Here is a 72089-nt window from a genome sequence, read left to right as displayed (position 1 = left end):
AACTTCAGTGAATAGAGAGATATATGACTGCAAAAAGTGTCAGGAATAGTGACAGTTGAGTATTTAATCCTAAACAAGACATTTATACCATCCCTTCTGAGACTCAGGAAATACTGCAGAAGTGGGAGCAGAAAGAATGTAAAAGCTGCAACAGAAAGATAAGGGCTGTGAAATGTCATTTTTTGGGCAACACACAGCCATCACAATCATGTTTCAACTGCAAAGGAATGTAATGAACGTGGATGGAGGAGTAATGTAATGAATCAACAACAAGGTGTGGATGGAGGAGGAATTCAGTAGGCCCTACTCTTCACGGCTAAACTATTTCCTACTGCTGGATTCAGGTAAAGAGGGAATTGCTGCCTTCTATTGTACATCCACTGGTGATTCCATCAGGCTCCAATGGATAGTCTTAATCTGATGGCCACACAAATGGCCATGATTAAACTAATAGGTCATTAAAAAATCATGAATCTGGGAAAGGTATCAAAGGAGGGTGTTGATTGGAGTGGGAAGGAGATAAGGGAGGGTTAGGAGAGAAAGTAACCAGAATACACTATGTACATATATGAAAATGTCAAAGAACTAAATCAATAAAAATGCCCTGAAATCAAAATAATATTATATTAATGTTTAAATAAATAATATGAAATACAGTCAGTAATTATGAAATAACCTCTATATCCTTGAAGACAATGATTCTCCATGTGAAAGCAAGGAGTTATCATACATGTGATACAGAGGAAGTCAATCCAAAGTTCTGGAAACTTTCTAAACTTGAATTGGAGATATTAAATATTTTATTATTTAACATGTACATACATATGTGTAGACAGACTTTTCTTTTTGGTCTATCAGTTCACAAAAAAATGATACAGACACTTATTATTAATCATGAAAGCTCGGCCTTAGCTTAGACTTGTTTCTAACTAGCTCTTATAACTTAAATTAACCCATATTTTTTAATCTACATTCTTCCATGGGCTCATTACCTCATTTCCACTATGCCTATCCTGGTTATTCCATGTCTGGCTGGTGACTCTCTCTTCTTTCCAGAGTGCTCTTAGTCCAGAAGTCCCACCTATACCTCCTGCCTAACTATTGGCCATGTAAGTTTTTATTAAACTAATCACAGTGACACATCTTCACACAGTATAAAAGAATATTCCACGACACACATGTACATAGTTGGGAAATGGGTAGAAAAGGGGAGGAAAGAATAAACTGGAAGAGAAAAGGAAATAAAAAGGAAGGGAAGAGAGAAGCTCTTTCTATGCTCTGTCAAATAAAGGAATTCCAGAATAGTAATCAGCTTAGGAATAATTGTCATCTCTGGCATGCAGATTAGTCTTGATGCATCTTTTCCACTTTAAAATAAAACAAGAATACTAAAAAATAGCTTCTTGAAGAGACATCTAATCCAAATTTTGAAGAAAAAAATTTACAAAATAAACCATTTTGTCATACTCTGTATATATATTTTTAATTTCAACCACAGTTCCTGGCCCATAACTAATCTCTCCAAAGAAGTCCATTGAGACTATAGTTCCTATTCTTCCCAGTGGGTCACAGATATTCTAATTTCCCCTGCCTTTCCATCTTGAAGTTGATCATCAAAAAGTTCTGGTCTACCCTTAAGTGATTAGGAGGTTCTAAAACATTCATGCCTGAGGAGTCCAGACCCATGCAATTTAGGAAAGAATGTTTCACAGAAAGACCAGGAAGAAAATAAGAGAAAGGGGGAGAGGAGTGGAGGGGAGAGGGAAAGGGAAGAGAAAGAAGAGAAGAGAAGGGAAGAGGGAGTTAAGAGCTTCTAGATAGACACACGGAAGTGCTTGTAGGTGGCATTCTTAGGGAGGAGAGGACACCAAAGATCTCTTGTGTTTTAATGTCCTTTCCAACAAACCAGTAAAAGTATTCCCTTGAGTTCTGTGAGACTCAAGCAAACCTGACAGAAAGGAGTTATAAGGTTTATATTCAGTGTGTCAGAAAGACAGGTATTTGACTGGCATCTAGAGCAAGAGAAAACTTGAAGAGTGAGCTCTCAATTTGTGTCATCTGATTTAATCTCAAGGTAGGTAATGCCAAAGATCAACTGAATTAAAAGATACTCAGCCTTTTTCTCCAGAAAATTGCTTATTTATGGGTGATGAGAAATCAGCATACTTCATAGAAGCCAGTGTTGATTGTGGTGTAAGATCAGAGGAAAAATGAGTTTTCCCCTAACACACATGTGAAGCAAGGACATGAAGTCACTAGAGATATGTCAAAGGGACTCGAAGACAACATGAAGAAGTTCCATTGTCCAAAGTTGGGATAATTGAGTTTCTTCTAAATGGGTAATAATCACAATTTATTAAGACCCATAGAAGGAGGAAGGAGTGAGAGCAGAATGTCCATCTCAGGACCAAGAGCTTGGTTGGAGGTTTTCTCTTTTACACTGGATAAAACGGTGGTTACTGAAATGTCACGGAGGTTGCATCGAGATTCTAGGATGATCTACTCAAGAAAGAGCAGATTCACTATGGCCTACAAATTGTCATAAGCATTTGAAGGAATGAATGGTAGGGTCTAAAAAGTACACACATTTTAATTGTAATCCATGTGTCATAATTATTTAGCTTACTTGTGACAGGCACAAGATACAATAGACTGCCTCTGTGGGGCTAATAACAGACTTTACAGGTACACAAAAATCTATTATAGAAAATAGTGAGAAATAAGTATCACCATAGAGGCACAATCAAAACTCTATAGTTCAATAGAAATATCATTTCTATTTCTAGTCAGGGATGGAGAAAAGAGAAGAAACTTAGCACTGTTCTGCTTACTCTAGGGACTCCAGGCACTCCAGCTGACCAGAGAGTAGTAACTAAGCCAGCCTAACCAGCCTGGACATCCAGGGAGACACTCCCTCAGAGACCATGCCACATACAACAGTGCTTCACAGGCCATCTGCAGTAAAGGACCATTTTTGTCTTCCCCATTTGTTGTGTTCAATACTTGTGTTAAAATCAATAATTGTTGCTAGAAAAAAATGATTAAGTGTTTAGATTGCTATAAACTTTTTCTGCAAACTCACTTTCAATTCTTATGTTTTTATTTTAGCTCATAAAAGTAAACATGAATACACTTTAGTGGTACTGAGTGGCAGGATTGATGATGGTTTGGTCATTTATTGTCTTGGTGATATTATCAGCCCTTTGACCCTTTCTGGATTCAAGTTCCTTTGTTCACAAATACAAATTAAACATGCCCTAAGACTTCCTAAATTGCATGGTACTTACAACTTTGTAAGTCTGCCTATGTTCTCTTCCTTCTGCCAGAGGGTTTCTTCTGGGAGTTTTTACATTTTTCCTCTATAATACTTGAAGTATAAGGTTAGATGAGTTTGAAGCCAGAAGATTAGTGAGGGATAGGCAGGCCTTGAAGGGGCCATACTGTGTGTAAAAACTAATCTAGGCTAATCTGCCAGCACAGTGGCCTGAAAGTCACAGGAAGCCAACAACAAAGCATGACCATGAACCACAGAGCCCAGCTTACATAACAAGATCGGTGACTCACTCCAGATTCCTAGGTACCAGCATCTTGCAGAAATCTGTCGGTGTTTGTACCATCTCCCTCCCACTTGAAGGGCCAGTGGTTATTTATAATACTGCTTTTCTTATACATCCCTAATGTCAAGCATTATGCTAGGCACATGGGCGGTCCCTGTGAAGTCTTTCTCAAGTAAGTTCATGAATGAAGGAGAATGACTCATGTCACTCCAAAGTCTTTACCTAGAGCTGAACCTCACTGAGTTTTTCTTTCCCTTTTGTCTCTCTGACTACTACTAGAACCACCCTGATTCCTGTGCATGCTGTGAAAGGGGGAAAATGGTACAAAAAGTGATGGTTTCGGAGTTTTAAAATTTGAGTTCTGTAGGTGAGACAGTTGATTGGCTTGATCTGTTTGGGAGGCATCCAGGCAGTGGTACCGGGTCCTGTGCTCATTGCATGAGTTGGCTGTTTGAAACCTGGGACTTATACAGGGACACTTGGCTCAGTCTGGGAGGAGGGGACTGGACCTGCCTGGACTGAGTATACAGGTTGATCTCAGTCCTCAGGGGAGGATTTGTCAAGGAGGAGGTGGAAATGGGGGATGGGCTGGGGGGAAGGGGAGGGGGGCAGGAGGGGGGAGAACAAGGGAATCTGTGGCTGTTATGTAGAACTGAATGGTATTATAAAATAAATAAAAGGAAAAAAATTTGAGTTCTGACTCAAACTTTCTCTGTTTTAATCAGAATATATTAGACTTTAATACGACGTCAAACAACCTTCAAATCCCAGTGGCTTAACATATATGTATCCCTCATTTTTTCCACCACCATCTAGAATCCCAAGTGAATGTAAGGCACAACTCTTTCAATAGTAAGGTGGGTGTTCAGGATTTTTCCCATTTGTGTTCTCATTATATCACGAGAGCAGCAGAGGAGTGAGTAATTTAGCCATGGCTTTGTCACCGCTTTGTCGCATCTCTAGGATCAGAACTATCAAATGGTCCACTCAACTGCAAGGAAGAAGCTGTATAAGGTTTTCATGCCTAGGAAGGAAGAACACTAGCAGGAATGCTGGACTGCAACGGGATTGTTTTTAAAATTATTGCAGTCATAGAGGATGTGCTTCCATTTCAATGACTTAGAAAATTTTTAAGAGATCTAGGAAAATCCCCAAGTTAAAAACAACAGACTTCTTAACAGTTCATGGGTCAAAGAAATCTTTAGAGAAACTATAAACCCCTATTATGTTCAAATTAGAATAAATAAGTTCTGCATGTCTATTTTAAAGAATGGTGATTATAGTGGGTAGTAGTTGGTTGGATAGTTTTAAGTGGCCCAAAGAGTGATCTCAAACATTCTCACAGTAAGAAATAGGCAAGTATGTAATGTGAAGGGCATGTCCATGAGTTTTATTTGGTCATTTCACTACATATAAATATGTCAAAGCCTAACTGTACAGTGTAAATGTAGGCGAGTGTGTTGCAACTCTGGGGGAAAGGTATCCTGACTGTTCGGGAGGACACCTGGAACTTCTAGGACAGCTCTGGCAACTGGAGCTACAATAGACATCCTACCCTGGAGGGGAAAGTAGTGCTTACATGGAGATTTATAATTTAAAGGCTTATTTTATTTTTAGTTATGTGCATATGTCTGTATATGGGTATATGCACATTGAGTACAGATACCTTGGAGGCCTGAGACATCAGCTCCCATGGAGTTGGAGTAACAGGCAGTGGTGAGCCATCTGAAATGGGTGCTGGGAACAATCCTCTACAAGAGTAGCAAACACTCTTTTTTTTTTTTTTTTTTTTTTTTTTTCCGAGACAGGGTTTCTCTTGTGTAGCTTTGCGCCTTTCCTGGAACTCACTTGGTAGCCCAGGCTGGCCTCGAACTCACAGAGATCCGCCTGGCTCTGCCTCCCGAGTGCTGGGATTAAAGGCGTGCGCCACCACCGCCCGGCGCAAACACTCTTAACCAATGAGTACTCTCTCTAGCCTTGAGATGTACAATGTAAATGCTTGTTTTAGAAATGAAAAAAAAAAACTGAAAATTAATGAGGTTATGTTCAGAGGAAAAATTTAAGCAAGCAAAAAGCCCAAAGTAGTAGAAGAAAATAATAAAAAATTTAAAAAATACATGAAAGAAAACAAGGTATGAAAGCAAGAAGTTCAATCTTTGCACAGATTAATGAAAGTGACTCATCTGGAGCCAAGAGAACTAGAGATTCCAAGCAGAAAAAATGAAAAAGGAACATGTACCAACAGCTCCCACACATTAAAATGGTAAGAAAACACAGTGAATAACTTTATGCAAACAAATTTGGCATCTTTGCATAAGCCTATAGGAAGAAATTAAATATGCAACAAGAAAATCTTCCCAGAAAATAAAGATTCCCAGGAACATAGATGTAAATGGTCCTTTGCAAAATATTAGAAAAGCAAATATTGGATGAAAAACTCAATAACACATTGCAAACAAATAGGACATGTCCCAGGAATATCAAAGTAGTTTAGCATTCAAAACTCAATATAATTAGTAAAAATATTTTAAATGAAGAAAGCATTTTAATAGGTTAAAAAAAAGCATGTAGCAGAATTTATTTGTTTGGGATAAAACCTCTCATCGAGTTATAATTAGAAGGAACCTTTTACAGTCTGATGAAGGTTGTTGGCAAGAACTGAGTCTGAAAATATGATAATTTTCTTTGCTTACAAGCTAATAATTAGCCTATCATACCTCACCTCATAGATACTGGTAGAAGACATAAGCCTTATAATCCAGTAGTTGAGAACAGTTACTTATTTTAGGGAAATCAGTATTAATTATATTAATAATATTTTCTTGTCAGGGTCAAAATCCCCAATTACCAAAAGGTAATATAAGAGCCAGAGGATATTTGCATGCTAGGTGGTTTGTATTACAGAACTTTGAACTAAAGGAACCGGTTTTTCTTATGATAAACAATAACTGAACATGCACCATCCTGCCCAAAGGGAGAGACATTGTCTTTATTATATAGGACAACCAGGAGAACATTCTATTTTTTAGATGCTGTATCCGCCAAGGCTTTTCACTAAGTATCTTTGAAAATACAGTCCATAGCAAAGAGTGATTTATGTTTGTATGCACAAAATACAGGAATATGAGACCCTCACAGAGAACTGTCTCCTGATAATGAAATATTGAATGCTCTTAACATATAATCTGAAGAAAGAAAATTATGTCGTTATATCAATTCAATTCAACATTTATCTTCCCAGATATTCTGGTGTAACAGTTACTTTTCTGGTTCTGTAATAAAACACAAAGACAAAGGAAACAGAGAAGGAAGAGTTCAACCATTGTAATTTTAAAACATTGCAGCAACTGAATAATTCTAAAAAATATTTAGAAAGAGAAACTAGAAAGTATCAAAGAAAATAGAAGTCCTAAATAAACAATGAGATATACTATTACCAATATAGGAGTCAAGAAGCCAAGTTCTGCCATTCATCCTCTCAATAAGATGATTAAAACAGCTAGCTTTAGTAGTACAAGCAGGAAAGGCAGATGCATTCCATGTAGGCACACTGGGTAGAGTAACAAGAGATACAGTGATATCTTCCCTCTATGAGTCCATCTTCTGTACTCTAAAGTGAAGGTCAGAGGCAAGAACATCTAAGTAGTCCTGATCAAGGCATGGTCCTGCCCACCATTGACCTATCACTGTCTCTTCAGTGAGGTGGTCCAACAGTGGTAAATTTCTTTCTATTTACCTTCCAACTGGCCCTTTAAGCTTTTTTCTTTTCCCAGCATAAGATGCCTGGAAGAATTCCAATTTCTTGGAGTCTATCATGTTAACAGTCTAGAAACCAAAATAAAGGACACACATGTTTCTTCAAAATATCTATTTCCCTGCCACACAGGCCCATTTCTATACTACATTCATGAAATGAAACATAAAGTCACTGTTTAAATGGTACTTCTCCACCAAATATATCTATAAATTCAAAACAATCTCAATTTAAAAAATCTAACAGGATAATTTTTATAGAAATTTATTTTAGATTTAAAAACATTTTAAATTACATGTGCATGTATGTGTCTCTGTGTGGGTACATGCACATGTGTGTAGGTGTCCTTGGAGGTCAGAAGAGGGTGTCAGATGCCCTGGAAATGACATTACAGATGGTTGTGAGCCACTCAACATCGGCACTGGGAACTAAACTCTGGTCCCCTATAAGAGTGGTATGTGCTCTTAACTGCTAAACCATCTCTCCAACCCCTATTTAAAATGGAAATTCAAAGGACCCAAAATACCCAAATCAATCTGAAAAAAAGAACAAAGTTGAAGGATATATGTTATTTGCCATCAAGTCTTCCTATCGAGCCATATAATCAAGGCAAGGTGTCAGGACAAACAGATCAAAGGGACAGAAGCAAAAGCTCCAGGGTTCTCTCACTTTTACATCCATTGGCTATTCAATGTCTGTCAGTAAAGAAAGCCTTCTAAACAAAATGGGGGAAATATAAAAATGGACCATACTTCACCCACACCAAACATACGCTTAACAGTTGAAACTATTAAGTTGTTGCATATAAATTTAACAAAAAAAAAATTCATGATTTTGTTTCTATAAAGAGTGGAATCTACCTGTGGGTGAAGACATGTCATCTTTTCCTCCCTCAAGGTTAACCCAGTGGGCAGGTCAATCACCTGGTCTCAGGGAGGCAGGTCCACTTGAAGCTATTATGTTAAAGAGGCAGGAGGAATAATTATCCCCTTAATGAGATAATGTTCTTTCCCTTGCCAGCATTCTTACCCTGGCAGTGGCTGGAGAGCTGACGTGAGGCTCTGTTGCTCTCTGAGTCCTGACTGAAAGGTGTTTTATTTCCATTTCCTTCTCCGTGTTTTTCTTCTAGATGCTGGTCAGAGCCTAACGATGCTTTCCCTAACACTTTAGACTTCATTCATTCCCTCAGGATTCTCTTCCTACCATGCAGCTGATCTTCATGATAGCTTAACTTAAACAGTATGGCCCCTTTTCCTTCATCTTCATCTCCCTCCTCTGGGCAGCCAAGATCTGCAGCTTGCTTGCTTGCTTTCATTTCTTTTTAAAACTCTAATAAAATTTCTCAAGCTTCCTTTTGAATACATTCTTAAGCTCTTTTATTTACAAAACTAAGAACCTCAAGAGAGGATGCCAATTTACTCAGTAACAGGGGTTATTTTGGTGAAACACCCCAAAATTTTCACTAACAATTTGATTAGTTAGCAATTTGATAGAATGATTTCTGAGGCAGAATACAGAAGCAACACTAAAAAAAATAGAAAACCAGCTTCATAAAAATTAAACTAAAAAGTGTACTCTTCAAAAAAATACATTTAAAAAGATGAAGGCCAGTGTGATAATGTGCGCCTTTATTTCTAGTACTCAGAAGACAGAGGCAGAAAGATCTTTTGAGTTTGAAACCAATCTGATCTATATAGCAAGCTCCAGGATAGCCAGAGCTACCTTGTGAGACACTGTCTGAAAAACAAAATAAGCAAAAATAAAAAATAAAAAGCTCAAACAACAAAAAAAGAGGAAAGGGAAATAACAGTCAAACCACAAAGTAGAAGAAAATATTTGTGAAACATACAAAAGTTAAAATTCCAGTATATAGAATATATAAAAACCACAACCAAACAATTTACTAAAATTCAACTGAAAAATGGGAAAACATAGACACTATTTTAGAAAGATCCATAAGGGGCCAGTAAGTCCATAAAAATTATGCCTACCATAATTATTTGTAGAAATGAAAATTAGAGACCATAGGTTACTACTATAAGCTTAGAGAATGTTTAACCGAAAGATAAACGCCCCCAGATGTTGGTGAGGTTTTATGGCACCAGCATCTCTCAAGTGTTCTCAGTGGGAATGCAATATATGCTAAATTCCATAGTTTATCAATTTTCCTATAAGGCCACCTAGATTATTTCCAGTTGTCATCTTTTTTTAAAGAGAGATACTGTGAACACTCTTGTACAAAGTCCTCTTTAAATTTGTTCCAGTTGGAGGGGAAATGACTACTTTGGGCTAGAATTGTTTGATGGTCATGAGCCATCACACCTGGGTAAGGAGCTATTGATAGCTGATCACTTCTGGGTGAGGGAAGAGTCGATTTTCTTTATGTGTATGGCCTCTGGTAGGCTGATCATTCTCCACTGGATAGCCCGATAGTCATGAGTATATGGACAGCACAAATTGGATTCAGTGGGTTATAAAAAAATAGAACATGAAGTTGAGAGGGGGGTAGATCAAAGATAAGTTGAGGTAATGGTAGGAGGCTAATATGATCAAAATACATTGTATGCTTGTATGAAATTTTCAAACAATTAATTAAAATATTATATTACATATTTGATTGCTTTGAAAAAAATCTGAACAGTGAAAATGGGGGGTCACAGTTAAAAGACATTTCTCCAAAGAAACCACACAACCAATAAGCAAATGAAAAGATACTTACCATCACCAACCATCAACTAAATCAAACCCAAACCACAATATGATTACTATCTCACAGTTCTTACAGTGGCTATTGCCACATCTTGAAAATGGTTTGTGTGTGCTCTCCAAAGGTCCATATGCTAAAGCTTGATCCTCAGAATGCAGTAAATGGGGGAAACCCTTAGGAAATGAAGGGTAATTGGGTCATAGGACTGTACCTTCAGGAATGGAATAACATTGTTTCGTGAGCTTGAGTCCAGTCTGGCTAATGTCATTTGGTTCCTATCAAACTAGGTTGTTTCTAAAGCTTGGATCTAGTGTTTTCTTTCTTACCATGTAATCGCTTCTGCATGTGCTCTTGCCATTGATATCATCCACCACCAGGCCCACACCTGGCAACGGTAGGGGCCACCCTCTTCAACTTCAAGAATGGTCAGCTATGCAAGCTTACTTTCTTTATACAGCATCCAGTTTTAGATGCCTTGTTATAGAGAAAAATGAGGGGCCATGAAACTACAATGAAAACATAAAAGATGGTGGTACCTGCCTATAATCCCAGTTTCTTGAAAGGCTGAGGAGGACCACAATTCAGCAGTAAAGCATTTGCCTAGCATGTACAAGACTAGGTTCAACCCCCATCAAACAAGAAAATACAGCCCAAGAGAACATATTGGCGAGAACAGGGGCATCTATTTCTTGAAGTATAAAGCTCTCCCCACCCCCAAAACACTATGAAAAAATTCCAATACATCAAGCAATAACATATTCCTCTCGGTAGATAGATAGTTGTAAGAAGAGAACTGGAGACCCCAACTCCTGGCATCCTGACGTAGTTCTTCAGTATCAAGTGCTCTTGGAGATAGGACTTTAAAAATATCACCAGGGAAAAGTAATTGGTTTAGTCAAATTTCCTCCTTTTACAAGAGGACATTCATGCCTTCTGTGCTAAATGTGAAGGACAATAGAAGCACAGGATTGAGATTCAATACACAAGCCTACATGCTCCAGTTTTGTGCTGTTCTACTGCCCTCTGCTGGATTTACAGTGCTCAATGTGTGAGCCATGAGTCTCCAGCACTGACATCATCATTACAGCATCCCAAGCAGCAGGGTATTTCTGAGGAGGCGGAACTTGTTGCAGAGGAATAGAATATGTGAGGTAAAGAAAGAGGGAGTATTAAGAGGACGTCCAGCATTGGCTCAGCACCTGGGTGTTTAGTAGTGATGGGAAGAATTAGTGGGGACACGGGGACCTTATTGTTCATCCAGCTACAGAAGTTGTAAAATCAAAAATTTTAAGCTACACATACTATGCCCCAAATGCCAAATCAATAAGCAAATAAAAGTGAAAACAGAGAAAACCAAAAGGGCAATAGCCGACTTCATTCAGATCGATGCTAAAGAACTAGTCACAATTTCCTGTCTTCAATTGCTATATGGGTTCCTTGTAATCTACCCATGATTAATGACTAGACTTCTTCCAACTCATGCCACCACAGACAGAACCAGTGTCCTCCTAGAAGCCCCTTATGATGTTCTTCATCTGTTTCTTTAAGATGTATGCTCTAAAGTGAGACATACTTAACCAGACATTGTGAAATTCTTCTCCCAAAATGCTGTACCAACCAGTTAACACCATAACACCATTGGCTGTGAATGGGGAGGCTTTGAGTTTTTAATTGTCTCTTCCTATTTCATCTTTAAACTTGAGATGACCATGACATTCACATGCAAGCATATTTTCCTCATACACTGAGTAGGCTGACCTATATAACAAATAGAATGGGGAACATGCAGTATGCGAATTCTAAGAATAAGTTATGGGAAAGATTGTGGCTTTTCTCCCACTCTTAGATAAGTTTCTCTGTCTGGGGACGTTAAACAGCTATTTAGAAGTCCCCAAAGTAAGAAACAGTCCCTAACCATCACCAACTTGCTGGTTGTAATAATCTAGTCACCTTTAGTGGATCTAGAATGAGCAAGGAGACCGGAGAGTACACCTCTAGGTATGTCTGTGAGGGTATTTGTAGAGGTTAATAACTGAAAGACACACTCTGAGTGTGATTGGTGTCATACACTAATCCCTAGAAGCCAAGATGGAATGAGAACAAGAGTCAGTCAAACACTGGTATTGCCTCTATGCTTCCTGGCTGGTTATGAGGAGGTCAAGTCTCTTATACCCATGCTTCCATTACATTGTTATTTCATCACAGTAACACAAAAGCAAATCTACCTGTTATATAATAAGTGCTTTTACAAATGAAACCTGCAGCTTGAGCATTCAGGTACTTGCAAGCATAGCTAACATGAAGAGTGTAGCATCTGACCTGACCCAGAAAACACGTGACACCATTCCCAAGCTCCAGATTTGTCTTAGTCAATGACCATGGCAACTCTTATACAGGAAATCATTTAATTGGGGTTTACTTACAGTTCATAGGTTTAGTCCATTATCAGCATGGTGGGAAACATAACAGCACACAAACAGACATGGTGCTGAAGAAGGTGCTGAGAGTTCGGCATCTGGACCACAGGAAGTAGTAATAGAAAGCCACTGGGACTGGCTTGAACATTTGAAACCCCAAAGTGGACCCCCAGTGACACACTTCCTCCAACAAGACTACACCACCTAATCTCTCTCAAGTAGTGGCACTCCCTAATGACCAAGCATTCAAACATATGAACTTATGGAGGCCATTTTCATTCAAACCACCACAGGATTCAATAAGTAAGAAATAAGTGCTGGTCATTGTTTTAAGCTACTGAGCTACTGGGTAATTTTTAAACAGAAACACATTAATTTCCCACTGATTTCATTGCTGATTTGCAGGAATTCCCTATATAAAGGTAAGCCAGACATCTCTTTTGGACTTTACAAATACCTTCTCTCAAACTACCATTTGCCTGCAAAACTTATCCATAGTGTTTTTAAAAGAATAATTTTGGTATAATCACACTCATCTTTCCCCTTTTGCCATGGTCCACGCTAAATGGATAGTGGGGTAAATAGGGCTGGTGTTTAGGAGACTCTCTGAGGAGTTAAAGGGAATCATGGGAGAGGCTGGAGGAAGGAAATGGAGGCAGGAATGTGATGCAACTATATTTTAATTAAAACTTTAAAAATCCCTCTGCATCGTTGATCACAAGATATTATCTTATATTTTCTACTAGAAAGCAGTAATTTTACACTCACAAAAGTTTAGACTTAATGCCATTCTCTAATCAGAAACTTAGCATGCTGTCTTTAATCTTTGGGAAACATAGTGTAAGTTTTCTTTTCTGTAGTTTAATAACTAACAAACTTTACGAAAATAAACTTTCTTGGGCTCATGTTTATATCACAATTCCTACTGAAGACTAATGTTCTTGGTATATACTTTCTGATGAGACTTTGGCTTTAAGTTGATTTCTTGCCACTCCTTTGATAGATAAGCCCAAATTCTATGCATCCTTTAGACAGCCAAGTTTTGAGGACATTCAGATCTCTTAAATCATCAATTTATTTGAATTAGATTTTTAAATGCACCATTTTTACACTGCTAAAAATATAGGTATCAAAATGTTACATGCAAGTGCTAATAAGTGCACATCACCTTAGCTTATGCTTTCAGGTCAGGTCAAATTACTTATGTGCAGAGAACAGAGTATCACCCACCATTTGGTTTAACTGAGTAGCCTATTGTGGAATTGAACTGATGCTTTTAAAAATAGAGTGTGGTGATATTTTATTTGTACTGAAATGTGATTTTATTTGTATGTTAATAAATAAAGTTTGCCTGGAGATCAGAGGTCACATAGCAAGGTCACATAGCACATGCCCTTAATCCCATCACATGGCAGGCAGAGTCTCTGTGTGGTCAAGGACATAGCCTTTAATCCCAGTACCAACCATAGAGACCTGGAGGTCTGTATAGACAGGCAGTGACGAGAAGTCATGTGTGGGCTTAGAGCCAATGAGAAGACAGAACAGAAAGGCAATAAAAACACAAGTCAGACAGGAAGAAGTTCTCTCTGGGGAAGCGACAATGACAAGGTGGTAAGATAAGGTAGTCATGGCTCTTCGCTAGTACTCTGATCTCTTCAGCTATTACCTCTGTGTTTCTTATTTAATAAGACTGTTTAGAAATTCATCTACAATAGAGACTTCTGCTTCAGAATGTAAAAAGCTGGGAAGTGTTCATTTCATCCTTAAAGCAAAGAACAGAACTAAATTCATATTCAAGGCTTTATGCAGACATATGGGAGACTTGGGAACACAAATGAAATTAGTTGGTACATAATTTGACCAGATCAAAGAGAACTGACTCATGCTCTCTCCATGTATGTCAGCCAGAGCAGGTGACAAACTAGTGAAGACAGGGTGGACAATGGGGGGAAACTATCTGAATATAATTTGGTGAGTACACATTCTTTTCAGGTTCTCTTTCCATAGCCTATCTGGCACTCAATAGAAAACATTAGAAAGAGCAGCCAGAAGTGTCTACTGTTGTACATAACTGGGGTTGGGGGTGAGATGGTAGCCAGGCATCCTATGTAGAAATTCTATCAGGATATCTCCATTATGGCAAATTCATTAAAAAAGAATCACCAAATTCACCCAAGAAGAAATTGTCCTAGAATGTGTGAAGCCCTGAATTTGATTCCTAGTACTGCATAAACTGGGAATGGTGTGTGCACACTTGTAATCACAGAACTCTGGAGGCAGAGGCAGGAGAATTGGAATTTCAAGGCCTTTCTCAACTATCAATATGCCCAGTGTGCACAGATGCAAAATTCATCAACACAACTAGGAAGCTAAACTCAAGTAATATAATATATATATATATATTATAGATTAGATAACTATGTAATTCATCCAAAGAGTGCAAAGTTCTTTTAATAATCAAAGCACTTTACTAAATTTAAAAAATGATCATTTCAATAAATATAAGGGAAAAAACTCAATATTCACAGTAACATTCAGTCCAAGACATTTATACAAAACTACAGATGAGAATTGAGAATACAGAGCTGAGAAACTAATCTTTCTCAAAGATCACAAAGGCAAGTATGTTCTACTAATCACTCCTAATTGGCAGTTCCTAGACAGTTCAATATGAGAAAAAGCAAACAGGCTTGAAAATAATAAAACTATTTGCATGTGACAATTTGCTATGAAGGAAGACCTAAAAAGATAAACAACAAATCACTAGAATTTTTTAAGAGGCTTTTTATTTTTAATTATTGTGTGGGAGGGGATGCATGTGAGTGCACATGCCTCTGAAGGTCAGAAGAGGACAAAAGATCCTTTAGAGCTGGAGTTCCAGGCAGTTGTGAGCCACCTAGTGGTGGTACTAGGAACCAAACTTGGCTTCTCTGCAAAAGCAACAAGCAGCCTTTACTGCAGAGCCATGTCTCCGCCCACCTAAAAAAACTGCGATTTAATGACTCTAACAAGGATACACAATTGGAAGTGTATCACAGTAAACTGTATTCCCATATATAAGGAATAAAATATTGAAATTAGAAATGACAAAAAGATATAATCATATTCAAACCCCATAATACCATGTATCTAACAAAATAAATGCAGGATTAAAAAAAAAATCAAAATAATGCAAACTGCTACACTTCCGGATTTTTGAAGAGTTGTTTTGTTACGATATGAAGTCTCCCTTACTTAATCTATTGACTCAATGCACTTTCTATCAAAACCCCAGCAAAGTCCATTGTATAACAGGTTTATCCTAAAATTGACAGATGAAGGATAGAATCTATAATTGCTAAAACAACTGTTTAAAATAAAGAGTTGGAAGTCTCACCCTACCCAATTATAAGATTTATTACATTAAATCAGGCAGCAGAGGCAAAGAAAAAAAAAACCCATCAAAACCCCACAGTAATACCTATTTCAGGCAAGAGCCATGGAAGAATGCTGAATTACTGAACAAATCTGTAACTAGAAACGAGTATCTGTGGTAACTCAAAGTATCTCTCCCAAAGTCAACTAGCTGTGATAGTGCTTTTATCACAGAGTACATGCTTTGAAACGCCTTTTTCCAGAAGCAAAGATGCCATAACCTCTCCCCAATGGACCCAGAACCTCTGATGTTATAAAAGCTCAGACTCACTTCTAATAATGCAAAACAGTAAGAGTGCAGTAATAAGAACCTAGCAGACACTGATTACTACTTGTTACAATGCAAGGGCAGGCACATTACTATTATGGTATTCTCCAAAATTCCTAACTGCAGACTAGTCACCAGAAAACAGACAGACTGAAACCGAGGAAACTGAACAGTTTCTACCATTCAGTTCTGAAGGTGTCAAGATCATGAAAACCAAAAAGATCTAAACTTTAAAAAAATGTGTGTGTGTGTGTAGACAGATACACACACACACACACACACACACACACACACACACACACACACACACACACACACACACGCCACCTAGTGGTTTCTGAGATAAACATGACCAGCTGCATAAACCCCCCACAAAAGGAGAAGGAATTGATGGTATCTGCTTTCTCATGAGAAAGACTTAACTGGAAGAAAACATGCCAATAACTTCTAATATTACACATAATTTACAATAAAGGTATGTAGAGGCATTAAACTATAATACTTCAGTAAAATCAGTTCAGAAAATTAAGGAAGACTTAATTTTCAGAGGCTAGAGCAATGTCTATGAATGAAAAAAGGCATAATGAAACCTAGTTTTTATGTTAACTTTAAAAAGGTTAAAAGAAAAAGGAGACTGGCTTACAGGCTGTATGAGAAGATGATGTTCACCACCTTTACAATCCTGATTCTATACCATAACAAGCACCATATTACATCCATTAAGTCATTATCTTCATTATGGATTTTTCTTTTAAATAAGATTTAGATGACCATTTAAAAAACTAAAAAAAAAAAAAAAAAAAAAGACATTAAAGGTAAGATTTCATTTTCCTTTACAGTTGAGTAAAATCCATTGTGTATATGTCCATTTCTCATCCATTCCTCAGCTGGACAAGATTGATTCCACTTCCTAGTGATCATCAACAGAGCAACAGTGAACCTGGATGTGCAAGTATCTCTGCTATAGGATATAAAAATCCGTTGATTTCCTCACCAAGGAGTGGTATAGCTGGGTCACAAGGCAGTTCTATTTAGTTTTTCGAGAAACCTCCAAGCTAGTTTTTGTACTAGTCTGATGCTCCCAACAACATATGAGAATGCTACTTTCCCCATATCAATGCCAATACTCACTGTCACTTGGATTCCTGATCAAGGCCATTCTGACTGGTGAGATGGAACTGTAAAGTGATTTTAATTTCCCCGAAGCCTAGGATGTTGAACACTGTTTACAAGCAATTTGTATTTGAGAACTTACCTTTAAGAGAAAAAAAGGTTTTATGTGCACGTATGTATGTGTGCACACATTTACATGTGTGCTCATAATGATCAGAAGATGGTGTCAGATCCTCTGGAGCTAAAATCACGGAAGACGGTAAGCATCCAAATATGTGTGCTGGGAACTGAACTTGGGTCTTTCACGAGAGCACCACTCATCCTAGCCTGAGCCATCTATCCAGCCCCACAAAGCTCACTTTTTAACTGGGTTGTTTCTTCCTGTTTAGTTCTTTGTATATTCCACAGACACTAACATTCTTTTGGATGTAGTCGACAACTTTTCTCCCATTCCGTGTGCTGTGTCTTCACTCCAGGACAGTTTCTTTTGTTGTACAGAAGCCTTCTAAGTATATGAGATCCCGTGTCAACTGCTGATCTTACTTCCTATGTTATGGGAGTCCTATTAAGAAATCCTGTACCTCTATCTACAAGTTGAAGAGTCCTCCCTGCTTTATCCTCTTTTAGAGTTTCAGAGTAAACAAAACTGTCAAACTTGCAAGTAAATGGGTTAAACTGGAAAAAAAAATCACACTGAAGACAACTAGGATCAAAAAGACAGATGCTGCATGTTCTCTCTCTTATGTGGATTCCAGCTTTGAATCATCTTTATGTTTAACTTGGGGTATATGTGAAAGCCAAGTAATTATCAACAGACCATTGGGAGTAGAAATTGAGTACGATACTAAAATACAGAGAGAATCCAAGCAGAGTGAGAATGCTGAGGGTGGAAAGGTTCAAACATGGGGGGGGGGACTTAGCTAAAATGTGCTATGAAAAAGCTATATGGAAACCTATGATCTTGCATACCAAGTTCATAAAGTAGAGGGGATAGAACGCTGGTAGCAGAAAAGAATGGGAGGTGGGGATACTGAGTTAAAGGTTTAAGTGAGGATGGGAGCGGGGGATAGGAGAAACCAGAGGGTAAGGAATGGGCTCATCAAAGTTAAGGGTGTATAAAGAAGCCTTAGGAAACACACTAGTTAATAAGCTCATTAAAAAAATAGAAAAAAAGGAGAAGTTTGGGCAGAGGTACCCTGCAAGGATAACAATACTGCTCTCAGAAGATATGCACTGATGAAGAAAATCTAAATGCCAGGCACAGAATACCTCCCTTACAAGTTATTGGTGCCCAGAATAACTTGTTACTGCCATTGTTCTTGGTTGCCCACCATAACTAAATATCAAGTCATATTTCTGATAACACTGCCCACTTTGGTTTCCATCCATTGAGAAATCAATCCCAGACTGACCAGGAAACCTTCTCCCTGCTAGCTAGCTTTCACAGTGCTGGAAGGTGCTCACACAGGCTACTGCAGGAGAATAGACATCAATGGGCCTCCTACAGTCCTCACCTGCCAGGAGGGTTGTACCCACTGATACTACAGTGGTACTAGGGGATAAACAACTGTTCTGATTGGATTGGAGGTCTGACACAGTGACCAAAAAAGAAAAAAAAGGAAAAAAAAAAAAAAAAGGAAGACTGAGGAGAGAGATCATGGGTCTTAAGGGGAGGATAGTTTACTGGTGGTGTGTCAAGTGGCCAAGCCTTAGTATTTATATCTTAGTATTTATATCTATGCCCATAGATTTATGCTGCTCTCAATCTTGGTCAGAGAATTTTCTTTTTATATTGGGCAACAGTAAGTCATCTATACCAACCTCCCCCATCCAAGGCTCAGGGAAATCATGGAAGAGTGAACAAAAGGACGAGCTGCAAGATGCTAAGTAGAGTGTGGAATGCTACTGTCATCTAGACTTGACATGCTGATACACACATCACATCACAACAGCTACGGCTGCCTACACAAGACCAGCATAAGATCAAGCCAGTCAAAACTCCCGCCAGAATAGGAAGGGGCTCCTAAGTCCCCACTCCTTAGAGTTAGTTATTCAGTTACTGGCTGGAGAGGGACGGTCACTTTTCTCTGGGTATATGGCCGATGAGAGGTTGCCCATGCCCCAGAGGGTGGTCCCACATCATTTAAATATGGTCAGGACTAATTGGACTTGAGATTATTAATAAAAAAAAGATAATGAAGACATAAATTTGGGATGAAGATAGGTTAATGGGTCCTGGAAGGTGGGCGGGGAGTTGAAGGGTGGTATTGGAGAGTGGTCAGATCAAAATTTCATGTACACTGTATATGTGCATGAAATTTTCATAAAAGCTTTTAATGTTAAGGAGGATATTCTTGAATAATGAAAACAAAACAGGAGTTAAGGTAAGCCACTCCACTTTATACAAACTGAGACAGAGACTGAGAGGCAATGCAGAGGTTTGGGTAGAATGTTAAAAAACCAAAAACAAAGAAGCCAAAGGTCTGGGTTCTCCTCCACAGCTTAAAGTATGCTATTCCAGAAAAATCTGCTTTTTAAACTCCTATGCCCAGATCTATAAACTGACACAATACAACTAAAGATTCCCTTCAAATCCCACTATGCTGCTGACAATTGACTTAAGAAAAATATTCCTAAATCCTTAATAAAAAGTGATCTGGGTGATGTCAATAAATCAGGAAACAAATAACCATTCTCAGCATGTTTCTTGGCATATAATTAGCACTTCATAAACATGGACTACAAGCACAAAGCAGATTTGGGGAGACGGCAAGCCAGGGAAAGGAGTAAGAATGAAAAGGAAGAACACACACAGCCTGGTATGGAATACTTTCTAAAACAAGTTCTGACATAGTTATATGTTCAATACCATCCTGACTCTGCAACATCCTCTGACGGGAAATCCTACTACAAAACCTTTTGACAGAAAATGAAAACAGTATTTCTTCACACTCATTTTTATTAAACAAATAAGGCTGGTAGTGGAACAGTTTTTATTTAATGCATAAACATATAAGTCCCTTTATTAGAGAAATTATACTTATTGGTAAATATGGTCAATGGTCACATCTATGTATTAATTCTTTAAAAATCAGAAGCAGTAATTAGGATACACTCTATGTCCTCTTCACTACATTGTAAAGTGTCTTGTGTAGTCATATTCTATTGTTGGAATGACAGCTTGTACAAATTTCAAAAAAATTAGAAGATACCTGAAGATCTTTAGCTAAGGAAAATAAGATTTGTAGATAGTATTGTTCTAAATCCATAGTAATTATCTATCTCTTTTATTAATTTGTGAGAAAAATGTATGATTAAAATCTTATATTGCATCTATTAAAGTCATGAAAATTTGTATCTACTTAACACAGGTTTTCTACAACTGACTGCTTAGCCACCTACTCCAACATCTGAGTTTAAAATTTCTTAACAAGAAGTTCATACATGTCGAATTACTTCAGTATTTATAAGGACAATTTTGTCTGGTTTAAAACTCATGTATATTAAAACTCATTCACTTACTTTGCACCTTTACTGCTTGCAAATTTTCTAGAATTTATACAAACTTAAAATGAAACAAGTATACAAACACTGCAGCAAATGAAAAACAAACCAAAGACAAATACTTCATAAGGGACTATGTAGGACACACAATCAACAACCACAGAATGAGCTATATTGTATTATTTTCATTTAAAAAAATGTTGAAGTGATTTTCTTCTGTTGGACTTAGAAACATTATGAGTTTACTAACTTTCAATAGGAAACAAAATTACTCTATCATGGATCACCTGTAGTATTCTAAGCTGCCACCTAGCCTTCAACATAGAGATAAATGTGAAAGATAATGTACAGCAAGATTCCAGAAATAAATCTTGTTGGACTGAAAGCTCCTGGTATTAGTTGCAGTATCAAATCAACCCAAAGTTCTCCTACAGAACACGGTAATAATACAGAGGTTACCACACCTTTAATGCATGAACAACCTTTGTCTCTCACTGAATGGAAAAATCATAAAATTCAATACAAATCTATGTTCAAATCAATTCAGGCTACCTGGCATGTTGATGACTGATTATGAGTACTCTAATGACCCCTATATGGACACACACATCTCAGGATATGAGTTGTTTAGACATTAATATTAATTTACTCCTCCTATCCACCCCAGAGAACTGCGTAGGAAAGCTAGAATAAGATGCTTTTCCATAGGAGAAAATTTTTAATGTTGTATTTTACTTTTAACTAGCCTGTTTAATGTGAATTCTTTACTTCAGGGAGGCCTCAGGTTGACACAACCTTAACCTTACCATCACCTGATGAGATCACAGTTGTGTGTTAACCTTAACTACCTGACAGAAACACACATTCATGCTAAACATTATGTCTTTAACAAGGCAGAGCTAACGGGCATATAGATACAGTGTCTAGCTATTGAGCATGGCCTACTTTTCATAGTATGACACAACCCAGATAAATTAGACTTTCACTAGGACTTTCATGAATGAGGAGCTAAAACAAATTACAGGTTCTGTCATGAAGGTTACACTAAATTTCCACAACGAACAAACAAAACTCCACAGGAGCCACTTGCCACCAATCACATATACAGGTAAGGATACATATGAACGCCAAGCTCTCCCCCACCTTCTGCAACTGTCTCAATAATTTTCTTCATCACTTCAGCATGCCTGAAAGCAAACAATAAACCTTATTAGCATGGAGGAATTCTATCAAAATAGGTTTTATTCATAAACAAGCCAAAAAAAATCCTATGGTAATTGCTCATGAATTAATTTTTAATATAAAATAATTGTACTATAAAACACTCTTCCTCCATTGCTGAGCCACAAAGACTCTTTCATTGGAGTAAGTATCCATTTCTAAAAGGTATAATCATCACAATAAACACAATGGCATCAGTCGGCTTTCTAATAATGGAGGCCGAAATCACATGGGAAAACTCTGCCAATGGTAAATGTGAAGCTATGGTTGTTTGCTCTGGAAACATAAATATCAGGTTATACAAATCAACAAAAGAAAAAAGCTAAGAGAGCTCCAGTCTTGTGATGGTAAATGTTTGTTGTTATTACTACTGTGTAAGTGTGTGTGAGTTTGAATGTGGGTATGTGCATGTGAGGTCATAGGACTCCAGTCTCTCCTTCCCTAATGGGGTTCAGGCTTGTGTAGCAAGAGCTTTTACCCACACTAAGTCATCTTACCAGCCTCTTATATGTTTAAATATTTATTTAGCTTAGGAAAAAACTGTAACTGGAAGGTTCAATAAAAGCTAAAATTCAGAGCCAAGCTTGTACCTTCTCTTTGTACTAATGGGTGTTATCTAATTCTACTTAAAGAAAAAATTTTGGATTTACAAGACAGTATCATCTCAAGATTTTTGTCCAATGCACACATGACAGACGAAAAACCTCTCCTAGGCTGCAAATTGAGTGACATCAAATTAATCTGATATATAAACTAAGAAACATCAAAAGACAAAACAAACAGCTTTTTATACATTTCCTAGCTTATTCAATGCTATTTCAGGTCTTACAAAGAACCCTTCAGAAACAGAGGAAGTTCTTCGGAAAACAAGAATATATGACTTGCACAGTCTAAGGCAGTCCTTGGAGAAGCCTAAAAATGTCCCCATTTTTTGTATAGGGCCTCAGATTTTTAAATTTTATCTCATCCTCCTTTAATTTAATTATTTGTTTTATTAAAATGTTTAATGTAATTATCAAGTACTTGTCTGTTCTTAACAGAGTAAAACTCATGCCAGACAGACATATTCCCTTCAATTAGCACCTATTAAAACATCAAACTGTGAGAACAAACAGACTGACTCTTAAAAATGAAAGCCTTTAGATAATTTAAAGTTAAATGTAGGCCACCTGGTGCTTATTATAGGCTGTGTTCTCACTACACAGAAAGGGAAGACAGAGTAAATCTACCTAACACATTAGCCCAAGACCTGTGCACGGGCATATAAATGGAGAACCAGAAGAAAAACAAACACAAAACAACAACAATGAACTCCCATGATCAATGAATCCTAATGAATTACTTTTCATAGAAATAGTAAAATGCTTGATATAAATAAGCGGAAAAAGTGAAGCAGGCCTTCCATGAGGTAAAACGTTCAGCAAATAAAGAAACTGTGTAAAGTAGTGGACACCATCAACAGTTTCTGGCTTTGGTGGTTTCTGAGGCAGGGTCATGCTATGCAGCCCAAGATGGGCTAGAATTTGCAATCCTCCTGCCCCAGCGTCCTAAATAAGAGTGCTGGAATTACAAGTGTAACCCACGATGCTCGCCTAAATAAATTTTCTCTTGAAAAGTTATCTAATTTTTCAATGGATTATTAGCATTCTCATGAATTTTTCAGTGAATCAAGAATATTGTTATAAATTATCAATCCAAAGAAACAAGCATGTTGTTTTTTTGTAAGGGAAATTCAAAACAAATCATGTATCTAGGCTCAGCTTCACTTTACTCGGCCTCATGAAAACACACTGACAGAGAGAATGCTAAAGCACAACATTCACTTGATGTGGGAAGGCTAAAGAAAAGACTTGCTAAGCAAAGAATAAAGGGGTGTAGAGACTCATCTCCTCCCACTAACCAACAAGAGGAGATAAGGAGGTCACCCAGAAAAAGCAGTAAGTTAACCTCACAGCCCACACCATGAAAAGATGCACTCACAACATGTACAGCATGTCTAAAAGATGAGTGCTGAGTCCACAGCAGAACTGCCCAAGCTACTGTCTAAAAGGAGAAGATCAATAGATCTATAACTAAACACAGAAACTAAAATTAAGTTCTGAATACTACATTTAAAATAAGTAAGTAATGTTTATCTTCCTTTCTCGTGGATATTACACTAATCATAAAAAGAATATTTCTAAAGATGAAAGAGACTTTGCTTATAAAGTAAATTTTCTGGTACTAATGTTTACACACCCCCAAAAATCTCATGAAGTTTACACATACAAACAACACGTGTTCTCTCTCTTTCCCCACACACATGCACACACCCAGACCTGCATGGGTGAACTGAACACATAGGAGGTGGTGGGAGATGAGGATGGTTTTCAATGGTCACTGTTTTCTTCACATGATCTTGACTGATGTCTTCATACATGTGCTCAACTGTTAAAGGCTGCCGTTGCTGAAAGCAGAAAAAATGCTCTGAAACCACTATTTAAGCTTTTCGCCTACACCTGTTTATCACCTTATATCACTTGTAATTTACAATTTCAGATTATTTAGAATGACCAGATCATTTGAGAAAGGATTCAGAATACTCAGGCTCTGTGACAGGAGCCATCACATAATGTTACAAAGATGCCACAAGCAGGTAAGTTATAGACATCAATTTTATAATCTTAAGAATTTATCCCTTAGGCCCATTTCTTTTTTCTTTTCTTTCTTTTTTTCCTTCCCTTTGACAGTCATAAAACGACAAGTTAAATGAGTTGGTCTTATTTCAATTATACTTTAATTCAATATTAGCAGAATAAAAGTGGTCAGGGAAATTTACATATTCCACAGATGTAATCCTGGCAAAATACATGGAACTCTACAGAGTTCAACTTCTTACACTTTAAAGGGATAAGCTCAGAAGAAAAGAGTCAGGAGTCAATATGCAACATATTGTTTGTGTTCAATACTTAGCAGAGTCATACTGAATCGTTTATTCTAAATGTGAATCAAGTTCAATATCATAAAACTGTAAAACAATGACTTCAAAAATTTGGAAGACCATATATACTCATGGATCTAATAAAGAAACTGGATTAGATTCACCATTTTAAAGCATTTACTTTACATTTCTTTTCTATTTTTACCTCATCATAGCCAAACAACCATAGCCGTGGTGTCTGGTAATATTTGTCATAAGTGATGTACAGATCATAAGTTCTTGTTTGCAAAATAGCATCTTCACCTCCAGCATCAGCTTTAGTTTTACAAGCTTCCACTATTTTCCTCGTGTCTAGGGTAGCCTGTTATACAATAATGGGAAAAAATTCAGAGTCATTAAAAATTATTTTGAAAGACCATTATTAATATTAAAAACACTAACTCCAAGTTCACTCATAAAATCATCTTAAAAATTTACAAACCTCATCTGTTTCCAACAATCCACTCTCTTCATATTCTTATATGAAAAAGAAAAAGGAAGAAAAAACGTTAACTGAGTTAAACTTAATGTTTCAAGACTTAATCTTTTCAGTGTGATATATTATCAGCAAAGTAGTACAAGTTTTTCTTCTTCTTGAAATTGAACAGACAGATTTACTACAGCCTGTAAGTCATTCTAATAAATCCCCTTAGATGGATGGAAAGATAGATAGATAGATAGATAGATAGATAGATAGATAGATAGATGATAGATAGATGATAGGTAGCACTGTGACACCATGACAATGGCCATGATAACTGAGATGCTTACAAGTGACAGCCATATAGCCTACAGCATGAATATGCTGGACAAAGGGATGATTTATATATCATGGATGAAAGACACTGGACAGCATAAAATGTCATCATTTTACTCAGAAAGCATGCAATTTAAAACTTACACCTGTCATTTTTCTGGAATTATCTTTCCATTTAATATTTTCAAGCCTCAGTTGATGGCAGGAAACCGAAACCACTGAAGTCAAGTTATAAGGTAACGACTGCAGCTAGCTGCCTACAGTGTTCTTCAAAGTTATGCATGATTTCAGTTCCACTGTGCCCAGGGGTTCCACCTCAGTGAACTCACAGGCCACTAATGAACCATTGTGACTTTTTGCTGCACCCTTGGAACGCTTTCTTTCCTTGACTTCCACATGACCTTTTTCTGCCTGTCTCCCAACTCGGCTGCTGCTTCTTCAGTGTTCCCTACTCTGCTTCTCTCACCAGATCTACTTAAAGAAAAAGAAGCAGCATTCTGAATACTTTAGTAACCTAAGGAAGAAAGAATTCAAGCCTGGGACTTCATCTTTTCTCTAACACACTGCTTCTAACGACAAGCTCATCAGATTCAAAGATTTCCCGGAATTGATTCCCTGTGTTCGGACATGGATACCTAACTATTTTGCAACTCCACTGGATGACTAATGAGCACTGTAAATCATATATCTAAAACTGACCTGACTCCTTTAATGCAAATTACTCTCAGTTAATGGCATTTCTCCAAACATTCAGTCAAAATTGATTTAGTCACATTTGACTACCCTGCCTTCACATTTCATATCTAATCCAGCATCAAATCTCTTTGATCCTACCCTCAAAATATTCCCAGAATTTTGTTCTCACTGCTACCAATATTAAGATCCTAGATTAACTTACCATTATTTATTTTTTTATTTTATTTTAGTTTGGCAATGTTATCAAAAAGAGCTTCCTGCTGTCTTTTCCCTTTCACTACTGCCTATTCTTGGTTGTCAATTTGACTACATCTGGAGTTAACGAAAACCCAAATGGCTGGGCACACTTGTGAGGGATTTTTTTTTTTTTCTTAATTAAATCATTTGAAGTGAAAAGACTCACTTCTTCTAACCCAGATCTTTGAGGTAAGAGGATGCACCTCTAATGTGGGCCACGCCCTCTGCTGGCAGACTATATAAGGACAGGAAGAAGGAAGCTCCTTCCCTGCCTTCTTGTTCTCACCATGACAGCAAGTCCATTCCTTCACTGGCATTACAGTCTACTTGTTCAGGATTCTGGTGTATACTGAAAACCAGCTGAGACATCCAGCCTCATGGAATGAACAACTACTGGATTCTCAGATCTTCCATTCATAGGCAACCACTGTTGGACTAGCTGAACTACAGCCTGTAAGTCATTCTAATAAATCCCCTTTAGATAGATAGATAGATAGATAGATAGATAGATAGATAGATAGACAGACAGACAGACAGATGATAGGTAAGTAGGTAGATAGACAGGCAGGCAGACAGACAGACAGACAGATAGATTCTATAAGTTCTGTTACTCTAGAAAACCTTGACCAATACCACCCCCAATTCTCCAGTCACAGTGATTCTGTTAAAATGTTATCTCTCCATTTTATTTAGAAAATGACTTCAGTTGCTTCTTCCACACTGCATCATCTAGCTCCCTTTCTTTGCGAACTCCACTCTACCTTCTTCTCTTACTTCCTCTAGCTATGGAATACTTTATATAAGCCACACATTTCCACCTCAGGACCTTTATACTCTTCTCCAACATAAATAGCCTGTCCACTCCCTTCATTACAGGTATATTCTCAAAGTATTTCCCTTAACCAACTTAGTAAAATATTGAAATAGTCCTCCCCAAGATATCCTACTCTCTTGTCTCATCTTTCTCTTTTAACACTGAAAAACATCTAACACATTATATCTTTTATCTATTTTCTGTATTCTTATCTAGTGAAAATAAGAATTCCAAAAGATAGTATCTGTTTTATCTCCAGCACTAAACTGTATCTCAACACATATTTATTTAAAAAAAATAACTGGGAGGGAGGCTGACAATGATAAAGTAATATTTAACAGCTGTGCAGAAGAATAAAAACCTTAGCAGAAGGCATAAAGTTTGCTAAAGGGGAAGAAAAATCGGTGTCATAAAAATCAAGGGAGAAAAATACAAGGATGTGTTCAAAAAAATCAAATAATATGGAGACACTAAATACAATAAGTCTGTATTTAACAAGGAGGTCATACATGGTGATAGCAACTCCTCCATCAATTTTTAAATAGCTAAGATTTCATTTCTATGAAAGATCTCGTAAGAATGAAACAGAGCCGGCTAGAGAGGTAGCTTAATGGTTCAAAGCACTGGCTGCTCTTGTAGAGGACCAGGGCTTGGTTCCCTACACCTACATGGTGCCTCACAACTATCTACAACTCTAGTTCCACAGGATCCAACACCCTTTTCTGATTTCTGTGGGCACTTCATAAACATAATGTACATTCATACATGCAAGCAAAAACATTCAAACACATAAAATAAATGTAAAAAAAGAAACAGAAATTTTGAATATTCATGTGTTTAGAAAGAATTCTATTACTGTTATGCTATGAATCTGAAACATCATCCACTACAGGTTTGTATTTTGAGTGTTTCCCTTCTGATAGCACTGTTTTGGGAGGTTGTGAAATCTTGAGGTGGCAGGGCCTGATCTGTAGAACAAGTCAGTAAGGGTGGGCTTTTGAAGGCTATTGTCTAGCCTTGGTTTTAGCTGCTCTGTTTCCTAGTCTGCTACTATGTCAACAGACATTTACCATATGCTCCTCACATCATCAACAGGGTCAACTCCACCATGTCCTTCCCCTTAATGACGAACTAAAAGCTCTTAAAACTGAACCAAAATAGGTCTTTCCTCCCTTGATTGTCATGTATCATGGTGATATGAAAGGAACTAATAGAATGTTCTGTTAGAATGATTCGGTTTGATCCTTTGTAGTAATGACTAACCAAAATACCTCCTTCCTGCTCTTGCAAATTCATGGTATCTTTTCTCATTAACTGTTGTTACATGCATATATATATATATATATATATATATATATATATATATATATGTGTGTGTGTATACACACACACACACACACACACACACACACACACACATATTGCTTCATCCATATAATGTTACTTATAAAGTAGGTTTTCAAGGCTATTTGTAATGGATAATCAATTGGAGTGCTCTTCCCTAAAAAAGACTATTTCTCCCATTATCAGCATTCCTTAGTTGTCTGTAGCTTTGTGTAGGGTTGAGCCTCATGATCTCCCCCCTCCCATTCACTTCAGTAGGTCTATTGTTGTCCTTGTTCAGCTCACATTTGGGCAGTCATGATGGTGAGACTTTAATATCAGATGGAGCTTCTGATATTACTAGAAGACACAATCTCACAGCAAACTCCCTAATCCTTTGGTTCTTACAATCTTTCCAACCTCTTTGGCGATGTTTCCTGAATATTAGATGTGGGAGCTGTTTTGTAGATGATGGTACTTACCTGGTAACCTGGAGGTTATTTCACAATGGAAAGAACAAAAGGTGATTCTACATAGCTCCAAAGTCCCCACTGAGATTCACTCTCTTACCCAGGCATGATACACACCTGTAATCCCAGCAGCACTCACAAGGCTGAGGCAGCAGAATCATAAATCTTAGGCCAGCCTGAACTATATAAGGAGATTCTGCTTAAAAACAAAACTACGGGAGCTGGAGAGATGGCTCAGAGGTTAAGAACATCGACTGCTCTTCCAGAGGTCCTGAGTTCAATTCCCAGCACCCACATGGTGGCTCACAAGCCTCTGTAATGAGATCTGGCGCCCTCTTCTGTATACATAATAAATAAATAAATTAAAAAAAAAAAAAAAAACTACTATCTTTCCAAATCTAAAAGCGCAGGACTGCAGTCCTAACACTTAGAAGACTAAGGTGAGAAGAATTTCTGGAGCTCAGATGTTTTAAACCCTACCAAGTCAATTAATGAAACGCTATCTACTGTATCCTCCAGAATTAGATTTATGACCAATGGTCCTAGTAGAAATAATGCTCTCAAAATCATGTTCTAAGTAAAATAGAAGAACCTAAAATCAAAGTGCCCTGATCTGACAAAATTTAAAATAAAACAAAATGTTCACTAGGCTCTTAACTGTTAAACCAACAGAAGAGAAGTCTTAATCCATGTGAATTAACACTATGCCAGAATCAACAGTCTAACGGAAAGAAGGCCAATCTAAAATAGTAATACCTTCCATGTCTGCAGCTTCCCCTTCATCTTCCTCTTCTTCCTCATCACACAGTGCTGAGCAATCTTGAAGTTTTATACTGTCCTTTGAGATTAATTACATTTAAGTTATGCAAGTGTATAGGAATTAGCTCAAACATTAAACACACTTAACATAAAATTTTTATCAGCAATATTTATTTATTTCCTTCACAAACCTTGTGAAGACTAGAAAGCACATGAAATGCACAGTCTTGTTCTTGACACTAGTGATACAAAAGAAAGAAAAGAGACTCAGTCTCCTCCCTCTGACTATCTGACTGTGCTTTGTCTGTGAATAGTTCTACAACTGGGGGTCACTTAGTGATGAGAACACATTCTGGGAATGCACTGCTAGGGGATTTCACCATGTACGACCACAGAGTGTAACTAAGGTGGCCTTGACATTACTAGAAGATACCATCTTGCAGAACCTCCAGCATTAGTGTAGTCATCTCATAAACATTCACAATGAACACAAAGCACAAAGGTAAGTAATGTAAAATTAAGTGTCATCTAATCAGGCAGTTTATGGTCCCTAGAAATTCACATACCAATGACAATGACAAACTCATAAATAAATCACTGGAAGTAACATACTAAGTAGTGTGGTTGAGAAGCATCAGAGGACATTATAATAAGCAGTAAAATCACCTTAGGTAACCATTTAAGTTATTTGAGCCAATTGAACTCTCACTACAATAGTATATACATTTGTAAACATTTATTTTGTGTCCACACGGGTATGGAAGTCAGAGGACAAATTTTAGGAGTTGGTTCTCCCTCCCACCATGTGAGTTCTGGGGATTAAATTCAGGTCATCACATCTAGCAGTAAGCATTTTTACCCACTGAGTCATCTCACAGGCCCAAAACAGTACATTTATGGGTAACTAGTCCATCAGCATTACAAAACTAGTTCAAAGTTATATTAACCTGCCTGCTTACAATTTAGGGAACAACTATACATTTATAAACTAAATACATTTGTAAATTAAAATGAAGTATAAACCACTATTATATTCTAACTTACTAACAATATATGAATTAATCAAAAGTTATCAAACCTTACAATTATAACATTATTTTCAATCAATTTATTAATAATATTGTCTAAGAAAGAATAATGCTAATAAGAGCCTACTTAGGGTTTATTTACCACTAGATAAATAAAATCAAATAGCATACATCTAGTCAAAAATTAGTACACTGCTTCCTCCTTTAGAACAAGAAAGTTAAGCACCAAAATAACCATTACTGTATTTGTTTAAAAATTGTCTTTAGGCAGGCCTGCTGGCTTCAAACAGGTAATTCCAGCTACTTGGGAAGCTATAGCAGGCAGAATTCAAGTTCAAAGTTTCTCTGGGCTACATGGAAAGCTGTAGGCCAACACGGTTGACACATTGAAACCCTGTCTCAACTCAGAGAGTAAAAAAGAATGTTAAGATGTTATTACCAGTAATTTTACAAAAACCAGAATAAAATTGCTTAGAATAGACTTCAAAATGTAATACTAATACAACATTTGCACTTTCTAATCAGAAAACGTACCCCTCACAAATGCTCCACTTACCGATCTACTATTTCATGTACTTAAACTAGTAGCTTATTGCAATTTGTAATAGTTACAAGCCTGATGACCTGAGTTCCATCCCTGGGACTCACATGATAGAAGAAGAGAACCAACAACCCAAAGTTATCCATCATACTTCTACATGTTTGCTGTCACACACACACACACACACACACACACACACACACACACACACACACACACAAATAATACTAAAAAGTAAATAAACAAATATAATTTAAAATTCATATGTATGAAAACTAGGTCATTGACTTTAGAAATGTTAAGCAATACCTTGCTTTCCAGTGTAATCTCCTTAACTGTTTCAGTAATTCCTGTAATGCCTGTTTAAAATTCAGCAGGAAAAAAATTAACTAAAATTAAGCTACAAACATTCCATTTACTTGAATAAAACAATATAAAACATTTCATTAAAATTCTCACAACTCTGAAATAGTGATACATTAACAGAATCTTTACAAATGAATTTTTACAAGAAATCCCAAAGATACCTCAAAAACATCTCAAAAAAAAAGCCAAAAGAATTCTAATTTAATGGTTTACCTGTATTACCATAACTTATCCTATTCAATTACCCATTTACAATTGTTCATTTGAATGTTTTTCACAATACACACTAAAATCAAGAGATGATATGACTTTTATTTACATTTTAATTAGACCTTCACCAAAATCAGGTTTTAGTTATATTGACAAACTATTTATTTGCTTCAAATATCTTGGACATCTCAATGTAGTAAGACCACTCCACACTCTTATGGACCTTTTTACTTTACCAAGTATTTCCATGTCTTATTAATCCTTACAAAATCCACCTATAAAACAGAGTAACAATTCCTCCCTATGAAGAAATGAAGTTGACAGACAGGTCAAATGAGCTGCTTGAGGCTCACAGCACTTAGGAGGAAGTTGGGATTCAAATCCATACAAAGAGACCTTGGTTACTTATTCTCACTGTATTCACTAGGCACATCCTCAGAACCTGTTGTCATAGGAGGGTACAATGCAGATAAACAGCAACCACACCACACCATGGCCCTGCATAACATTCTTGTCCCAAGAACCTATCAGAGTTCTTAAATGGACCGTTTAAGCAGATGGGAAACTCAGTAAAATGAGAGTACCTAAAGTTACTACAGACCAAAAGATCCTAAATTCAGAACGTATTTAGCTCCTAGTAAGTACAGCATATTTTCTTAATTTAAACTGGCATGCCTTTAACATTCCTCAACCAAAAGATGACAAGTTCACCTTCACAAATGGAAGATAGCATACTCCAAAGACCAGCACTACAAATCTTTATTTTGTAACACTTTGGCTACAATCCTACAATAGATATGGTCAATCAAGATGATAAAACCCAAATCTTAGCCAATCAAACCAATAATACAAGAGTATTTACTGAACCCAGAACATAAAAAGAAACCTCATCCACCTGCCAAAATACAGTAATGCAACAGTATACCATTAAACCCAAGCCCCAGGCACCAACTGGAGAAGCTTCTTTCTGCAATAGGAAGCTGTCCTACAGATTCACGATGGTCAAAGTGCAAAGACTACGTGACTATTAAGTGCTCAGTCCTGAACAGGACGTCTTTATCAACACATTCAGGGTTCAAGGAACATCAAGGAAGATGTGGGGAAAAGAAAGGAAAAGCTGGTGGACAGGAAGGAATGCTGAGAGATGCTGCTCTCTGGACATGAAATGGACAACGCACTCATGAACTCACAGAATCTGTGGTTTTCTGCACCAGGCCTACGTAACATTAAGCCAGGCAATCTTAAAGCATGGAGGGTGCTCATGAGGTTCCACCCACAGTCAGTACTACTGTATGATGACTGCTTAGGGAGGTAGAGTAAAGCTGTCTGTCTGTTATGGAGGGAGGTGCCATTGGTGAGTTCCCCAAGCTCTGGTGGATGGTCCCACATCCATGCATATGTGGTCTACACTAATTCAACTCAGTGAGTCATTTAAGAAGAAATGGGAGTGGGAGGAGAGATGGCTTAGAGGTTAAGAGCACTGGTTGCTCTTCCAGAGGACCCAGGTTCTGCTCCCAGCACACACATGGTAACTAACAACTGTTTGAAACTCTTGTTCTAGGGAATCCAATATCCTTTCTTCTGGTCTCCCCAGACACTCCACTGCCTGCACATAGTACAGACATACATGCAGACAAGACACACACACACACAAAATGAATAACTAAAAATGACAAGGACATGTGAATTTTCAAAAAGGACATGAAGATGAAAGGGAAACATGTTGGGAGAAACTGAGGGAGTGGGGGCAGGGAATAGATATGAACGAGATATAGTATACACATGTATAAAATTGTCAAAAAGATAATTTTTAAAATATCATTAATTTTAAAAGTATGGCACAACTGACAAAGGAAAAGAAAGCTCAAATAATTCTAAACACAGTCACACTCTAGCATTGTGATGTTTTATTCTGTCAACCTATTGTAACAGCCAGATGTCTGGTTGTTAATGTTGTAATAGCCAGATGTCTGGTCAAAACCTAATCCAGAGGTTGTGGTAGAGGTACTTTTTAAGAGATGATGAATAAATATTAAAACCAGTTTTAAATAAAGCAGATCATCCTTCAAAAAGTAGGTTGCTTGTATCCAATCAACTGAAGGAGGACAGAGGAAAAGAAGGCCTGGAGACTGCCTGTAACATCAACCCTTCTATTCTGGTGGAAGCTCCACCTCAACTCCTCCTCCATCTCTTTCCCTAACCCCTCCCCCAAAGCCCACCAAACACAGCTCCTCCCCCAGAGAAGCTCAAGACCACTCCCACAGGGTATTTAAACTGCATCCCAGGAGGGGGCGGGGCAGAGAATCACCCAGGAATGATTTATCCATTAAGCCAGGGCTTTTTCTAATTGGGTCTGATCTGGATTGCTGCATCGGCGGAGGGGCCTATCTATAGGGGTTCAAAAACCCTGTCACCTTCCTTGTTTCTCAAACCTGCTGGAGCATACAAAATTCATTTGTCATATAAGCTAGTTCCTTAAAATAAATCTACTTATATTACAGTGCAGTGGTGGTCCTGGAAGGATAGGCACTAGCGATTTAAAATTTCCCCAAGACATTCCATCCAGGGAAAGAACAGGCTTAAAGTCCTGGCTATGGAGAAAGAGTTCACTCAGGCCTGACAATTTATCACAGCTAAATCTATATTATATTAAATTTCCTGGACTTTGTTTCATCTTTTCTATAAGAGAAGGTAAAAAGACATGTTCTCTCCCAGGTCTAGTAAAAACTGTAAATGAGCCCATTCCTATACCCCATGGTTTTCCTCTAACACGCCAGGAAACTTCAGTGTCTCCTGGCATACCTATTCTTACAGCAATGTCAGTATACACCCTCTATCAGTAATATCCCTCTAAAGAACTGACAAATTCAGGGGCCAATAATAGAAAAAAGCAATAATGAAACCCCAACGAGGTGCAACAAGGAAAATTGGCTTCAGTTGGGAGCACTGCCTTATCCTAAGATACAGCTTAAAGTTATAATTGTACAAGTATCTCTAATGAACATCAGAATTTATGCATTAAATCAACTGAAGGACAATACTGTTATTTTCCATAAAAAACAAACAAACAAAAAACGAAGCTACTTGTTCTGTATCCTTAAGCAAACATTTTTAGATGTCAGATTTTTGTAGACTTTTGCCAATCTAAGCATACTAATACCTACTCAGCTCTGTGCACTATGATCCTATAAGTATGTTCTTGAAGTTTAGGATAGTGCTTCTGAAATAAAATACAACTAGAAATTTCTCTAGCTTTTTAGAGGAAACCACACTAAAAATAATCATTCCAGTCAGTCAACAACTACCAATGTGTGCATCTTCCAGCCATGAGAAAAACTAATGAAGAGCACTGAAACTTCTTTGAAAGATGAGGGGAGGGGCTAACAGCATCAATCAGTCAGGGGAGAATGACTGAAGGAACTGATTTAAGATGATGCTGAGCCTACCACTTCCTCTAGGCTTTAACACAAGAGATTCGGGGCAAACTCATATGCACAGGCAGTGCTTTTTATTGTACTTACTTTCTCCTCTATATCGCAATAATGGAAATAAATGAATATTTCAAACTGCAACTGAAGCAGCAGATACTACTTTTTCAGGGTGAAGTCTTTGGGGACAAACTTGCATCTTATGTATCCTTTTTAAAATTTTAAATCAAACCTATTATAAAAAATGATGAAAAACTTCAAAATAATGTATATTAAATAGCTGCCATTCTGTATACTTCTCACCTGTGTTGTGGTATGTATCTACCCATCCCCCATCACCATCATCTTCTTCAATGATAGCTTCCAACTCATCTGAATATTCCATCTGTTTACATCGTTTGTAGCATGGAACTATTAAAAAAAAGTCAAATACACTGATAATAAATACATCAGAAAAAAGAACTTCTATCATAAAAAAAAAAAAATTACCAAGTGAACCCTTCCCTTCCAATGACACATCATGATCTCGCTCCATTAATCCTTCCCCAGTCTGCTTTATCAGAAGACAAATAAAAAGGGGTTTGATTTAAGCATCTCTGTCTTCCTTTACCAAGATGATTTGTGAGAAACAGCTGGCAAAAGCCAGATGACAGTGCTCAGTTCCAAACTAATGAATAATATTTCACACTAACAGTTCTGGTCTCAAAATATGCAAACACCACCTGTCATACCGAGAGGTGGTAGAGGTGACCTCTGGAATACAAAGCTAAAGTAATTGTCAATATGGATTTCATAATTCATATTTAAGTTCTGGTTATTCACAAAGGATAAACAGATTAAAATTCAACAAACTGCTAAATTTTACTTCCTAATACAACACAGGTGCCAAAATTTTCATATAGGTGTATCAATTAACAAGTACTATTATTTCATAAACCTATACTTGATATTATAAGGTATAAACATGATGCTCAAGACACTTTTAATTTCTTGATTCAACAACCAGGATATAAATTATCAATCTTAAAAATAAATACACTGTAAAAAGGAAATAACTGCTGGGATTTTTTTGTTTGTTTGCTTTCTAGCACTGTATATCAAACACGGGGCTTTGAGCTGAGCAATGAGCAAGCCCTCTACCACAGAGCTGGATCCCCAACACTTGGCAATTTTGTTTCTCAACAGGTGAAAACATGGTCTTCTTACATAGCTCAGGCTGACCCTGCACTTACTACGCAGCCCAGCTAGCTCTCTTGCACCATATGTGGACCCTATGTGCAGGACAATGCTCACAGGCACCATGCCTGAAAAACCTGCTATTAATACATATGAGCTCCCTTCCCAGGTTGAGTTAAATTAGAACAGAAGCCAATGAATTATTACACGACTATTTTAAGACTATCACAATCTTCTTCTGATGTTTTAAAAATCAACTTCAGAAATAAGATGACATCTATTTTAAGAGTTTTTGTGCCTGTGGGTAAACCTGCGATGGCACAATGAATGATAAAAACTTTAATTTTGATCTTTTCTATGTCAAAGGTGGGATCTATTTAATTTACATAAAAACACACAAACATTAAAATCAAACAGCTAAATAAATTTTGATTATAAAATCAACTTTAAAAAACTAAGAGGAATCTAAGTTTCCATGGGGACCTCTTCTTCACTATTTTGACAATTAGATCTTTTTGGTAAAAAGAACTAAAAACGAAGGGATAAAATCAACTGGAAAATATTCCTGAGACAGAAAACCCAAAGCTCCATGGAATTTTCGTATTTCCATCTATAAGAAGCTTCAAGCATAACTTCAGGCATAAATTAGGATAAATAACTGTAAATGGGATTTTGTTGTTTCAATTTACTGTGCAAATTTTACTAATACATACAATGATATAATGCTTACCATTTTTGGTTACCAAAAATTGTTTCCCTGTTGGTAGATATGCCTTCACTTTCAATTCTTCCCCTGTAGCCCTTTAAAAACAGTGAAAAGCACCAAAATACAAAATATTTTAAAAGTCAATATATAAGAGAAGATATCACATGTAAAACTCAAGACTACAAAATCTGCATATCTGTGGAAATTGTTTTAGGACTTTTTAGGGAAGTCTGCCATTAAGTAAAGGCATAGAAAAGCATGTACTAGCATGAGTGAAATATATTAGGAGATGCAGACAGAGGGGATTTGTATTAAATATTAGGCAAAAAAAAAATGGTAGAATAATAGAACTAGGAAACTATTGTACTTGCCTCTAAACAAAAAGAAAATGCAGCTCTTGCATAATCTATTCCATCATACAATCTGCCAGACAGTTAATATCAAAGTACTGTTCATTTTGACATTAGAGCAAGGAATGGAAAAGCTGTATGATACTACATACAAAGTAGACAATTAGCAAGATCCCTCATGCCCTAGAAGGGGGAAGGGATGAAGAGGGTAACAGGTGGTGGCTGAATATGATCTATGTAAAAGGAAATTTCTTTATGAAAACTGCTGCTTTGTACAATGACCATACCCTAAATTTTTAAATCCCTCCTCCTACCAGTGTTTAAAATTGGAACTAAAAGATAAAAGATGCTTGAATCAAAGATGGTAAATACTGAGAATAATAATGCTTAAAAGCAAACAACAACAACAAAAAAATCCAGTTGCAGAGTGTAATAACAGGGCTTCCAGCTCTAATATGAGCCATTAATTATCAAGAAATTCTTCTAACACTAAAAGGCAAGGAAGACTTTTCCTGCTTTATAGATAAGAAAACTAAAGTTTAGGGGGGAGAACAAGGGAATCCGTGGCTGATATGTAGAACTGAATGGTACTGTAAAATAAAATAAAGGGGAAAAAAAAGAAAACTAAAGTTTAAAGGGAGTCAGAGTGCTCACAGTCAGGAAAACAGGCTGGAGGAGCTAGGATCAAGTCAAGTGACTCTGGGACTTGTCTTCAACTACTCTGTCTTTGAGCCAAGACCAAATCTGAGTTCTTCTGCCAGCTCTCACTAAGAATTTATTCAGTCTTCTGTGCACCATCTACTAGACCTGGCGAGGACAGAGCTGGCATATGGTGCCTTCACAAGTATCAACACATAAACTTGAATTTCTGCTGCCTTTTCAAGCTTTTTAAAGTTGAACTCTACAGATTTGAGAACAAGGTAAAGCCAGGAATATCATGTGACAGCCTTATAATCTTCTTTCACTAAGTTCAACTATCAGACTCAACATCAATGCCTCAAATTCTGAGGAAAGAAGTTGGCACTTGTAAACACAAATATATTAGCATGGAAATATTTGCCTCCAGTACTAATTTAAAATCAATTTTTCCTTGGCCCTAGCAATTCAGACAACAGTGAGGGCACTGGCAAGGGGTGTGACTGAGTTCTCAGTTACAGTACAATTATATCAATAATCATAATCCATAAAAAATAAAGCTGGCGAGCTAGCTCAGTAGCTATTGGCACTTGCCACTAAACCTGAGTGAGCACCTGAGTTTGATCTCTGGCACCCACAGGGAGGAAGGAAAGAACTGACTCCCACACATTGTCCCATGACCTTCACAACATGCTCTGGCAAGCTCTGCTCAAACACACACTCACATGCACAGTAATTTTTTTAATCTATAAACATAGCAATATTAGCTACTGATACCCGTTAAAAGATAGTATACATATATATATATATATATATATATATATATATATATATATACCACTCTTCCACATTGTACTCTATGTACGACACCTAAACTACATGAATAATTTAAGGCACCATGAAAGAACTCTCAATTAAAAAAAAATGTAGGTCTACCATAGTAAAGTCTAAAAAAGTTCCTCTAACCAAATAAGTGTTAGCTTATTTCTATACTGATTTGACTTGAAAAACATGGAGAACCTAATTGCAGCAAAATATTTAGAACACATATATAAACATGTTAAATCAGAAATCTCCTATGGCAAGAACTTGATTTTTTAAATTTAGAGCAGAAATACACACACATGCACACACGAATAAATGAAGCTGACAATCTGGCATTTCTTGATACATAAAAATTAATAACCTATGAGATACACAGCAACTGATAAAAGCCAATGATGAAAGGAACTAAAACAGGTCACAAATGAAGAATTTTCTAACTATGGTTTAAAAATATTTTAGGTAATTAAATTCTTTAACCAAACAGGAAACTGGCAACTACAACCTTGTCATCCTAGAACCCAATAATCAGAACTATATTTTTCTAGTACAATTAAAAAACATCACTAACAAGAAAGATACATATTAAAGCATATGCATGAAGACAATTGATTAATTACAGATAACTGTGACCTAAATAAAAAGTTCAGCCACTACTGAGATAACATTTGAGAGCCCCCTCCCCTACCATTAGTACTTAAAAGTAATAAAATTGCATTTATTCGAAAGCATATTTGTATTAATTACTTTAGTACTTAAAAGTAATGTTAATGAAAAAAATTAGTTATAATTCATTATGGGCCTATTCCCAGCCAGGACTTGACTGGTACCACAAGGCTTTGGTTTTAGTTGATTTCTAAAGGAGGAACATAACATTCACCTGTGATTGTTATAGTTTAGGCATTATATCTTAAAGAACGTAAACTCCACAAAATATCTTCATTTGTCATTAAAATGTCCAAAAGCTGTTCACAATTATAAACGCCTAAACATATTTTTAAAAGAATCACAAGATCAGACCTAGAGAGAACAAAGGAAACACGAGCAAAGGACGTAAATGGATTTGAGTATGCGCATACACGGTTCTAGCAGAACGAAGTAAAATACGTGACACCTATTGCCCTTTATGCTCCTTGGAGTACCACTGTAGTACTGTTTAGTAGAAGAACCTAATGACGAAGGTTATGTTCGTCACTCTACTTTTAATGTGCTAACCTAGTTTACAAACTGCTGTAATCTAAAGCTAAACACCTTTCAGTAGTCAACTTTTCACTCAACATCACTTACCATTGCCATGTCGGACAGTGGTGGACTAAGTGATCTCCAGCTGCCACAAACTAGTCAGGGTTCGCAAAGAATATGGAAAAAGCAGAAAAGAAACATTGAACATCACTGAGTACAGAGTGGCAAAATACCAAACTCATCACCCTGGGGAACTCTGATACCTAATAATCAATTAAAATGCAAATAGCACAAAACCTGTTTTATCAACCTGAAGATTTATTTCAATTAGTAAACTTAAAGTTTTAGTGTCTATAAAAACTCAAGTTAACTTTGGGAGAAAGAAGAACGTTGTTATCTTTTTGTTTTGCTTTTCAAGACCTGGTTCCTCTGTGTAGTCCTGGCTGTTCCCGAATTCACTTTGTAGACCAGGCTGGCCTATCATCTGCCTCTGCCTCCCAGTGCTGTGCTACCACACTGAGCAAACACTGTTATCTTTAATTCAATTACATGATCAAATCATGCTTCAAACCTGATATGAAATCACTAAAGGGAAGGCAATGAAGTTCAAGTGTCAAGATCCATCGGGCAGTTCAATAAATACTCTTGTTAAGGACTGGAAACTCAAGGAAAACATTTAAATAAATACATACATCTAGGTCTATAATGTCAACCTATTTCATTAAATCATAGTGGAGGTTTCTTCTTCCTCTTTTAATTACTTAATTTTTTTAGAATTATTTTCTAAATGTTTTGCCTGGATGTATGTCTTTGTACTGCATGCATTTCTGGTGTCCACAGAGGTCAGAAAAGGCATCATAGCCCCTGGAACTAGAGTTAGAGATGGTTGTGAGCCACCATGTGGTTGCTAGAAATGGAACTCAGGTTTTCTGCAATACAAGTGAACTTAATAACTGAGGTATCTCTTCAGCACTCTATTATATTTTTAAGAAACATTTTGTTGTTGTTTTTGGTGGTTCTGGGGGGGGGGTCAAACATGGTGCACAAAACTAAGCAAGCATTCTGTGGAACCAGCTATATGCCCCAGCACTAGACCAATATTGAAAGTTTTATTGCACTCTTAAAAGAATTAAGGAGAAAAAGCAATTATAGTAACAAACAATGGGGGAAAGTTAAGTTCCGGACTAACTATGAAAACATCTACAAAATCAGGCTTGGGTTCCAGGCTGGACCCCCAGCACCTCATCCCACCAAGTTGGATGGCACAGGCCTGTTATCACAGCATTCTGAGGTGGAAGTAGGAGGAGCAAAGAGTTCAAGGTCCTCTTCAGCTACCTAGTGAATTCCAGATTAGCCTGGGATACATGAGACCTATCCAAAAACTGCTGAGAGGGAGATATATAGAGGGAAAGGAGGAGAAAGAGAGAAAAGATCTACTTTCTGAGCAGGCTGAACATTATTATAAGCTTTCATTTTTCTTCACAAATAAAAATTAGACCCAGGGAAAAAGAATTTAATATTTGAAGAATTTTCAGTTCTCATAAATATAAGGCAATCTCACTGAAGGATACAAATCTGACTTTTAAAAGCAGAAAACAAGAGTCTGCTAAGCAGAGCTACAGTATAACAACTGCAACGATTTTTTACATGCTTTCCCAATTGCTATTTCACAACAGCTCTAATTTAGAAATCTGTATCATTCATGGGCTTATTATACAGTAAAAAATTAGGATACATTTCATATTCTCAATATCCTTTGAAAAAGTATATCTATCCAAAAGTCTACTTTCATTTGAGAGTAAAATTCAAGCATTAAGCATTCTGAGAATAGTCTACTTTAAGATAATATATCACCAAGGTTAAGATGTGGCAACTTTATTCCCAATATAAACTTTTTTCTTCTTTCATTTAACACATTTTTTAAAATTACTTAAACTAGTTATGTAATGACAGAAGCCAAAATAAAAACAATAGCTTCTCTCTGCCTTCAGTTTCGAGCATTTGAGGGTTACCACAACCAATTATTACTTTTAGCCCTGTGGTTGCCAGGAATTTATCACCACCAAAGTAACAAAGTTAAGAAAATGCAAGCATATATATATAATGGAAATTCTCTGACTATATTGCCTTCAAGTCATTAGACATTAATTTTATTTCATGGTCTTTTGGTAGTAACTATTTAAAAATAACAAAAATATTATGAAATAAAACCAAAAACTGAAACCCACAGAACTGCACCAATAATTAGCACATGTGGATATCCATGCTCATTAGCAATAGCCATTATTACTTGCTTCAAAGAGTCAGGTGAAATAACATGTTAGAGTCAAATTTCAAACTACCAATTGCTTATAGTACCTTTCTCATAGTAGATATTCTCCTGATATTTTTCAATACATAATACAGATTAATACTGTATCCAACAAGATATAATCAATATTTGGATTTTAGCAAACAATATTATTCCTCAACTGACCTTCAATTCATGTTAATACTCTTTAAGTTAGTTACAGCAGCATTTGTTTTTCCACAAAAGATACAGTATTAGACATGGGCTGCCCTCTTTTTAAATGTAAATTCTTCCACATTTCTCAATGAAAACAAAAAGAGAGCTGGAAACTGATGGGTAAGAGCCCAGAAATTAGAAGAAACAAATTAACAGCTCAATTCAGTATGTAGTATTTATCCCAAGCAAATCATACCTTCCCATTGTCTTCCCTCAGGCTCATTTAACTCAATCCTGTAATTATGCTCTATCTGAGCCTAGAATTACATGCTTTGTATCAAATTAAGCTAGTTTTGCCTTAGATTCTTGTAAGGAAAAATTCATACTTCATGCAACTATTACGTTATCCATGTTAGGATGAATTTTTGTTTGAAAACAGTTTAATTCTAGAGAAATGCACCCAACAATGAGTTCTTTTAACACAGCAGAGATAAAGCCGAAGGGTGCAAACACAGCATGTGCTGTCTCTGCTCTTGATTTCAGATGATTCAAAAGCTCTGGCTAGACAATGCCTGTTTGGGAAGAAAATCAATGAGAGCCTTAAGAACAAAACTGACTGAATTGGCATTCAACATATCACACTCATGACATCCAAGGCAAAATAAGTCCTTTCAAAGAATGTCTATTCCAAACCCCTCATTTTACAGATGGGTAAATATGAGGCCTAGACTTAAATAGCTAACTAATCTGTCTAAATTAAGAGAAATTAGACAGTTCTAGAAAGCAGGTTCCCTAGGCTCTCTCTGCACCATCCCATGTCTTTATTAAGAATAAAGGCAGTTTCACAGATAGGTAGGTAGGTAGGTAGATATCAGTACAGCAAGGCACTCTTAGGCCTCAGAATGAACTGGACTGAAGAGGTGGCATGATGACTGAAAAGCGAAAGATCAATTAATTCTCTGGTTTGAAGCCTTTCAAGTTATAGCCACAACCTCATCATACAACACAGTGTATTTTATAATTGTTTTTATCAAAACAAGGAATGTGATCCTATTCCTAACGAATAATATTTTCAGTGAAAGTTAAAGATCAAGTTTAAATAAATCAGTTGCCTTTTATTAATAACAAGTAAGTGTAATGCAACTGTAACTATTCATAAAACTGAACTGTCTGGGATAAGTTTCTCTAGGGATAAACTACCTAAATGACTGAGAACTCATAATACAGACTTGGTGAACGAGTGAAATGATTCCTCAAAACATTATTCTATGCAAAAAAGTTTAAAAAGTATAGTGAGCAGGTAAAATCCCCATATTTCTAGAATTACTTCCCCTTCAACATAACTTGTTTAGCAAACAAAGTAAAAGCATGGTAAAATAAAATCAGTGTCAACTATGTAACAGTTACACTGAAAGTTAGGAAAAAAAGCGCTAGCAAGGTTTCCGACACATCATAAAATATACATTTGCTGTAAACAGAGCCAAGACATCAAATTCCACAGCCCCGCTGCAGGGCACATCCTCATATAGCAGTAAAGGATAAGGGAACACAATATTTTTTCCACTCCCCTTCACAACCTTTATTTCTTCCACTACAGAGAAATATGAGAAGCAGCAAAATGAAAAGATGTTATATTTTATCTGCTAAGGGAAGTAGAGACTCTCTTAACCTAATTATTAGAGTTACCTAATCTAATTTTTCTCAAAAATTGCTTTCTAACAGAAGAAAAGGCACTAGTCAAAAAGGACTGTAAAGCTATAAAGGCTTCCGGGTGTCTTCAATGCTCACCTCTTCTGGGGTGAGTACACCTGTCTCCTTAAATTTTGATTCCTGAAGAGAACAAAAAGAATAAAAGTATTAGACCATCTTCACATTCAACTAAAAAAGTGTCCTGAAGGCAAATAGTTGCCGCTCCTGGACAAGAGTATGCTATGAAACAAACAAAACACTAAAACCTAAATATGCTAGGTAAAATAGCAGTGGTCCTTGATTACACAGATACACAGGTATAATGTAGATGAGTTACAGGAAATGACTTGCAGGACAATTCGATCAGTACCACAGTAAAACATGAGTGTTAAAAAGCATGCTAATACAGCCGGGCGGTGGTGGCGCACGCCTTTAATCCCAGCACTCGGGAGGCAGAGCCAGGCGGATCTCTGTGAGTTCGAGGCCAGCCTGGGCTACCAAGTGAGCTCCAGGAAAGGCGCAAAGCTACGCAGAGAAACCCTGTCTCGAAAAACCAAAAAAAAAAAAAAAAAAAAAAAAGCATGCTAATACTTAGATTACAGTGACCCTGCACAGTGAATGAGTCATTTTGCAGCACTTTCACATAGCCAATGTTTTATTTAAACTGAGTAATATTAGAAACCAACAGCAGAAATCATTTAATATTTAATATTTCCCATTATTCTCATCTCCACCATAATTTTTTCTTTCTTTTTCTTTTGATTTTTTCTTCCTGTGGACTAAGTTTTATTATGCAGGCCAAGCTAGCATGTAACTCAAAATCCTTCTGCCTCAGTTTCCAGAACACTGGAATTCTAGTCAATGTGTTCACAACCACCATGCCCAGCTTCACTAAAATTTTAAAACAGTATTTTCTCCTCTAAAGCAAGAATGCTATTAATTTTTGTTCTACATTTTCACTTGTAAGATTTTGTGCTAGTCTACAAAAGTAAAGGTTCCATTTGTGAATATTAGTTAGCCCACAAATTATTTATCACTATATGCCAATACTCTTGGAGACAATGGGCTGCATGCCTGAAAAACAGATCAATCTTGTCTTCACACCATGAAGAAAAAAAATAGTTATGTAGGGGAGAGGTGGTGTTAAAATAAAATAACTCTTCAGCTAATGGTTCAACTTAGCTGGGATTTGATTGGCTTGATCTTGCAGAGGTAATCAATGCCACTCTGCGTTTGAGTGCATCAGTCTTCTAACTCCAAAAGGTACTTTGAAAGCAGACCTCCCAACTTCTGGCAGTTGATGGCTGCTAGGGGAAGATAAGTCCTATTTTCTTCAAGGTGTGGCCCCTGGTAGGTTGTCTATGCTCCAATGGATGGCCATATACCCACACACATACAGGCAGCAGTAACTCGGCTCAGTGGGTTAAAAACTGAAACATGAAGTTGGTAGAGGTATATGCTGGGGGTGATCTGGGAGGAATTGGAAAAGGGTGAGGGGCAGATATGATCAAAATATATTGTACACATGTATGAAATTCCCAAGGAATAAATACAAAATATAAATAAATAAAGGTTAGACAAAGGACCAAACTATAAGGCTGCTCAGGGAAAAAGCATTACTGCCTGAGGGGGGGGGAAATACAAGATTCTAGTAGCAAGATTCCTCTTGCTGAAGTCCTGAGGAGGCGATAAGGTTGGCTTATGGCGAAGTTCTCAAGCGAACAAGAGACTGGGACTTCCAGTGGCCAAAGAGACCCTTCAAGAGCACTCTAAGGATTTTGGCTTTACTACACAGATGCCATCTAAACAAACATGCCTTCCCAAACTTTCACTTCCTAAGAAAAGGCCATCATCTTTCTGGACAGTCCTTTGTTTTTTCCTTTGCCTTCCTTCATCTAGAAGGAATCTGTAAGGATTCTCTCTGCAAACCAGGAGTGACAAGCAGAGGGCCACTAATTATGTGTTCTTTTATACTAAAAACATATGCCACACATTGCCTCCGAGCTTATACTAAAAACATATGCCACACATTGCCTGCCTTCGAGCATGGTGGCAAATGCCTTTTATCTCAGCACTTGGGAGGCAGAGGCAGGTGGATTTCTAAGAATTCAAGGTTAGCCTGGGTTACATGGTGAGTTCCAGACCCAGCTAAGTCTACAGAGTGAGACCCTGTCTCAATAATTAAACATAAAAATATATACCATACATACTGATTTCCTAATATTCCTTTCAGATTGGTGAAGAGAACAAAGAATTCCTCAAAAGAGTTCTACATCACAAGTGCCATAAAATCCACGGGGTCTACAAGATAGTCATTTTATATTTAATTGGGAAGTGTTTTGTTCATCTCTCCCTTAAACTAAAAGTTGACTAAATGGTGGACTATTAGAATACTGTCTACCTAGGCAATATGATATTCTGAAAACATTATAACATGCAATAGAAGTATTTGATTTCAATGTCGAAATTATTTTCAATTTCTAAATAGATGAGTAATCTTAACTAAAATGACTTTCAGAATAAACATGTAAACAAGAGTTAAGATTCTCATTTACAAGTGTTGCAGACTTTTTTTTACTTGATCCAAAAAGGTATCATTTTCAAAGGTGTCTTAGAAATAAGGACTGAAAAGAGAAGATAAAGAGATCAGTTTGCTCCGCCTGTCTGCATATTTCTTGCTTGCAGTAAGATTGGTAAAATTCTTACAGAAAGCTAAATACATAACGAAAACAAAAACTAAGCAAATATCTGCCACTCGTTTACAATTACTGCTTGCTTTTCGCCAAGGCAAAATCAAGATCAAACAAAAAAAGATGTATCCTAGAAGTTGTAAGGAAACCTGGAACGCAGCTCTGGAAATTTACTTTTGAAAGATGACGTCTCACGACTTTCATCTGAAAAGGTTATACTGTTTCCAGTCTATACACACACACATCTAGGTGAACTGCTGCCTTAGGATCCTTCAAATCCAAGATTAAGAATCAGTTGCGGCTACTCTCAAAGCTTGGGAAGCCAGAAGTTTCGCCTAGTTCCGCTCAGAGTTACTAACGTGTTACAATTTACTACGTTCCTCTGACACCAAAAGAAATCCAGATCACGGGGTAATCAAAACTTCCTATGAAACTTGGAAGAAAAAGTGGCACGCCGTTAGCCACCAAGCTGACATCGCAACCCAGATACCTGTTTTAAAAGACTATGGATGTCAGGATTCAGTGTTCCTATCTCTGCTCCACACCACCTCTTCTCGCACTCCAACGCAAACGAGGAATGACCCGTGGAGACAGCAGGCACCAGGGGAAGCCGGGGGGAGCCATCAAACCTTGGGACCGGCCCAGAAGCCCAGGGCAAAGGGGCAGCAGCCCACGGCGGCCAGTTCCGCCCCTCCCTCCACCGTCTCTCCCCAGCGGTCCACGCTGGGGACCCGGACTGGGACGCTCAGTGCAGAACCCGCCCCGCTTACCTTGAGGACCGGGGTCAGGTACTCGGCCACTTCCAGAGCCTTTCCCTTCACCGTGTTGATCACATTCTGCATCCTGGGGCTGGAGCAGCGATGGGGCAGGGAGGGGGAAAGACAGTCGCGATCCGGGTCGGGGGACTCAAAAACCTGCCCGGGACGTGGCCGACTGGCATCGAGCCCCGCAGGCGGCACCCGCAGCGCCGGGGCGGGGGAGGGGCGGCGCCAGGCGGCGGCCGGGCCCAGCTGTCACCGGGCCGGCGGGAGACCCGAGGCCCAAGCCCCGCGGAACCAGGAGCCGGTGCGCGCGCAGCCCCCCCGAAGCTGCCTTTCGTGTCCCCCCCCACCTCAGCTCCCCCGGACACCCCTTCCGGCTTCCCCCTTCCTCTTTTTCACTCCCTCCCCACAGCGCCGCCGCCGCCGGCGCCACCTGGGCCTCACGTGACTCGAGTCTCCCGCGACACGTGACAACAAGAAGGGCCGCGGGGGGGGGGGGGGGAGGAGAGGGGGCGGGGCCCACCGGCTGCTCCTCACTCCGGCCCGCCCCCCGGAAGCGCCCCAGTGAGCGCGCGTGCGCAATGGGCGCCAAGGCCGCTCGCCCCTGCCGGCAGGGGCTCCGCTTGGGCGCCAGCCCTGGAGGCCGGCGGGAGTAGGGTTGTTTTTGTTTTTGTTTTTGTTTTTTGCTTTTGTTTTGTTTTCTCGCCTTGGTGCCCGGCTCATACATAGTTCAGCCCCACCAATGGGCCCCGGAAGCCGCCTGCTGCTGCGACGGGGCGAGGCAGTCACTATCTCAGCTCTATGATGTCCGTTCTTCCGCTAGAACCTTCCCTGAGCCACTGAGGTAACCGCGCCCCGCGGGCCGGGGGCGGCATTTGCTGGAGCGGGCGAGGGGCCGGGGCGCCGCCTGCGAGTCCTATTGCGCATGTGTGGGAGGGTTGCCCTGGCAGCGAGGGAAGCCTGGCCGTGGTGGTGGGTGTGCTGCTGACCCATTGGCTTTCTGTTCGCTTGCGCCCGGCTGCCGGTCCCTAGCTGGGGCTTTGGTCGGCGGTCCTCCATGGCTCCCATGTGTCCCTCCTACTGGTGTCCTTCGGGCAAGTATTGACCCTGCCTGGAGTTTTCGTGTCCAGCTGTCCCCCAAAGCCTGGCCACTTAGGCTCACGGACCTGAGCTTCGCCCTCCGTCCCTGTCCTGGTTCAGAACAAGTCCGTAGCCGTGTTTCAGCTCTTTGCACTGTGATCGTTACTGTGAAAGAATCCATCCCCAGGACGCTCTTTTTCTCCGCTGAAGGAAGAGCTGCTGGTTTACCGTGAGGAAACCCCACCCCACCCCACCCCACCCCCCAAAAGCGATTCCAAAATTCTTTCCTTCTGGAGCACAGTTATTACAAATAAACTACTTTCCTGCAGCCCCAAACTGTCAGTTACTCACTTCCTAACTTATTTCCAATCCGGACACCCCCTATCTGTCTCGAGGACACCCCCTCTGATAAGATGTTGTCATTATCGACCGTTTCCTTTGAGTTTCCTCGGTTCCCCTCAGCTTCCTTGGTTCTGATTTAGTCGTGGCCAGACATCCTTTTCTGTTAGGCACCGTCTATAGTGTTTGCATTGTGTTTAATCCTTAGGTCTGCCAACAGGGTTGCTCATGAAAGTGTTCTTTTTGAGAAAATTAAAAACCAGTGGAATGGAAAGAAAATGCTTCAGGCGTCCGGGGTTAGGCCCACCAGTGCTGTACACATTCCTGCTAGGTGTTATATTCATTGCTTTAAGTTCAAGTCGCATCTTGCTGGTAAAATATTCTGCCAATGAAGGTAAGTTAAGATGTGGATGTTCATGAGGTACTTTTAATCACTTGTCCGTGGTGTCCTTAGGAATAAATTATACATAATACCTTTTAAAGTACTATGCTTTGTGAACGATAAAGTGTGTTTCATGTTTATACTTTGGCCTCGTGTTCCTTAGCACTTGAACAAAGTGTCCTTGTGAATGAAATTTGGATCTTTCAAGCGCAAAATAAAACACAGTGTATCATAACATCTGATTATTATTTCACCCAACAAGTATTTCTGGATCTCTAGCAAAATGTACAATTATAGCTTATTTGGAAATACAATATATTTGTTTAATTTCTTGGTATCTGTGAGTCAGTATAATTATTTTGTCAATGGGATAGTAAAAATTAAAAGCTCGGTACATATACATTCAATGAATCTATTATTTAATGTAAGAGTTTATGCAAATATTTAATTCCACAAAACTGTATTTGTTGTTTCTTAACTATTGACAGCTGTAAAATCATGACATCATGACTTTTAGTGGTCTACTTGAAGAGCCTACATGTGAATGTAAATTTTAACTTCAGATAATATTTATCTTTCAGGCCCTAGGCTAAGTTTTAATATAGCTTTCTTTTCACTTTCTTTCCTCGTAACTCTGACAAAAATACTTGAGCAAAGCAGGTTAAGGAAGGGAAGGTTTATTTTGGCTTCCTGTTGGAGAGTACAGTTCATCATGCCAGGGAGATCATGGCAGCAGAAGCTTGTAGCAGTTACATGGCATCCACAGGCATCGAGCGAAAAGAGATAAAATATGCTTTGGGCTAAAGAGATTCTGGCTCAGCAGTAAAGAGCACTGGCTGTTCTTTTAAGCGGATGTAGGTTCCACTCCCAGTATCTACATGGCAACTCAGAACTGACTACCTGCAGACCCGAGAGTTGAAATGGGCTCCCCCAACCCAAATATCACTACTCTCCGAACTATACTTCTCCCACTATATTCTTCTGTCTATAGTCCTTCAAATAAACTCTTATTCTCCCAGTCTAGAAACGTTAGCCCCAGCAATTTAGCGTGACATATGAAACCTTCTACTGCCTCCGTGGTGTCCAGATGAACATGCATGCAGACAAAACACCTATTCACATAATATAAAGGAAAAATATTTAAAAATTAAAAAAAAAAAAAGGTCACACTCAACTCACTTTCACCTGATTTGGTCTGAGACCTCAGCCCACAAAATGCTGTTGCCCACAGTTAAAGTCAGTCTTGCCACCTCAATTAATCTGATCTACATAATCCCTCATGGGCACGCTCAGAAGATAATGTAATCTAGATAATTCCTCAGGAGTGTGACCAGAGGCCCAGTCCCTACCCATTTCCTTAAGTCACATTTTGGGTGATTGGTGTGTATGTCACGATAAAGATTATGAAAAACATCTTTGAGGGTAGCAGTGTGATTTAAGCCAACCTTAGTACTGGGAAAAGGGAGGAGATAGTTGAACTAGACTTTGAGTGGTGAGCATAGTTGAATAAGCAAATACTTGTGAATATTTATTAAATGTCAGGTATAAGAAAGTCACCAAAACCGGTCTTTTTGTCATGACATTTCCATTCTAAGAATATGACATAAGCACAATAAATAATTGTAATACAGTTTGTCAAATGGTTTGATAGATTGTGCCTAGAATCAGAGAAGTAGTCAGTTTGGCATATGTTGACTGTTAAGGGAATCTTCAGAAAAGAGGAAGAAAGTATCCTGGAGAAAGATGGTTAAGTTGGCAGCCACCCAACCCCAGTGTTTGCCAAGTTTTAATATGACTAAGAGAAGCAACCAAATGTTTGCAAAGTAGTAGTTAATAAAGTTTCTATTTGTCCTTGTCACTTTGATAAAGCAAGCTGTTGATAAGCATTTAGAAAAGACAGGTAATAACTAAGACCAAGGTGTGCCTCATTCTTAATTCAGTTGACCTAATACCTAGGCTGTATTATATAATTCATTAATGGGTGTGGGTGACCCACAGTTACTTCCTCTCAGTCCTAAAAGTAGCAGTCCTTTGCCAGATAGCTTTTTTCTACCCCAGTTTACCATTTATGCCAGGAGCAGGGGAACCAAACATTGTTCCTGTGTACACTATGATATGAACCAGTTTGGAAAATTCTGAGGTAAAGAAGTGCCCTAGGCAAGGTATACCTTGATTTTTGTAAGACAAACAAGTCAGGTTTGATGAATCATAAGCTGAGTACTAATTCATCTGATAAATTCATAACTTTTGATGAGTCAGATGCTGAATGGTAGTTACCTGTTTCAAAGTCAGTCTCTGCCTCTCTCCCATGGAGCTTCCTTTGTCCTTGTTTTTAGCCTCCCACCATATTTACTCAGATTGAGAAAAGCTGTGCCAGCCAGAGGACGTTTAATATAATGAGTCTTAAGTTTGATTTTTAAATTTAGAAATTATTAATTACATGTAAAAACATGCAAAATAAACTTGCTAGTTTGAATTTTCCTGTTACATTTCAGAGAACAAGTATGACTATCTCCCTACTACTGTGAATGTGTGCTCAGAGCTGATGAAGCTGATTCTCTGTATACTTGTGTCACTCTGTGTTATAAAGAAAGGTAATTATCAAGATACTGTGTATTTGTTAAGTCACGCTATCAAAAAAGCATTGGAACTGGCGTAAAGTTTATACCATTTAGTCTAGTCCAAGCACAAGTGTGTTTTATAGGTAGGGAAGCAGGATCAAAGAAAATGTTATGCAGAGTTGTACTAGGAGAGGAACTAGATTTTCTATTTTGTTTCCCAGTGTCCTGTCAATTGTTCTGCCTTATCACTTGTCCCTGGTTTGGTTTTATTCAGTGGATTTTTATTAATTTTCCATCTAAGTTTCCCAGTTACAGGTTTTGACACTATCTTTTTACTCTTCTTATGTGAGGTTAAAAAAAAAGAAAAAGCTCTTAGAGCCTTAAAGTCCTTATACAGGAAGTCTTCTTACCAAATTGCTTTAGTCTGTGATGAGTTTCTAGGTAGTTGAGTACATTTCATAATTTCATGAAACTCGTGCATTGCTTGAAGGGCTTAAATTTAAACTGTCTTTCTTTCCTTCTTCCTTCCTTTCTTTTTTTCTTCCTTTGCATTTTATCTCTATTGCAGTATGCCTTCCTAAGTCTTTGGAAGGCGGAGCTGAAATAATCACTAACACCAGGATTAGTAAAAGTAGCCATCTTATAATCCAGGCATATAAATTTTTACTTATTACTTCCCTTCTCTGATCCCCCTTGAGGGGAGAATGAAAGTGTAAAAACTTCATTATTCTTTTCTGCTTACTCTAACCTATTCTCTTGGTTGTACATGCAGAGAAGTAAAAACACAAGTCTGTCTGGAGTCACCTTGAGTGATTCTTCTGCTCTGAGTTAGTAGGAATTATGATTCTGTTTTGCTAAGGGTCTGGTGGGTTGCTCATTGATACACAGGTGGGAAAAGAAAGAGATACTAATAAATGCCATATTATGTTTTACCTCTTTAGGCCTGTAATCATTTAGCAATTTAATAAAGCCCATTTTATAGAATTGTACTAATAAAGTTTAGTGTAGTTTCAATGAAAACATAAGCATTCCCAGTATAGATGATTTGTTTATTGCTTTGCATGATTCATATACTTCTTTCTTCAGATGATCATCAAAGTAGACATTTGAGATGTACTTCCTGGAAGGAATTCTCAAGTTTCATGAAGTGGTCCATTCCTGCCTTTCTCTACTTCCTGGATAACTTGATTGTCTTCTATGTCCTCTCCTATCTTCAGCCTGTAAGTACAAGTATAACAGAGGAAGTGCCATTGAGAAGACACAAAGAGATGAGTCCCCAAACTGACCTTCTTTTTTCTCATTTTCCACTGGCCTTCCTGACAGTTTCTAGAACCATCTGGACTATGTCAGATCTTCACATTGTTAATGATTCCTATGCTCGCTACTGGGGGGAGTTGCTCCCAGGAACAGGGACTCAGAAACCACCCTGATTTGTGTGAATCATCAGTCTACCTTTAGTTTGAGCTATTTGATGACCATTCAAGACCTCCATTCAGACCTCTTGTATTAATTCAAAAAACACTGCAGTTGATGGATCTCTCTTTGCTCTATCTGTTGTAATGTAGTTTATCCATTTGCTATATGTATGTATTATATCCATATTTACTATATGACTTTTTTCTTACACTTACGTATGTGTTTGTGTATGTATATATGTACACATGTGCCATAGCACAAAAGTGGAAGTCAGAGAACAGCTGTGGATGTTGGTTCTCTCCTTCCACTATATTGTTCCAAGATCAAACTCAGGTCATTGGACTTGGCTCTAAGCACCTTTACCCACTGAGCCATTTTTTTGGCCCCTTTTTATGTTAATTTTATCTACAGATTCCTTAAGAGTGTGGAACTATAGAAATCAACTGATAATACTAGGAATTCACCTCTGATACAATTTTGTATCAATTTTGGAAGACATTGATAATCACAATTAAAAGTCTGTCTTCTGCTTAGGTTGTGACTCATGCCTTTAATTCTTGCACTCTGGAGGCAGAGGTAGGCAGAGCTCTGAAACTTTGAGGCCAATCTGATCTACATAGTGAGTTCCAGGACAGCTAAGGCTATACAGAGACCCTCACTCAAAAAAAAAATATGTTTTCTACTTTTACTGTAGTCAGTTTGGGCTCCACTGCTCCCTCCCCAATATTTTTTAAGATGAGGGCTTTTATTGCCTATGTTGTGGTTTAAGTTTTTAAAAAGTAATAAAATTAAACACTTTAATTATAAATAGTGTTTTTATTGGCACTGATCCTTTATGTGAAACCCCCAAGATCTGCTTTAGGATCGGGTGAAAAGGAGGGAGCAGTAGAACACAGTAGGAATCAAGAGCCTGGCACTTTCTCACCTGTGATGATCTGTAGACCTGCAAGGCCCTGTCTGCTCTCAGTTTCAATTATTCTACCTGTGAAATAAAGAAAAAATGCTAACCCAGCTCAAAGGCAGGCGCCTAGCCCAACTGACCTTCTGCATGTGTTCCTGTCAGCTTTGTGATTTGTAATATAGTAAGTAAGGCTGCCGTTCATGGAACATGCCTTCTCCTAAATTCTTCCCACTTTTTCAGATATGATAATTCCTATCACAACAGCATGGTGATTCACATTCAATAATAAATATTACTTCTATTTTATTGGAAACCAACAGACTAGCTGTACATTTATACCCTTGCTTACCTACTTGTATTAAGCAAAATTGCAACTTCCTTATTCTTCCCTATTTATTGCTTGGGTCTTCTTGATCAGCTGCAACCACAAATATTATGAAACATATGATTTATTTTATGTATATCTTGCCTCGTTCTACTTAAGGAATTAAAGGTGCATAGAAGTTTTAGGACAAAGAAATATGATTAGATTTATTCTCTAGTATTAACATGGGAAGTATGTTCAGAATCTGTCAAGTCAGCCAGACTGATTAGTTATGTGCATTTATGCTGCTCTTACTGCCATCTCTCAGGGCTGCTGTTCCCCTACTCTTACCAGCCACATTCGTTAGCATCCCTTCCTCTGCTCCTAACCTGAAGCTCACAAGCGTCTGTCTTATAGTGAGGTACACTGAGAAAATCCACCCAGTCTCCCACACAGACAAATAATCATGACTGGAAAGATAGAAATGTTGATTACCCTGATTCAATCATTATACATTATGTATATGTAGTAAATTATTACTTTTTATGACCAGTAAACATACATGATTGTGTGTCTAATTCTTATTAGAAAATTCAATAGTAAAACATTAGATTCTTAGAATTACTACTCGTTTAACTCAATCTCACTTTTTTTTTTAACTGTGTTGTAGCTGTGTTTGCTGTTATTAGTGATCGTATAAGACTTGATAGTCTCAGTTGTTTTTTTTTGTTTTTTTTTTTGTTTTTGTTTTTTTATTTCTTGGTGCAGGGTTCTACTTTGTCTCAGGCAACACAGGAGCTCAAGATCCTCCTGTGTTAGCCTTCCTAGTGCTAAAACCACAGCCAGACAGCAGCACACCTGGTTCCTCTGTGTATCCACTCTAAAGTGATAGCAAGAAGTAAACAAAGATGAACTGTATCATTTGATTGTTGTGAAAAAAATATTAGTATTGCCAGGTCCAGTATAGGAAACAAAGGTAGAACTTCATGTATTCTGAGCAATACATATATATATGTGTGTGTGTTGTGTTCAATTTAAACCAAAATATAACTGGAGTCACAAAAACAAACCACTATAAAGTATAGGTAATACATTTCTAAATGTTTAGAGTAATTCAGATCAATTCAGAGGACTATCGAATGTGAATTATGTTTCAGGTCATGTCATTTCAAGTAGAAAACTGATTCAGTTTCTAAAGTAACAAAAATGCTTAAAGATGTGCCTATCTTTTCTTACCATATGTCTTAGTTAAGATTTTTATTGCTCTGAAAAGACACCATGACCATAGCAACTCTTATAAAGGGAACATTTAATTGGGGTGGCTCACCTATAGTTTCAGAGGTTCAGTCCATTATCATCATTACAGGAAGCATGGCTGTGTGCAGGCAGACATTGTGCTGGAGTAGTAGCTGAGAGTCCTACATCTTGCAGGTAACAGGAAGTCGACTGAGACACTGGGCTGTATCCTGAGCATAGACAACCTCCAAGCCTGACCCCACAGTGACACACTTCCTTCAACAAGGCCATACCCACTCCAACAAAGCTGCACCTCCTAATAGTGTCACTTCCTACGAAATTATGGGCACCAATTACATTCAAACTGCCACACCCTATAAATAGGCCTAACATGTTCCCTTCTTTTTGCCCATAAAGCCAATATTGAATAGCTATAAGGGGGTCGTGGTAAAGTGCTTGTCTCATGTGCACAGCTCTTACTTGCTTCCCAGAACCACACACAAAAATAATTTTTAAGAAGTCTGTAAAGTGCTGTGATAGCTGTAAGAAAAAAAAAGTGTGTGCTTCATAAGCATGGTAACTTATTTCTAAACCTAAACCTTTAGAATTTGTATTTCTAAATACAAGATCATTTGTGCAGGCATAAACTGCATATAAGGCAAAATTTAAACATATATTGTCAAATCCCGACAATAACTTGATCATATCTGCTTAAATTTAACAAGCAATAAAAATGGAATTTAATCCCCCAGTGAAACAGCTGCCCTAATAACCCCTCCACTTTGTGACTAAAAGGCTTCTTGTGTCAGGTGAACTAGCAAGCTTGGAGGTTCTGAGGTCAGTGCTTTGCTCGGATCGTAATTCTATCTTCTCTTTCTTTCTAGGCCATGGCTGTTATCTTCTCGAATTTTAGCATTATAACAACAGCTCTTCTATTCAGGATAGTGCTGAAGTAAGTAATTCACTGTGAAAGCATGTATCATCCTTTAAAATGGGCCAGTCTGGCTTTAGAGAATTTACCCAGAATGCTGAGCCCTCAGAACCTCTAGGCCAAGATTTGATTTCTAATTAGCCTTGTGTATTAGATACCTTGTTTATCCAATGTAGAGAGCAACTCGAGCAGCTGTTTGAATCCTCTCCCATCAGGTATACAAAATGTCTTGAACTTTTCAAAAGTAAGACATTGGTGTTTTAATTTTTAGTATTTTTTGAAAGATGTTTGTTCTGTGACAAGGTCTTACTTTGTAACCCAGAGTAGACTTGAATTCATAATTTCCCTGCTTCAACATCTCAAGTGCTAGGATTACTAGCCACACCCAATCTACCAGGAGCTACACCCTTAAAGAGTCCTAATTCATTCTCCCTCTCCTAGCAGCTCTCACTTACTAACAGTTCCTTATGGATGGATGGGATTTTGTGCCCACCCGCCCACTCCGTGCTGGAATTTTTTTCTGGCTTGAACTTGTATAGATCTTGTGTAAACTGTCACAATTGCTGTGAGTTTGTATGTGCAGTTGCCCTGCTGTGTCCAGAAGACACTGTTTCCTTGAAATTATTCACCACCTCTGGATCTTACATTCTTTCTGCCACCTCTTCCCCATCAGCCTTGGGAGGAGGGAGTGTGATACAAGTATCACATTAGAGCTGAGCATTCCACAGACAATCCCTTCTTCTCTACTTTGACCACTTGTGGGTCTTTCTATTAATCACCATACAGTGCAAAAAAAAAAAAAAAAACACTCCTCTAATGAGGGTTAAGAGATACAGTAATCTCTAGGTGTAATAATATATCATTAGGAGTCAGTTTAGTAATATGTCCACTGAACAGTATATATTCCACTGAATAATAGTAGTAGGTTCTCCTCTAAGGCCAATGAGCAGTCTAGCCACAGGTTCTTGGCACTGATAACAGTGCCAGGTATGGGTTTTAACTTGTGGAATGGGCCTTAAATCCAATCAGAAGAGGTTGGTCACCCCTGTGACATTTGTGCCACTGTTGTATCAGTGAGCATGTGTTGCCAAGCTGGTAGTTAACCGTATTTCTCAGGGTTCACAGCTGGGTAAGGTTGATGATTACTTTTCTTTCTCTGATAAGCATGCATGACACCTCCAAGTACTACGGAAGCTAGCTAGTATAAAGCTTGCCTAGCGGTCAGGAACTAGCACAGAGCCTTGGGAGGGGATGAAGGGGGCTCAAGGAAAAAGAGATAGAACACAGAGTTAAAGATGAGTAATGGAACAGAAAGGGTTGAGTAGGTGGAGACTTGGAGGACCCGTTAGAGGAGTGACCATGGGTGGGATAATGAACACCAAAGACCTTTCAAGAGAGTCACTCATAGAAACTACTGTAGAAGCTTCCTGAAATACAGACCTCTAGACAAGTATGTATGAGTCTAGATAGGGTTACTCTGCATTGTGACAGTACCCCACTGTCCGTGCTATCGAAAAGGCAAGTGACAGAAATATGTTATCTCTTTTGAGTTGTTGGCCAGTGATTACCCCGCCCCCCAATTTGGTTTTTGTCCACTTGACACAAGCTAGAGTTATCTGGGGAGAGAAACCTCTATTTGAGAAAATGCCTCCATCAGATGGCCTGTAGGCAAGTATTTGGGGGCATTTTCTTAATTAATGATTAATGTGGGGATGGGAGGCCCAGCTCATTGCCAGGAATGCTACTCCTTGGCAGGTGGCCCTGGATGGTAGAAGAAAGCAGGCTAAGCAAGCTATGGAGAACAAACCAGTAAGCAGCCTCCCTCCCTGATCTCGCTAGTTCCTGGTTCTAGTTTCCTGCCCTGCCTGAGTTCCTGCCTGGACTTCCCCTGGGTGAGGAACTATGATTATGTAAGCCAAAAAAAACCCTTTCCTCCCCAAGCTGCTTTTGGTTTCAGTGTTCATCATAGCATAGAAGCAAATGAGAACATCCTGCAGACATTACAGGCCATTGCGGGTGCTCTCAATTACCCTCCAGAAGTTGCAATAAGACTACTGCTGAATACACTCATAGAACTTTGTATCTTTTCTGCAGAACCGTCTGTAAACCTAATTATTTGTGTGTGTGTGTGTGTGTGAGAGAGAGAGAGAGAGAGAGAGAGAGAGAGAGAGAGAGAGAGAGAGAGAGAGAGAGAGAGAGAGAGGAAAGAGATGGGTATGACAGATGTCCATATGTAGTGCTATGGAACTCATGTAGAGATCGGAGGACAACTCTCAGGAATCATTTGTCTCCTGCTGTGAGGTCCCATAATCACTCAGGTTGTCAGGGGACTGAGCTATCCCACTGCACAGATTTATTCTGTTGAAGTGTGGCCACTAGTTCACAGTAGAAACTGGTGGCAGACATTATGGCTCAAAGCCACCCTCACTGGTTTATTCTTACCTTAGCATAGTTGTATAGTTGTGTTTGTTTGTCTCTGGGAAGTAGCACTACTTGGAGATTGAGATTTTAGGGAAAAGAATAAAACTGATCAGTAATATTTTATCTACTAACTATAAGATTCCTCCATTTTCATTAAAGAAAAGTTGTAGGAAAAGATCATTAAAAAAAACTCTTAAATCAGCAGGGTGTGGTAGCACATGCCTTTAATCCCAGCATTTGGGAGGCAGATGCAGGTGGATCTCTGAGTTCAAGGCCAACCTGGTCTACAGAACAAGCTCTAGGACAGCCAGAGCTACACAGAGAAACTCCCCACACATATACACCAAAAAAAAAAAAAAAAAAAAAAAAAAAAAAAGGGTGGATGTCCTATTAGTTATAAAGTTAAGTACTGTTAGAACTAGCAGAAAAATAAGATATTTCTCAGTAATACAATCATTTTCTCCAAAACAAATCTTTATGATCTTGAGAAAGCATTTAGGTTAATCTTCTCATTGTTTTCTTCTATGTATTGGTGTACTATCACCAAATACAGTAAGAAACACAATAGAACTGTCCTTACCTGACACTATTTAACCTAATTGCTCATTTAATAGGGAAGCTAATAATAGCAAATTATGTATAGTTATCCCTAAGAATCCATAGGATTAGTTCTAGAATGCCAAAAGTTATGTTCAAGTTCCTTAAATGGTATAGTGTTCCCATGTAACATGCCACATTTTCCCACTTATGCTGCCTAAAATAATGTAATGTTATACAAATAGTTTTAAATTACTTATCCTGTCTGATACAGCGTAAAAATATTTCTATTTTATGTTGCTTAGAAATAATGTAGTCTGCACATGGTCAATCTTATTCAAATCCATAGTTATGACTCTGGATATAGAACTTGGCTCAGTGGAAATACAGTAGTTCCCCTTATAGATGAGGAATATGTCAGTACCCAAACTGGATTCTTGAGTAGTGCTGAACACTGAATATTGCTGGGTTTTTTTCTCTACACACACACACACACACACACACACACACACACACACACACACACAATTCTTTTCATTTCAACTAAATACTTAACCACACTTATCACCATAACTTTTATAGTGTGAGATGTAACAGTAAAATTAGAACAGTTTTCATTTATCTTGAACTTCATGGACAGATTTTTTTTTTCTCAAGAGATCGTGGCAACCTTGGCATATTTTTTTTTCCTTTCCCTGTTAAGCTGAATTTTTTTCACTTAGAGGAAATACTTTTATAGTTCTTTGAAAGTTAAACTGTTATTATCACACACTTCCTGTGCACTTTGGGGCTATTAAGTAAAATAAGGGTAACTTTGGTGCAAGCATTGTGATACCTCGACAGTCCATCAGAGCAGACAAGTGCTGAGTGACTGGCCGGAAGTCACACACAGCATAGAAACAAGGGGCATTGGGTGATGCTCAGAGAACAGCGACCCCCTCGAGGTTGAACGATCCTTTCAAGGGAGTGTTGTATTACGATTCATAAGAGTATCAAAATTACAGTTATGAAGTAGCAACAAGTATTTTATGGTTGAGGGTCATCACAACATGAGGAACTGTATTAAAGGGTCACAGCATTAGGAAGGTTGAGAACCACTGACGTAGAGCATAAGGCAAACAGAGCAAGAGATTCTGTCATGTTCCTCACACAGTGGACAATTTAAAACTTTGGGTTGCCAAATGGCTTTCTGGATTAAAGTGATGACTGTAAAGATAGGTGAACTGAGTTCAGTCCTCAGGACCCACATGGTGGAAGGAGAGAACCATTTCTGCAAGTTGTACCCTGACCTTTACATGTGCTTTTAGAAATGCACACACATGCATGTGTGCACAAACACACAAATAAATGTAGTAAAAGAAAGATTTTAAACAAAACCAGTGGTCTTTTTTATAATTTATCATTTATAATTTATGTAAGATTAAGCTACATAAGACACCAAAGAGGTCACTTTGTAAAAACACACACCTAAAACATGAATAATTTTCATGGGAGGAGAAGCTCTGAACCATCCAGTTGTACTCTGTCCTGCAAGGCCTGGTCAGTGAGCTGCTGCTATTGCACCAACTGAGCATTGAACTAGCCACGTGGAGTCAAGTCATCTATGCACAGATACTCAGCTGAGTAGTTCAGGAAACATCATATTCTTTTTCTGGAAATATCCCATAATTAGCCAAATTCTTAGTCATTTTTATTTTCCTTACAACATTCGCTTTGAATCAATAATTACTTGCAGTGGCTACTTTGTCTTTATTTAAATTCTTTTCCTTTAGATTCTTTTCTTCACTATATTAGCAGAAAATCTGTAGCTGTTAGTATTGAAAACTTCTGAAAGCTGTAAAATTTCTTCATTTATCATGTACAGTAATTCATTACAAAATTATTTTTATAAATTAGATATTCTCTGTTTATATTTTTTTTCTTTCAGCCATTAATTTCTACTGCTTAATGTATATACCTGCACCTTCAGCAGTTTTCTTGCTGCTCATGTCATAGGGCTATTGCTAACTCCCGTCACTGAGATCTAAATCTAGTTATGTGAAGATTATACATGAGAAGGCATGATATACAGACATGCTGCTTCCTGAGCTAGTGTGGGCATTTAGCAGTGTGAGAAAGTGAAGTAGAATTGCAGGCAGACTCATTTTCCACGTATGTCCTGAGAATTTAGAATAGGTCTTAAAAGTTGTAGCTGTCTAGGAGGAGGAAGGTACACAAAGCTGTAAGACAAATTTCTTTCTTATTTTTTCATAAACATATGAGGAGGGAAATCATTTACCTCTCACTTAACTCTTTCCATAAGAGCAGGCATTGCCTGCTCTGTCCTAGGTGCTCTGTATGCTTTAGTGATAACAATCTTACCACTTTCGGTTCTCACGTTTACACTTCTGCTTTTGCTTGGTTTTTCCCGTCTTCTCCTGACCACCTGATCTCTAGACTTCAGTGTTTTGGATTTCTCTTCAGGGGCCCTGCAGACTGCCCCAGCCCCAGAGAGTTACAGCTTCTTCTTGGTTGTCTGTGCATAGATGCTTCTCTGCCTTAGCCTCTGCAAGTGCCCTTCTTCAGTATACCCGCCTGGTCATGTGTCTCACATTCTGCAATCACTTAGCACCATGGCCCTCTCCTGATTGTGAAGTAAGCTCCCTCAGGAGGGGCATCAAATCTTTATCAGCCCAGGTTGCCTGCTCATTACATGTCTTTGAACTGAGTAAATTGACAAGTAGATTAACAGCACATAGCTTTACAACTTTACTCTCAGATAAAGCAAGTAAGGAAAGCTTGGTTGGGCTTTTATAAGCAAAATACTACCCAAGTATAATTTCTTTTCCTTATTATCCAGTACTTTGCTGTGTGGTGGCTTATTATTAGGCCTTTGACTCAGGAGCTAATGTCCTCAAAAGGAGCTAATGTCCTCAAAAATTTCAAGTGTTGCCAGGCGGTGGTGGTGCACGCCTTTAATCCCAGCACTCGGGAGGCAGAGCCAAGGGGATCTCTGTGAGTTTGAGGCCAGCCTGGTCTACAGAGCGAGATCCAGGAAAGGCGCAAAAGCTACTCAGAGAAACCTTGTCTTAGAAAAAAAAAAAAAAAAAAGTAAAAAATTTCATGTGTTATGAAGTCCTTTGAGAAAAGTCTAGTATCCCTTGGGGTAATTTATCTTTATTACTAAAGCTCATCCATACTGCTTTTTCTGATTCTTGGAAACAGAACTAAGATCCTCTGTCAGAATTTACAGTTTATCACAATAAAAAAATCACTGTGCCATAGGTCCAAGATAGCCATGGAAGACAGGAGGCTGGGCTACACCTGCACATCCAAAGCTGATCTGTAGGAAGAAAAGTTAAGCATGTCCCTATGGCATTTGGAAAGTGAATAGAGAGGTCAGGTTTACACTTGAATTGTAGGGAATACTAGCAACTGGGTATAGTTTACCAAACCAAGTATTCAAGTTTCTGAATTTTCAGTAGAACAGTTAACAGGGGGGGACAGACAGGGTGGGAGGGAAAAAAGGATGTGGTAAAACTGTGTTTCCTCCCTCTTTGGATAGGCGGCATCTGAACTGGATACAGTGGGCTTCCCTCCTGATTCTGTTCTTGTCTATCGTCGCCCTGACTGCCAGTACCAAAACGTCACAGCATGACTTGGCAGGACATGGATTTCATCACGATGCCTTCTTCACCCCGTCCAATTCCTGCCTTCATTTTAGAAGAGAATGCTCCCAGAGAGACAATTGTACAGCCAAGGAGTGGACTTTCACTGAAGTCAACTGGAACACCACAGCCAGAGTTTTTAGTCACATCCGTTTGGGCTTGGGCCACGTTCTGATTATAGTTCAGTGTTTTATTTCTTCAATGGCCAATATCTATAATGAGAAGATCCTGAAGGAGGGGGCACAGCACACCGAGAGCATCTTCATACAGAACAGCAAGCTTTACTTCTTTGGCATTGTTTTTAATGGGATGACCCTGGTCCTTCAGAGCAGTAACCGTGATCAGATTCAGAACTGTGGGTTTTTTTATGGCCACAATACATTTTCAGTAGCTCTTATTTTCGTAACTGCCTTCCAGGGCCTTTCAGTGGCTTTTATCTTGAAATTCTTAGATAACATGTTCCATGTCTTGATGGCCCAGGTGACAACTGTCATCATCACAACAGTGTCCGTCCTGGTGTTTGATTTCAGGCCCTCCCTGGATTTTTTCCTAGAAGCCCCAACAGTTCTTCTCTCCATATTTATTTATAATGCTAGCAAGCCTCAAAATCTAGAATGTGCACCTAGGCAAGAAAGGATCCGAGATCTAAGTGGCAGTCTTTGGGAACGTTCCAGTGGGGTAAGTTGGTATAAATACACTTTCTTCCTATTCTTAAAATTTGAAACGTATTCAAGAAAGAATCAGCATCAGTTTATCAGAAAAATGTGTTAGCTCTGTATGACTTAATACATATGCACTGAACTTCTGGAACTGGCAAGGGTGTGTAAACCATGGTGCCTCAAGGCCTTCGTGTGTTAACTGTCTAATTGTATCACACAGAACCACAGACTGCAGAGGTACTTGTTCCTTGTCTCGTCTCCCCTAGATGTATGGTTAGAGTGAGCTAAACGGTTTATAGACAGTAGGTAAAAGAATGATAATGGAGCTGCGTGGTCTGACTCCTGGTTCCTTGCTTTTCCCACTGCACAGTGGCTGGGGAAAAGAAAGTAATCTTTCCCATTGATCAGCCGTGTGAACTGGGAAAGCCAGTACCTTAATCCTCCCTGTAGTTATCTGTTTATGTCACCAAGAAATGGTTCTCAGCAAGAACTTTGTCATACAAGAATATATTCAAGTAAATCATGTAGTTATTCTGAATTTATAATTTTTATTAACACAAAGATGAACTATTTCACATCATGAGCGCATTTTACTCTTAGAAAAATCTGTCGTTTAGTAGGTTGATAGAAAACCTCCAGGTGTTATATCTCTGGGGTTTGATGCAATAGATTTTATATTTAAAAAAAATAGACCAAGTGTCCCAAACCCCTGAGTTAGTAAGAGTGTATACTTAGGGAAGTTTGCTATTCTTTCTGGAGGGCTGATAATGACGTTTGCCCTAATTTTAAGGAAAATAAAATCTTATTAGGTACTAAGAATTCTTTGTGTCATTCACCGTCCTTTAATCACTTCCCTGCACGGCCAGCAGGTGGTGCACTTGGCCTGAGTTGAATGCACTTCACTTTAAAGCTTTACTTAGATTTTATTTTTGTGTGTGTTATGAGTGCTTTGGTTGCATGTGTGTTTTGTGTGCCTTTTGCTCTCAGAGTTAAGAAGAGGATGTCAGATCCCTCAGGAGCTGGAGTTGCAGATGATTGTTAGCCACAGATAGTTGTGGCCTATTGTGTGGGTGCTGGGAACCAAACCCAGGTCCTCTGCAAGAGCAATAAGTGCTCTTAAGCACTGAGCTGTCTCTCCTGCACCCCCCCCTTACTTTTTGATTATCTCATGTGCTTCTAACTGTAGCATTCCAACTCTTTAATTTGACCAGATGATATTCACAGTTACCTTTGATTTCTATATTTAGTAAGATGTTCCTTTAGTAATTATTGAAAATGAAACATTTCTAATTCAACTAGTTATTCATTTCCTACGTTTCCTTTTAGGATGGAGAGGAGCTGGAGAGACTTACCAAACCGAAGAGTGATGACTCAGATGACGACACTTTCTAATCAGACCTGTTGGTTGACAGCTCCCACAAACAATGTTTGAACCCCTTCAGCATTTGTGGCAATTGTCTTTTCTGATAAACTGATAATGTCTGAAAGCATAATGCTCTTTACATGTATCTAACCACTGCATAAACCATCCAAGACTTAGAGCAGCCACAGGGTGGCAGATTTCTGAGACATGAACATAGGGCTGTGAATAACCGGTTATTTGATGAGTCAGCAGGTCACATTTTCAGATTGTTTTCCTCATCCTCCAGCTTCCAGCAATCATGTTAACTAGACCCTGCAGATACACTAACGGAGACAGTGTGCCCGAGACTAGGATACCAGTCATTGTATCTTACTGTGCGCTGCGGTCTCCTCTCATGTCTCTCTCTGTCTCCCTCTCCCACACTCCCTCCCCCATCTTGTTGTTATAAATATTGTCTCGGTTGTCCCTCAGATTTTGATGCCTTAGCAATAGTCATTTTGCTTTTATTAAAGCAATAAGACTTAAAGTTTGGGCTGAAAAACCTAAGTATCGGGCTGTGCCATAGAATTTGGATAACATCCTTTGTGATGTTTTTCAAGCTATTCTTCTGAAATAAAATATCAAATTTTGATTTTTTTTGAACTTGTGGGAAATTTTATTCTTAGTAATTTTTTTAGCTTTATTTATGTGAACGTTGACTGCCAAGTTACCATAGTTACCACTTGCATTTTAAATCACCTAAGCCATTGTGAATTTGTTTTTGTTTTTCTTACCCCATCTTCCTCAGTCTGTATATTTACAAAATCTTGGCATCATTACTGTCTAGTAATTGATTCAGAGTAGTTGAATTACTCTGTTGAGAATTAAGTTGTTTTACTTTTGAGTTATTGATTAAACCTTGTAACTGTTAGCTATCTTTGTATAATATCCTATCCTAAAAGTCAAGTCCCTGGCTTTAGGAATCCTTTATAAGAATCCTTTTGTAAAAACAATAATGACTCTTAATGAAACAGAGGAGTGTTACTGTAATGGAGGGCTAGTAGTCAGTAAGTCACCTCCTAACAGTAGTTCATACTTAAAAGTGCATGGTATGTCTCAAGATATGTTTGCATGCAGCCAGGTAATTAAAAAGTAAGAAAACAGAGTGATTTGTCCCAGGCCTTACAGCTAGATGCTGATGGAAACGAGTTTCAAGCCTATATGTTTACACAGCCCTACACTGTAAATGTGAATGGTAAGCTACCATGCAGTTTGCACATTCCTTCAAACTCCCATGTATTTATACATATAAGAAGTTACTATTATTCAAATCCACCTGTCTACCCAGAATAATATAATTGGCAATACTTGCTAGAAACTTTTTAATTAAAATAATTACTAAACATATATCTTGTGTCTGTCATCTGTCATGTGAGGTGAGATGTGAAGTGATTTTAAATTTAAAAAAAAAAGGGGGAGTAAAGCAAAAACTCAAGTAACTTAAAACACTGTCTTTCACTAGACCTTGGTGTCTAAAGAATGGTCATCATAGGCCTTCTCACCAGTTACATGAAATGAGAAGATGATATCCAAGGTGACTGATTTTAAAGGTAAGGAAAGTAAGATAGAGCAGGACCTCACTTTTAGGAGCAAAAGTATACAAATCATCTTCATGAGCAAGTGACACTGGAGGTGTCACCTACAGGACATAGTAATAGCAGGCATCAGTATCAGTGGTGTGTGGTAGTTTGATTTTTCATAGTTACAGTTACTTGACTACACTCTTACTTTTTGGGAAATAGTCATTGCTCACCATCGGGCTTACTTGTGTTAACTTAGCACTTCCTGCGGGGAACTAAAATGTCAGGTAGATGCACTGCAGCACTTGAGGGACATCGCTGGTTTAAGAAGGACATTGCAAAGGTGAGAGAGAGGTCCAGAAACCATTTCCCAGGTACTGTTGGAGTCAGGAGAGTGTAGGACCTGGAAAGAACAATTGGCACACAGAAAAGAAAATAGACTCCAGGAACTAAATAGCAGTGAGACTGTAGGAAGACCCTTATTCATGAATGTAGGGTAAACCTCCCAACAAATGGTAATTCTCAACAGTGGTCAAGAAAGTAAGAATGTAGATCTGACTATAAAAGGACAGGTGACTTAGACCAAGATCCCGAGTCCTTGCACAGCTGCTTCTTGCTCCATAGGTTTTCAAGATTTATGTACAGAGGGGCCCTGTGAGGGCATAATTGCTCAGCCTCACAGCCAAGGCCTTTTTTTTTTTTTTTTTTTTTTTAATTTGCCTCTGAATCCCTGGATGGAAGCCCTGTTGCTTGTGGAGTGAACTAAATATGGTAGCTTTGTAACTGCTAATGTCCCTTTCTGTGTAAGCCAAATGGCTGGATGCTCCCAGATCCTCCTTGGTACATTCCCCCTTTACCTATGGTAATTTTATCAATGAACATTCCAAGCAAAGAAGGCTAAATACGGTGGGTAAGAGGGTGATTTTCCCTCTCTAAAGCCTAGATCAGAGTTCTTGAAATTGAATAGATTATATTTCCACTTTTAATGAGAACATTTGATAAATATCTCAGCATAAATTTTTACTCTTATTAAAATGCATCCAAACAATGAAGTATGGACTTATTTTTTCTAGATAGTGCCTCATGTAGCCTAGACTACCCTTGAATTCATTTTGTAGACTATACTAGACTTAAACTTAGAGCATTGTGATGGTTTGAAAGAGTTGGCCCCCAAAGGGGGTGGCATTATTAGGAGGTATGGCTTGGTTGGAGTAACTGTAGCCTTGTTGGAGGAAGTGTGTCACTGTGGAGGCAGACTTTGAGGTCTCATATATGCTCAAGCCATGCCCAGTGTCTCAGACCACTTCCTGTTGCCTTTGGATCAAGATGTAAGGACTCTCAGTTCTAGCACCAGGTCTGCCTGCATGCTGCCTTACTTCCCACCATGATGATAATGGACTAAACCTCTGAACTGTAAACAAGCCACCCTATTAAATGTTTCTCCTTTATAAGAGTTGCTGTAGTCGATGGTGTCCTGTCAAAGCAATAGAAACCCTAACCAAGACAGCAGTCTACTTGCCTCAGCCTCCCAAGTGATGAAATGATAGCTGTGCGGCACCATGCCTGGCCTCAGTTATGTTTATATAAAAACCAAATGACGTTTACAGAATAAAATACTGTGCTCTAAGATCAATAAATTTTAAATTAAAATATGAACTGTGCTAGCTAGTTTACTTGATACAAGCTCTAGCCATCTAAGAGGAGGAACCCTCAAGTGAGAAAATGTTTCTGTAAGATTGGTCTGTAAGCAGACTTGTAGACCATTTTCTGACTTAGGGATTGGTGAAGAGGGGGTAGCCTATGGGGTTGGTGCTGCCCCTGGGCTAGTGGTTCTGGAGTCTATAAAAAAAAAAAAAGACAGACTAGCTGGGCAGTGGTGGCATGTGCCTTTAATCCCCTGCACTAGGAAGACAGAGGCAGGTCGAGATCTGTGACTTTGAGGCCAGCCTAGGCTACAGAGTGAGTTCCAGGACAGCCAGGGCTGTTACACAGAAAAACCTTGTCTTCAAAAACCAAAACAAACGAACAAACAAAAAATGGCTAAACACGCCATGGAGAGTAAGCAGTAAGCGGGCACACACACACACCATACACACACACACACACACACACACACACACACACACACACACACCATACACATACACACAACCTCTGCATCAGCCTCCAGGTTCCTGCCCTGTTTGAGTTCCTATCTTGACTTCCTTCAGGGATGAACAGTAATATGGAAGTGTAAACCAAATAAACCCTTTCTTCTCCAACTTGTTTTTGGTCATGATGTTTTATAGCAATAGAAACCCTAACTAAGACAGAAATTGGTACCAGGATAATGGGGTATTGCTATGACAGACCTAATCATGTTGTTTTAGGGGGGTTGTGGAAGGACTTTGGAACGTTGGTCCAGAAAAGTCATTGAGTGTCGCAAGCTCACTGGCTGAGGGCTGTTCTGTAGGGGCTTAGAGGATACGTGTTCAGAGCAGACAATGGAGGCCAGGCTTGTGAAGTTTCGGAGGGAAGTAAAGACTCTACTGGACCCTTTGTGTGAAGAATCTGTGGTGTCTGGTCGGCTGGAGCTGAGGAGTCGACTATGAATAGCAAGAGACAGAACCACTAAAGTGAAACGTTTGTTTTCCTGGGACAACTGATAATGATCATCTTGGACTGAAGAATTATCTGTGATGAAGAAGAAACCAGATTGTTTGAGGTGAAATTTCTGGGAAGTGTTTCCTGAGAATCAGCACACAGAAACTGTGTTCCAGAGGAGGCCAAGGTTGTACCTCATGCTAGCATTCCCATTTCTTTATCATTATTGTATATTTGGAACATTCAGTTTCTTCTGGTTATTCTTAAAACAATGAACAGGTTATTATGAAATGTAGTTACTCCATTGTAGTATAAAATATTGATGTTAATTATTTCTATCTTACTGTGTTTCAGTACCCAGTTTCCAATCACCCTTTATCAACACCCCCACCCCACTGCCACAAACATCTATTAATCACTATTCTATTGTCAGATCAACTTTTAAAGCTTCTGTATGTGAAAGAACATGTATTTGTGTGTGTGTGTGTGTGTGTGTGTGTGTGTGTGTGTGTCTCACTTATGCTACTCAGTATAATGTCTTCCAGATCTATCAACTATAAACAGATAATTCCTGTCCTGACCGCCCAGTTCCAAATAACTAACTCAGAGGCTGAATATGATATATAAAGGCTCAGCCAATAGCTTAGGCTTATTACTAACTAGCTCTTACACTTAAATTAACCCATAATTCTTATTTCTGTTTAACCAAGCGGCTTGGTACCTTTTCTCAGTACAGTACTCTCATCTTGCTTCTCTGTGTTTGCCAGTGACTTTCCAACTCCACCCTTCCTCTTCCCAGAATTCTCCCAATCTGGCAGTCTCGCACAATCTCTTCCTGCCCAGCTATCAGCCAATCAGCTTTTTATCAGCAAATGAAAGTAATATATATTCATAGTGTAAAAATATTGTTGCACAGCAATCAACTCTACTGCAAATGATAGGATTTTATTTCTATGTCTAAATTATATCCATCATGTATATATGCAGCATTCCTTCAAATATTCATCTGCAAATAGGCAGCCAGTTTGGTCTCATATTTCAGCTATTGTTAGTATTGCCACAGTGAGTGCTAGAGAACAGTGCCTGATTTCTGTGTATGCATATCCAAAAGTGGGGTACCTGGTCCATTTTTAGTTTTCCCAAGAACTTGCTTACTGTTCTCCATAATGGCTGTCCTCATTTTCATTCAGACCTATAATGTGAACACTCTCCGTTTCCATTAGATCTTCACTAGTAGGGTTTATGTTTTCCTTTGTTAATGGCCATTCTGCTTTCTGTGAACTGGTATCTCACTGTTTGACAGCTCTTTCTCGCATGGCTAAGAGTGTTGAGCAGCATTTAATGTATTTACTGCCATCTAGATTTCTTCTGTTGAAAAATGTTTGTTCAGGTCATTTCCTCAATTTTAATTTCAATATGTATGTGATGTGAAGTATGCATGTTTTTCTATGCATGCTTGTATGTGTGTGAATGCACAAGTGTAGGGGGGTATACATGCAAATATGTGCACATGTATATAGAGGCCTGAGGTTGATGCCAGGTATCTATCCTGATCACTTTTCACCTTATTCATTGAGGAAGGGCATCTCCATTGAACACAGGGCTCCTCAAGATGCCTTATATGGCTAGTCACATGCTCCAAGGATTCTGTCTTTGCCTTAGATTCTAGGAATTCAAATCCCTACCCTCATGCTTGCTGATTTCATAGCAAGCAGTAGAACTACTAAGCTATCTTCCATAATCTATTTCCCCATTTTTAAGTTGAATTATTTCTTTTTAGTGTTGTTATTTGAGGCTTGGGTTTTGTTTATTTGTTGTTTTGTTATTGTTGTTGTTGATTCTTATATATTCTGAATATTAATCCTTGGATAAGTGAATAACTAGCTGGCAAATATTCTTCCCATTCACTCTCTTAATTGTCTTCTTTGCTGTGCAATATTTGTTATAATCACATGTGTATGAGATTGGCTTGGTTTCTTCTGATTTCTTTTGTTTTTGTTTCTCTCTGTGTGTGTGTGTGTGTGTGTGTGTGTGTGTGTGTGTGTGTGTGTGTGTGTTTGCTCTTATAAAAAGAAAAAGCTCTATGCCTATATTAGAGTTTCAAAGTGTTTCCCTTTCTAGTAGTTTCACAGTTTTAAATAAAACAATATTTCATCATTATAAAACTTA

At 38.3% G+C, this 72089-nt stretch overlaps 2 protein-coding genes across 8 annotated transcripts; one reads left to right on the top strand and one right to left on the bottom strand.

The window, feature by feature from the left end:
• Nucleotides 1-20206: 20206 nt before the first annotated feature.
• Atg3 (autophagy related 3) lies at nucleotides 20207-48144 on the bottom strand. 4 transcript variants are annotated; one of them, XM_076548895.1, is made up of 13 exons: nucleotides 48011-48144; nucleotides 44650-44691; nucleotides 40521-40570; nucleotides 37450-37520; nucleotides 35847-35954; nucleotides 31849-31898; nucleotides 30162-30209; nucleotides 29968-30049; nucleotides 25357-25391; nucleotides 25081-25236; nucleotides 24274-24401; nucleotides 21853-21921; nucleotides 20207-20442 (listed from the first exon to the last, which is right to left on the bottom strand). In XM_076548895.1, exons 1-13 carry the CDS (start codon nucleotides 48080-48082, stop codon nucleotides 20361-20363), a joined length of 993 nt encoding a protein of 330 aa, XP_076405010.1. In that variant the 5' UTR covers nucleotides 48083-48144; the 3' UTR covers nucleotides 20207-20360. The 4 variants fall into 4 exon arrangements, with proteins under 4 accessions (XP_076405010.1, XP_006975842.1, XP_076405007.1 ...); XM_006975780.4 differs by lacking the exon at nucleotides 30162-30209; XM_076548892.1 differs by lacking the exon at nucleotides 44650-44691 and having other exon boundaries at nucleotides 48011-48141.
• A 351-nt stretch (nucleotides 48145-48495) lies between these two features.
• Nucleotides 48496-67164, top strand: Slc35a5 (solute carrier family 35 member A5). Of its 4 annotated transcripts, XM_076548891.1 has the most exons (8): nucleotides 48542-48845; nucleotides 49629-49814; nucleotides 52298-52396; nucleotides 53450-53583; nucleotides 56351-56415; nucleotides 57105-57172; nucleotides 63654-64434; nucleotides 65742-67164. In XM_076548891.1, exons 6-8 carry the CDS (start codon nucleotides 57108-57110, stop codon nucleotides 65805-65807), a joined length of 912 nt encoding a protein of 303 aa, XP_076405006.1. In that variant the 5' UTR covers nucleotides 48542-48845; nucleotides 49629-49814; nucleotides 52298-52396; nucleotides 53450-53583; nucleotides 56351-56415; nucleotides 57105-57107; the 3' UTR covers nucleotides 65808-67164. The 4 variants fall into 4 exon arrangements, with proteins under 4 accessions (XP_006975841.1, XP_076405005.1, XP_076405006.1 ...); XM_006975779.4 differs by lacking the exon at nucleotides 56351-56415 and having other exon boundaries at nucleotides 48496-48845; XM_042259349.2 differs by lacking the exons at nucleotides 48542-48845; nucleotides 56351-56415 and adding an exon at nucleotides 48856-49095.
• The last annotated feature ends 4925 nt before the right edge of the window (nucleotides 67165-72089 follow it).

The sequence above is a fragment of the Peromyscus maniculatus genome, chromosome 12 (genome assembly GCF_049852395.1).
Source record: "Peromyscus maniculatus bairdii isolate BWxNUB_F1_BW_parent chromosome 12, HU_Pman_BW_mat_3.1, whole genome shotgun sequence".
NCBI classification, from domain to species: domain Eukaryota; kingdom Metazoa; phylum Chordata; class Mammalia; order Rodentia; family Cricetidae; genus Peromyscus; species Peromyscus maniculatus.
The sequence above is the reverse complement of the archived record's forward strand: the minus strand, read 5'-3'. Positions and strand labels throughout refer to the sequence as shown.

Bases quoted from the DNA above. Each gene is read 5' to 3' on its own strand.
- Slc35a5 (XM_042259349.2), top strand. From the start codon at position 49,059: ATGGCTCCCATGTGTCCCTCCTACTGGTGTCCTTCGG. The intron at 49,815-52,297 runs GTAAGTTAAGAT...GTTACATTTCAG, and splicing joins AAAATATTCTGCCAATGAAG to AGAACAAGTATGACTATCTC. The intron at 57,173-63,653 runs GTAAGTAATTCA...CTCTTTGGATAG, and splicing joins CTATTCAGGATAGTGCTGAA to GCGGCATCTGAACTGGATAC.
- Atg3 (XM_076548895.1), bottom strand. From the start codon at position 48,082: ATGCAGAATGTGATCAACACGGTGAAGGGAAAGGCTCTGGAAGTGGCC. The intron at 37,521-40,520 runs GTAAGTGATGTT...CTGTTTTTAAAG, and splicing joins CACTGTCCGACATGGCAATG to GGCTACAGGGGAAGAATTGA. The intron at 30,050-30,161 runs GTTTGTGAAGGA...TTAATCTCAAAG, and splicing joins TGCTTTCTAGTCTTCACAAG to GACAGTATAAAACTTCAAGA.